Source organism: Triturus cristatus, chromosome 9, assembly GCF_964204655.1.
Source record: "Triturus cristatus chromosome 9, aTriCri1.1, whole genome shotgun sequence".
NCBI lineage: Eukaryota > Metazoa > Chordata > Amphibia > Caudata > Salamandridae > Triturus > Triturus cristatus.
In genome coordinates, this window is record NC_140592.1 from 226,150,158 (window position 1) to 226,222,246 (window position 72,089).

At 43.3% G+C, this 72,089-nt stretch overlaps 1 pseudogene; it reads right to left on the reverse strand.

Annotated features, from left to right (window-relative positions):
- Positions 1 to 12,010: 12,010 nt before the first annotated feature.
- Positions 12,011 to 34,218, reverse strand: LOC146797649 (ribosomal L1 domain-containing protein 1 pseudogene; annotated as a pseudogene).
- Between the last annotated feature and the right edge of the window lie 37,871 nt (positions 34,219 to 72,089).

Here is a 72,089-nt window from a genome sequence, read left to right on the forward strand (position 1 = left end):
TTTGATTATTGACATCAATGGCTCAAAGGTCACTGATGCACTAAATGGCCATGTTTTAGAAGGAATTCTTCACTTTTCGGTGTTTAGATAAAATATTGAATAAAAAATATTGTGTCAAGAAAATCTGGAAATGTCGTGGACAAGAGTACCGAAGGTAAGAATATCGGTTTAAGTGTTGTTGCTAATATCTTTGTTAGAAATTTAGGGGCCGATTCCGATGTCAGTCATGCACCCTCCGACCGCTAGTCAGAAGCTTTGCGACAGCGGTCGTAGGCTTTCCGACCGACCCTGTCGATTTGCGGTCCGACCGCCCGATTACGATGTTGGCGGTCGGAATGTAAACCAGCCGGTTATTCCAACTCGGTTCCGACCGGCTCTCTGAGTCTTCCTGCTGGTCGGAACCGCACCGTAATCCCTATGAACGGCTTTTCTGCTGTTGGGATCATGATGTGGGTTTTCTACCGCCTTTCTGTGCCAGCCTTTCCGACATGGAAAGGCTGTTGAAAAGCGACTTTGGGGGCCCCTAGCAGGACCCCCTTGCCTCCGCAGCCTTCGATTGGTATTCGAGAGGTAGCCCTCTGTCAAACCCTGCACTGTGTGGCAGTCACCATGGGGTGCCTGCCACAGAGTGCAGGGTTTTACACACACACCCAATCCTCTATAGGAGCCTGTATTATTGCTGGTTTATGGCTGTAACACAAGCTCCCATAAAGAAGAGTGAGTATGCGATTGAACAGTGTTCAGTCTCTTTGTAATCAGGTGGTCGGAACCGCCGACTGGAGGTCGGTCGGTCCAAAGACTGAGCATTGTTTCTTGGGCACATCTGATGTTCTCCTCTTCACGTAGGAAGGCATGCATGTGCAACAGATCAGTGGTATTGTGTGATGTGCAACTGTAGTCACAAAAAATCTGACAGAGGATTTCAGAGGTAGAAGACTTAGAGGCTATAAAACGTATCTTAATACTTCTGAGCTATAACAAGGTTAAACTCAAGACTACAAATAAGCGCAAATATATCTGCTCCAAATAGCAATCCCATGTTGGAAATTCTTAAATTAGTTTTAAAACTTTGCAAGTTCCTAGGTTTCAAAACGTACACTTTTCAACTTCTGTTTTACAACTGCGTCTCACAATGCGTTGTAAAATGCTTAGTAGCCGAAATCAGACAGTCAGTTTTAGCAAGTAATTTGAAGATTCTGACATAAATGAAACTCCAGAACGGTAGTCAACCCCTATCTTCCTTGCCTTTACTAATCACTGTGGTGACATTTTTGCTGTATTTATTGTTTCTGTCACCCTGAGAGAGTTCTCATTTAAAGACCCATCTTACCTCTTGTGAATGATTCATAAAGCTTCATGCACATGTGTGCATCGACCTGAAGGCATCAAATAATCATAGGGCATAATTCACTTCCGTGGAATGCAGGCATTTTTTACCTATTTGACTTTTAATAGTTAATGTTTCAAGTTTGACATGTAATATAGCTTATGTGTATATCACACTTATGGAAAATGAAATATTGTGGAACAATGAAGAACTAGCAAAATGGAAATAATTGTCATCAATGCTTTAGTACTTTAATATAAAAAGTGCAAGTTTACAGAACATTGAAATATTTATTATATGAAGGCTGCCAGTATTCCAAACATTCGGTCAACGATATTGGATGGGATTTTACAGTCTGCTCAAAACAGCTTTACTAGTTTGGCTCAAACAAATATATTTTCAGTTCGACATGTAATGCGCTTCTTTTGAAAATCGAATGCTTTACAACAAAGCAGCTAAAAAAGGTGCAACACGATAAAAACTCGAATTTTACAGTGTGCTGACCGAGCCATCAGAAATGAAGAATGAGACACCCTAAAAATCTCTCCTAGCTTCATTTAGTTTTTGCGCCAGAGTAGAGAACGTAGTACACAATAGCCATATTGGTGACCTGTTGTAAAGGCTAAATACAATGTAATATCGCCCATTGAAGCATGAATGAATGGATGACACTGATTGTAAACATTGTGGCCCGTTGGGCACGCCAGGGTAATGATTTTGTAAACGCTTTCTGGCCACTAGCAGTAAAAAATCAAGCACGAGAAGAAAGCAAGCCTTGTTTGACCTCTTGCTCGTTGATGGGTGGTAGTTTTGCGTTGACATGTATATATATATATATATATAAACTTCTTGCCATTATCCCCCTTTGATTTATTTATAGGACATTTTATAAAGCGCCACACAACACGTTATTCACTTCAGAGCGTTAGGAGGGACTCAGACAAATGGGACGTACCAGCGACAGTGAGTAAGGTGTTTTATAGCGCTGACAGATAAAAAACATAGGGGCTTATTTACAAGCCCCTTGCGCCGCCGGTGCATCAGTTTATCCCATATTAAAAGTGACGCACCGGCGGCTCAAGGGACTTGTAAATAAGCCCCATAGTTCTAAAACTGACTTTATTCGAGAACTTCCCTTGGTGTACTTGGTTCTAATCTATTATGGGTGCATATTTACAAGGCCCCTTCGCCACCGGAGTGTCACTTTTTTTGATGCTCCAGTGGCGCACAATGCTGAGCGCTGCCATTTTCTAGTAAATATGCCCCATCGTTTGGAAGAGTGCTGTTTTCAAGATTTTCATGAATTGAAGATATTTACATTTAGGGGCTTATTCACTAGCCCCTTGCGCCACAGGTTCGTCACTTTTTATGATGCTCCGGTGGCGCACAGTGCAGACCCATATCTACGAGGCCATGCAAAGCCACTTTGCAAAGCTTTTTATGACCACGTAGATCAGTTATAAGACAACGCAGGGCAAGTCGCTGCATTGCCTTACACTTCATCAGGGAGGTGTTCCATAGGCATTGTAGTGGATTTTCCCATGCAACAACCATGGGTTTTCACACATTCCCATACATCTACAAGGATATGTAAACCAGGGAATGTGTCAAAATTGTATGCCTCCCCAGGGGAGGCGTGACAAGGAGAACAACCTTTATTCCTCTTCGCTTTTCCTCTTTCCATGTATGCTGCATTTTGAAGCACACATCGAAAGAGGAAAAAGCCTCCATAGATTCTTTTTGTGCAGGAAGGTGTCCCTTCCTGCAGAAAAATAATCCGCCAACAATGCAGACACCCTAGCACCATGGTGCAAGGGTGTCTGAATTGGTGCTAGGCACCAAATTGTGCCTCGGCACTGGCTGAAAGGACATGAATGCACCATATCTTGCAAATACTGTGCATTCCTACCCTTTTGAAATGGTGTAGGGCAGCACAGCAAAATAATATGCACTGCTGCCCTACACCAATTCATTGTAAATGAGGCCCTTAGTTTGAAGATAACGGCTAACAGTTTTCCAGAGTTTCAGGCCCCTGACTCCGAAATGTCTGCTAGTGTCTCTTAAGGAGTGCTATTGAATCTTATGAGAAGATGCACATAGAACCCTCAATAGAATATAGTGGTAAACCAGTTTTTCAGTTACCCAGGACCTTTGCCCCAATATACTTTGTGCATCATGCAGTGTTTCTCACTTTTCTGATTTACATTGGAAACCAGTGAAATGTTTTTAAGACTGATGTGGCCTGTCATATCTCCCTTAATGGAGCCACATTCCGTCTGCCTGATTTTCCACTCTGTAGTCTGGTGATGAGTTATTTAGAAAGCTCAATATAGCCTACACTGCAGAAGTCCAGAGATCAAATTTACTCCATTCGATAATTAGTTTGGAGAAGTGGGAGAATCTCTCAGATGACAGATATCTGAACATGTGTTTTCTTGATGGTTGTGTTGTTTTGTGGAATGAAGTTGAGTTCCCACTTGAAAGTGATATTCATATTTATATTTAGCTGTGAGAGCATTGGTGGTATGTCCAGATTAGTGGACACCTCATAAGGGATGACTGGAGGCCAATCCCTCCTATAATTAAGACAGCAGTGTGTGTTCCATTGATACAGAGGAAACTTTCCTTCACCCATTTCTTGAATTGATTGAAGCAATCTATGATCTCAATGTGCTCCTTAACACTGGTTCCCAGATGGATATACCTCTGGTTGGCATCAGCATACAACTGGGACTGCACCTGATGTTTATCTAGTAGTTGTTCCAAGGAGCATTAGATTTTGCAGAGAAGGGGCGAAAGGGAGGTGCTCTATAAAACCCCATGTTGTACTTTGTAGGCGAATAAGACAGAGGACTCATTTGTACTTGCAAGCTCTGGATGTGGAGGAACACTCAAATCAAGGGCCATCTTACAGCCCTGTTCACCACAACAACCACCAACTCCTCAACACCACTGAGTCTGGTTTCAGACCCAACCACAGCATTGAAGCTACCCTCATTCCTGCCATGGATGACATCCACATGACCCTGGACAGAAGAGACACTGCAGCCCTCATCCTCCTGGTCCTCTCCGAAGCGTTTGACACAGTCTTGCACCCCATCCTTATCCAATGCCTATACAACATCGGAATCTAAGGACACACACTCTGATGTATCTGCACCTTCCTAACTGGAATGACCCAGTCAGTCAGCCTGGCACTGTACACCATACACGCACATAACCTCATCTGGTGAGTTTCGCAAGAATCCTCCCTGAGTCCGATCTTCTTCAACACATACATGATCCTTCTACTTAGCATCATCTGCTCTCATGGTATCAACATCCTTCATCTTTGCCGACGACATGAAATTCATTGTCTCCCTCACAGAAAAGACACCTAGTACCTGGATCACATTTGATGCCTGCATGCAAAAGCTGTACACCGACAAGACTGAAATCATGATCTTTGGGAAGAGCACTTCACCATGAAACTCCACCTGATGGCCAACAGTGCTCAGACCGATACCCACCCCCACCATCCATGCCAGGAACCTCAGGAGTGTCATTAACAGCAAACTTGACATGACTTCCCAAGGCAACACCATTACCGCCTCATTCTTCCTTACCCTGAAGATGCTAAGGGAGATTTTCAAATGGCTCCCAATCAGCACCCGGAAAACCGTCATGCATGCCCTGATCACAAGCAAGTGGGACTACTAGAACACCTTCTATACTGGGATCAACAAACCACAAGCACGCTGTCGAACTCTGGGACCTGCTCGACTCCACCGCCGCGGACGTCGCCTTCCTGATGGAGACCTGGATGAACACCTCCTCGGCACCTGACATAGCCATAGCCATTCCGGACGGCTACAAAATCACCCGCAGGGACCGAAACAACAAACCAGGAGGAGAAATCACCATCATCCACAGGAACACCATCAGAATCTCTACCAACACCGAACTCCCTCAGCATGGCTGAACACCTACACTTCCAGATCCACGTCGATCGCAACACCACCATCGGAGGAACCTTCGTCTACCGACCCCCGGGACCCCGACCACAGTTCAGCAAATCCATCGCCGACCTCATCAGCACACACGCCCTTGCCTCCACAGACTACATCCTCCTCGGAGACCTGAACTTCCACCTTGAGAACACCAACGACAGTAACTCCACAACCCTGATTGACAACCTCGTCAAACTCAGACTCAAGCAGCTCGTCATGACACCCACCCACTCCGCCGGACACATGCTCGACCCCATCTTCTCCGCCAGCGACCACGTCACCTTCAGCGACACCACTGAACTCCACTGAACTGATCACCACTGCATCCACTTCTCCACCACACTCAACCAACCGCCACATAGCCCACACCCCAGCTGGAAAAAAGTCACAGAAGACCAGCTCATCACCACATTCGCCCGAGACCCTCCACCGAGCCCTCCGAGACTGACACAGCAGCCCACAACTTCAGACAATGGATCGACGACTGCGCCAACACCCTCGCCCCGATCAGGAAACCCTCCAACAGGCGCACCGACACGCAGACCTCCAGAACTCCAAGCACACCTGCCGTAGACTCGAGAAACAGTGGCGCAAGGACCAGACACCAGACAACCACGCAGCCCTCATGAACGCCAGACGCAAACATCACCAACTCATCTGATCCCCCAAAAGAACCTCCTTCAAGGAACGCATCAAGATTAATGCACACAACAGCAAAGAGCTCTTGAACATCATGAAAGAACTCGCCACCCCCAGAACCAGCTCCAACGATGTCCTGCTGTCACAAGAACCCTGCGACTCCCTGGCTACCTTCTTCCACCGCAAGATCGCAGACATCCACAACAGCTTTGACACCCAGATGCCGACAACAGACGCCGACACCCCCGACTCAACACCCACCAAACACACCGTTCTCCTTCTCTCCTGGAACCACGTCAATGACGAAGACTCTATCAAAATCATGAACACCATCCACTCCGGCTCACCTTCCGACCCCTGCCCCCACCACATCTTCAACAAGGCAACCTCCATCATTGCACCCCAACTCCGAAAGAACATCAACAGCTCCTTCAAGACCGAACTTTCTACCCATCTCTCTGCTCTCGTTCCCGGCGAAAGTCATTAAGAAGACCGCCAACAGACAACTGACCCACTTCCTGGAGGAGAACAACGTCCTGGACTACTCCCAATCCGGCTTCCGCAGCAACCACAGCACCGAAACCGCTCTCATTGCCGCCACTGATGACATTGGTGAAACCGCGGCCCTCATCCTCCTGGACCTCTCGGCCGCCTTCAACACTGTCTGCCACCACACCCTGCGCACACCCCTCCGCGACGCGGGGATCCGAGACAAAACCCTGGACTGGATCGCCTCCTTCCTCACTGGCAGAACCCAGGGTCCACCTCCCCCTTTCCGATCCGAAGCCACCACGATCACATGCGGCGTACCCCAAGGATCATCCCTCAGCCCGACCCTTTTCAACATCTAAATGGCACCACTCGCCAACATCGTTGAGCACACCACCTCAACATCAGCTCATATGCCGACTACACCCAGCTGATCCTCTCCCTCACCAAGGACCCGTCCACTGCCAAATCCAAGCTCCACGAGAAAATGAAGACCATCACAGACTGGATGAAGACTAGCCGGCTGAAACTGAACTCGGACAAAATGAAGGTCCTCATCCTCGGCTCCACCCCTCTGCATGGGATGACTCCTGGTGGCCAGCCACGCTGGGAGCTGCCCCGACACCCACCAACCACGCACGCAACCTGGGGTTTATTCTGGACTCAACGCTCTCTATGACCCAGCAAGTTAACGCTGTTTCCTCCTCCTGCTTCAACACCCTCCGCATGCTCCGCAAGATCTACAGATGGATCCCCAACCAAAACCAAAAGGACGGTCAACCAAGCACTCGTCAGCAGCAGGCTGGACTATGGCAACACCCTCTACAAAGGAACCATGGCCACACTCCAGAAGAGACTCCAACACATACAAAATGCCTCCGCACACCTCAGCCTCGGACTCCCTCACCACAGTCACATTACCACCCACCTGAGAGACCTGCATTGGCTCCCGGTCAACAAGAGGATCACCTTCAAGCTCCTCACCCACGCTCATAAAGCACTCCACAACGCCGGACCAGTATACCTCAACGAATGACTGTCCTGCTACACCCTGAACTGCCAGCTTCGCTCCGTCGACCTCGCACTCGCCACCGTCGCACGCATCCTCAGAATGGCGGCAGATCATTCTCCCACCTCGCCGCCAAGACATGGAACGCCCTCCCCGCCCACCTGCGTCAGACCCAGGACTTGCTGACCTTCAGGAGACTTCTCAAGCACTGGCTGTTTGACCAGTAGCCCCTTAGTGCCTTGAGACCCTCACGGGTGAGTAGCGTGCTCTACAAATGTTTGATTGAACAATAACTCACCGGACGTCTGGAGATCATTCAGAACTAGGCAGCCAGAATCAGTCCCAACCTCCCACGCCACACTTAAATCACACCACACCTAAAGGAGCTCCACTGACTCACTATACACAAACAAGCACAGTTAAAACTCCTCATCCACACTTTCAAGGCACTACATAACACTGGCCCAGCACACATCAACAACTCAACAACTGCATCTGCTATCCAGACACATCTACTCATCTGTACTTCTACTTGCGTACATCCCGCGCATACAGAAAACTAGATGTGGCCGTCAAACCTTCTTCTACGATGCTCCTTAGTCATGGAAAGACCTGCCACTACACATAAGAACCTCCTCTTCACTTCTTGAATTCGACAAGAGTCTGAAGGTCTGTCATTTTGAGTCGTCTCACTAGACCTTAGGTTTGGCTAGGCTCACATCTGCTCCGCACCAAGATATCCTCCCGGGTTATAGTGTACTCTACAAATCTGCAAACATATAATCAGTCCTTAAGGATCCGCAACAGAATGGCATGAGTAAGTTGCTGGGATGTCAGTGACACTCAGAGCCTCTTGCTGTCCTTTATTTCTATTTTTATTATTTAGGGCGTTCTCCAAAGAGCAAATATGACCCAAAGGTATCAGAGTGCTGTACACGGTACTCATTCCACTAATGCAAAAGTCAACAAATGGATATATTTACACACACCAATTTCATAATTACCAGACATTTTGGAGTGTATAGGAGCGGCGTCCAAGGGAACTGTTTCAGTTTTCCAAGGGTCTACAAATTAAGGAATTACACAGAGTCTGCCAGTGGCAAATATTTATTGACTATCATTGCATAGTTACACAGAGGTTACAAAGGAATCACTACGTTGGAGGAGTTTGGTATTTGTTTATATAGGTGTAGTTAGCACAGAGCAAAAATTAGGGAATTCTCATAGAGTTTTGCCATTATCACGTTATTCTGCATCATGTCATCTTCAGGGCAGGGATAGGTCAAGAAGTCATGTATTCTCATGTGTAACCCTTTATTAATGATGACGACAATGTTTTCTCTTATATTTGGCATTGTGTTGCTGTGTCTTGCAATTATTTGAATCTAAACTGTCAATCATTTAGAATGCAGCCCTGTTTTACATAGCCCTTGAAGTTGCCTGGTAACATCTCTTTCCACAGTTTTGCACATGTACAATAGGTTGAAGATCGGTCAGTATTTGAACAGCACAAGGGAATCTACTTTGGGTTTCTGCAGGAGGGCCGTCACACTAATGTTTCACTTGATTGGGGTATGTGGCACTCAGAATGCACTCGTTAATTATATTTGTGATATCTGTTGTAAGAGTCAGGAAAAGTTTCTTCATACATTTGTCACCTATCCTTCCATAATCTCTTTAAATGAGGTGAAAGTAAAATTAAATAGTGTGTCTACAATGGGTTGTTAGTGCTGTATTGATAATACTAATTAAGGAAATCTTAAGGAGAAGATTTATAGCTTAGAGGGCCCAGTACTATATCACAAACACAAGAGAGTACCAAGTTATGTAAAGTCTTGGCTTACTAGCATCATTTAGATATGACCAGAGTGTAAGATTTCTGTCAGCTGAAGCTCCATTAGATGTGTCAACCAAAAACTCCCATGGTGTTTTGGATTTTTCTTCTGCCTGTCACCGATATGAAAAGCCTGGAAGTGCGGTACAGAAAAAATCAACAACAATAATCCCACAGAATAAACTCCAGCTTTGGTTGTATGTTTCTGAAAAACAAAAAAGGTTATAAGTATCATGTACTGCATCAACCAAACTTTTTGTACCTTAATGGAAACTGTATTGACGGTAATTCTTTTCAAGGTACAGAGACGACCACTTGGTCAAGCTTCATCTCAAAATTAGGGGTGGGTGGTAAACTCTGCTCTGCTGGTGGAGTTTTCAGAGGTTTGGTCACACTGCGTTCGGCTTGGAGCTCTTCTTGTGAGAGGCTCTCCAACATTAAGTTGGCGAGCACCAGCAAGATAAAATGAGCGCTGCACTGCCTCATGGTGAGATTTCTCAATGCACGCATCAAGAAAGTTGCAGCTCACATTGTGAACGCTGCCACTCAAGTAGAAAATCTACTCAAACAGCAGAAAGAAGCAGCACCCTCTGTCTCAGCGCATGGTGCAGTTCACACTGATTTGTACAGTGCAGGACAAGCTCGCAGTGCTATAAATCAGCTGAGTAGCATGCCAAACCGGAATTCTACGGCTCGCGGAACTCCACATAATCTTGCTGAGTTTTTAGGTAACTCTGCGGAATTCCTTGAAGTCAAACTCAGCAAGGTCTGCCCATCCCTACTCAAAATATGATGGATGGATGCCCTAAATTTCCAAGAACTCCGATATATCCTCAGGTTATTACTTTGTATTTCTGCTTTTCACTGCCAGTGCGAAAGTGTCTAGATGATAAATGTATTGCCAGTGAGCAACTTTCATAAGCCTGGTTGATGGCCGATTTTGGTAAATGTCTCCATTTGATGTATCACCTTTTGAAATGGTAGTCATTATTTTTGTATAGTGACTGTGTATGAGGATGTAGTTAAATAGATGCAACAGCATTTATTTTTACATGTACTTGTAAAAGAATATATTGCCACTGCATACTTGCATCACGATAAATAGATATGTGTTAGTAAACTTTATCTGGCTTGTGGATTTATTGTGAAAAACCTCCCAAAACCTTACTCCGGGAGTAGGTTATTGTGAATTCCTCCAAATCCATACCAGCTACATCTTCAAGCTGCTAACCTACATAAAGTGCAATGCCCTCCCAAGCATATTCTGTTAATTTTGCTTTGGTTAAGGGAAGCCTCTATATCAGAGGACAGCACTATCTCACATGAATATATGTGTGAAGGAAAGAGATGCACATGAGAACTTTGCTCAGATAATTGTTGCATCAGTAGCCTGCTTCCTTTTTATGGCCTCTCTTTTTCATGATTTCGCTGTGTTAAATTGTATATTATGGTGTTCTTCCGGAAGTTTACATAATTCTAACTTGATTTATTTCAGTACAGTTTAGTGCTTTGGTGGAATGTCTGTCAACATTTATGGATAAATGTCGATTTTCTCCTTAAATATTTTTCTATTTCCAGAAGCAGAGACTTTGAACTCCTTGAGTCTAGGTTCCTACACACTGTCAGTTACAGATGCTCCTGTGTTCTAGTGCTCACTAATTTGTAAGGAAAAAAGAGACCCAGCATATTTCAAGTCTCATTTCACTGCTCAGCAAGACTGATTACCCCATCAAAAGCATTCCACTGAATAACCCCCCATTTTCAGTGAGCGCCACAGGCTACAACTGAGTGCAAGAATCAACTGGGAGCTCTGTCACTGAGCCTATGACATAATTAATCTGAACAGCCGTTTGTGCTTGATCTTCTACTACCTACCTCTCAAGGCCAAAGAAACGTACTAAATCAGAAATTTCCAAGGAAAGAGCCACCAGGTTCAGAACGTGTTGCACTCAGAAATGCTACTTTCAATGGCTGCACATTTAGCCACAAACTCTCTCCCACTCAGCATTTAAAGCAGCTATATGCACATCTCTCCACTCCATTTCCCAAATGATCTGAAGAATCTCTAGTCCATTTCCTCTTACTCCGCCCTAACTCCACCTCTATTCCTTAATGTTTATCATGGTGCTTTCCCATCTACTTCATATGCAACTATTATTTGGGTTTATGTTAGTTATTGTAATCAATCAGATTATAATAGCTAAATGATGGTGGGGTCTGTAAGAAATTGGGTTGCTAGTCGAGGGGGGGGTAAAAAAATACTCAAGCAAAAACCACAATCCTTGTCAAGGTGCAGCCCCAATCAACCCCAAATTAGCCTGTGCTCAACCCCCTTGTAGCTTGGCACAGAGCAGTCAGGTTTAACTTAGACGCAATATGTAAAGTAGCGCATTAAAAGCACACCACAGAAAGGTCCCACAACATATTTAGAAAACATTATTATTAGTTGATAAACAAAAAAGAAGCCAAAACAACAGGAATCCAATCAGCAGAATTGGAGATATGCCGGCTTAATTATTTCAGTGAAAATTGTGCCAAAAAGCATCAACTGTGGACATCTGTTTGTGCCGGACTGGGACAAAGTCACAAGTTTAGACCGACCGTGATGGAGCATGTGCTGACTTCATGAACCCAGTTAGGCTCGCTGTACAAGAGTACCTTAGATCCTAGTTGCGGAACGTTGAGAGGTCCAGCGCCGAGGATGTGTCAGGCAGCCGAGGCGATTAGTCGGTTACAAGGTGCTGTAGAGCTGCAATGCAAGGTCCTACTTTGTCGTCAAGAATCCCATCAACAAGTGCTTGTGATATGAAGTCTGGTGTTGAGGTTGCATTGCACAGTTGAGGCAATCTGTCAGTTCCAAGAAGCTGCGAGGTTGCGATGAGAGAATCTGCATCGTCGTTGAGGCTGTCGTAGACGAGGAATTTGTGATGCAAGTGTCTGCACTGGTAAAACTTCGCACAGGAGGCGGTACTGTTGTTGCCTGCGAGGTTGATGCAGAACCCTTGTGTCAGGAGAACCCTAGCAGCAGGGGCAATGTATTGGTTCTGCTTATGGTTGCGCCACTGAGGCGAGGAAATGCGTTGGTTCTGCTGGATCCACAGATGAGCTGGCAGAGCACTTTCAGGCCCACTTTGATGGATCCAGGACTGGGATGGCACCACTTGGCAGGGTAGGACTCACAGATGGCAGATTCCAGGTGCTGCATTCAGAGTTGATGGAGCCTTCTGTCCCTGAGGGTCTAGTTAGGAAACCAGTCAACTAGCCCTTGAAGTCAGTTTGAGGTTCTGGGTTCAACAGAAGCAGGTCCAGTCCTTCTCACCCAAGCAAGAAGGCAGCAGGTCATCACAGCAAGGCAGCAGTCCAGCAAGGCAGTAGTCCAGCAGGGTAGCAGTCTAGCAGGGCAGAAGGTCAGCAGGGTAGCAGTGCTTTCTGCAGAACGGTATTGCTTCTTCCTGGCTGAGTATCCACAGGTCCAGAGTGCACTGAAAAGGTGGTGTCTGAAGTCCAACATTTATACCTGGATCCCTTCTTCTAGAATTCTCTTTGAAGAGCCCAGGATTCCTGCTTTCCCTGCCCTGGTTCCTGGTTAACTACAGGGGGTAGGTAGACCTTTGGGTGGAGGCAGAACTCAGCCTATTCAGGTGTAGGTAGGGCTGTGCCCATCTCTGCCCTCCCATCCTGCCAGTGATGGCCCATCCAGGCACACCTAAGCCCTCGATTGTGTATGACTGTCTAGGAGGAATATACAAAGCCCAGTTGTCAGCTACATCCAATCATGTGACCCAGAGGCACAAAGAAAGAAAGAAAGAAAATTGAGTTTGTAAAGCGCATGGCTACCTCAAACAGAGGTGTCCCAGCGCTAGATTGCAGATTCACAGTGAGGGACATAGGAGGGTGGATCTAAGGAAGGTTAAAAAGCCAGGGGGCAGATTTATGAGCCCCTTGCGCCACTTTTGCGTCACTTTTAACATGGGAAAAGTGATGCAAAAGTGGCGCAAGGGGCTCATAAATCTGCCCCCAGGTTTTTAGTGCCCTCCTATAGGCCTGTTTTAACTCCATCATACGGAGATGAAGGAGCATAGCATTTCAGAGTTTCGCAGTTCTCACCGCGAATGCTCTGCCGTCTATCCTGGCCTTGAGGAAGCAAAGAACCCTGGGAAGTCGCAGATGGTTTGATCTCAGGACCCAGTCTTGATGGTATCTTTGCAGTCTCTGCCTCGGATGGCATGGACCCTGATCTCTGGTGGCTCTATAGGCCAGAGTAAGCACCTTAAACTTGATCCTCCTATTGACAGGCAACCAATGAAGGTGCCACAAATGCTGGGAGATGTGACGGCAAAGCGGCACATTCCTAATTAATCTGGCTGTGGCGTTTTCAATTATTTGCAGCCTGCTGAAGAGATAAGCTGGCACCCCTAGATAGAGACTGTTCTAGTAGTTCAGCTGGGAAGTCACCAATGCATGACCCATAATTTTTCTCAAAGCTCTTAACTTCCAGAAGCATATAGAGGAGACATGACACACCTGGGTCTTGAAACAGAGGTCGTAGTCAAAGTTAAACCCCAGATTTCTGGCCAAGTCCACCAGGTTAGGCGGTGGGTTCAGCTCTGAGGGCCATCATACATTAGAAGGTGAGGTGCCGCCTGGCTGAAGAATAAGACCTCTGTTTTCTCGGCATTAAGTTTTAAGCAATTCTCAGGCATCCAGGCTGAGATGTTTTTCAGGCATTGCTTAAAGTAAGGAAAGGCAGCCTCCGAGTGTTCTTTGAAAGAGAACACCAGCTGAGTGACATCAGTGTAGGAGGCCACTCTCACACCCTATGTCTCAACCAGGGTCGCAAGAGGGGCCAGGTATACATTAAATAGCAAAGGGCTCAGCGCTGAACCCTAGGGTACCCCACAAACAAGGGGTTTCTGGGAGGAGACGTAAGGGCGTAGCAATACTTGTTGTGAGCGGTTCTCCATGAACGACTGGAGCCAGGACAGAGCGGTTCCCCTCACTCCCATCATTCTCAGCCTCGCCAAAAAAATGAGGGGGCACAGTTTCGAAACTTGAGGACAAATCAAGCAACAGCAACATTGCTAAGGTGCCCTGGTCCACAGATTCACAAATGGTTTCAGAGACTTCCAGAAGTGCTGTCTCCATGCTGCACCCTGTTCTAAAACCCGATTGTGAATCATAAAAGCAATTGTTTGATTCAAAGATTTCAGCCAGTTGTTTCTGGACTTCTTTCTCAAGACTTTTCGCTCGAGGTGGCAGTAGGTAAATGGACCTAAAATTCTTGTGTTTTGCTGGATTCGCATCTGGTTTCTGAAGTATAGGCAGCAAGAAAGCTTTTTTCCAGGCAGATGGGTAAAATCCAGTTGTCAGGGAGGAGTTTCACATCTGGTTCAGAGGTGAATTGAGACAAGGGGCCAGTAGTTAGAAGAACCGAGTCGGGCAAGGATCTCCCGAGATCCAGACTTACATTTGTACAACTCCCTGAGAGATAACTCGGGTGACAGTGGGCAAAAATCAGACCAGGTGCCGGGAAGGATCTGGGGTCAGTCTTTGCACATGGGAGGACGTAGAACAAGAAACGGCAGAGTAGATCATTTGAATCTTTTCTTCAAAACAGTCTGACAGGTCAGCACAGAGGGTAGGAGATGGCGTTACTGTGCTATCTAGAGCAGTTGGCAATTTTAAACATTTCTTTGACCGAGTTGTCAGATTGTTTGATTTGGTTTAAGAGATAATCCCTCATAGTGCTATGCTTAAGCCTATGAAATATTTTCAATGTCTCTCTCTGTAGGACCATTTAGCCACAGGATTTGAGTTTCTTGCAGAGACTTTTCTCCACTTGTAATTCCTTGTAGAACCATGGGGCTGAGGGTTTCCTCCTTGAAGACGTCACTGGCCTAAGTGGGACCACTCTGTCTAAGGTGGGGGTAACGCAGTGATTGAAGCTGTATACATCACTGCCTGGGTCACCCCTCAGCTGGGGGAGAGCAACTTGGAGTGCTGGTCCCATAGATTCTAACGTGACCTTCCTCCAGTTTCTAATCCTGTCAGAGTTCGACCTGGTGTTAGACAGTTTGGATTCAACACAGAAGCTGAACGATACTAAAAAATGGTCTGTCCAGGTCAGGGGCATCAGCGTCTCCACTTTAAGATTAGGATTGTTGGAGAAGATAAGGTCAAGCATATGGCCCGCCATGTGGGTAGGGGTGGTCATTCATTATGTAAGATTTAAACCCTCTTGAGTTTCTATCAGCTGAGATGCCTGGGAACATTTATCATCATCCATATGGATGTTGAAGTCGCCACAGTAAAGTTGGTGTGCTTCAGAGAGAGATGAGAAACAATGTTGTATTTCTCTAACAGGTGGCAGGATGGGCTGTCAGGAGGTCTATATACCAACATCCCAGCCACCGAGGAGGAGGGTAAGATTCTGACACTAAAGGTCAGAGCCTTAATGTTCCCAATGTGCTCTAGGCTCCTGGTGGAGATCTCCCAGCCGGCCCTTATGATAACAGCCGCACCCCCTCCTATCTTGTTGCCACCCCAATTGGCACAAGTAATACGAAAGCTGTCAGGTATCACCAGCATCAGGTCTGAGTTAGAACCCTCCCTCACCCAGGTTCCTGTAAGAAATATAAGATCCCAGGAGTTTGACTCCAGGGAGAACCAAATACCCTCTGCGTGTTTGGGTAAGGATCTTCAGTTGATCAAACAGGCCTTGATATTGGGGCTATTGGCAAGGGGGGACCGTAGATGGCTTCAATGCAGTCATACTGCCATTCACCCTCCCTCCGCTAACCACCAATGTAAAGAGACATGCGCTGCAACAATTCTCATGGTTGACCGTCCCCAGGTCTATCTTGACCTTGCCCGAACAGGCTGCTTTGTTCATGTTTAAACCTGTAAAATGGCTACGGCAGGAATTGCCAGCTTTCTAAAAGTGGCATTTTCAAAATTGTAATGCAAAATCCTACTTAACCATGAGAGAGGATTTTTCATTACAATTCCAAAGGCACCAAACGTGAGCTGCTTACCTGCTCCTATTTGGAAATTATAATCACTTAATAAATGTAATATGGTAACTCTAATGTTAGCCTATAGGAGAGCTAGACCTTGCAGTAGTGAAAATGAATAAAAGAGTTTTCACTCCCAGGATATGTAAAATCTAACAATACATATCCAATGTTTAAAAACCTCACCCTGCCCTCTGAGCTGTCCAGGGCCTACCATAAGAGTGACTGATATGTATTAAAAAGGAAGGTTTGGACCTGGCAAAAGGTTTATTTGGCCAGGTGAAATAGCAGTTTAAAACTGCACACATACAAGCTGCAAGGTGTGTGGGTTAATCAGTGTTGCATGCCGACTAGCATCAATAATTTATAGGCCCTGGTTACATGTAGTGCCACTTTACTAGGGACTTACAAGTAAATTAAATATGCCAATTGGGGATAAGACAATATTATTATTTTTTTAAAGCATGAGCACATGCACATTAGCACTGGTTAGCAGTGGTAAAGTGTGCAGGCCAACAAAAACAAAATCAGCAAGAACAAGAGGAGGAAGGCAAAATGTTTGGAGGGACACCACCCTAAGGCTGATGGGAATAACTGGGTCACTTTATCAGCTGCAATAAATTGCAGTACAAAAATATTTAATCTGCCGTTCAGGTGTCAAGTATTTTAATATATTCACCTTAATGATAATGGGAGGAGAAAATGCAATTTTGTTTATGTCAATACAGTTGACTTTGTTACAGTTACTTTCAACTCCAGTGGCTCACAGTTGGGCGTAAAGATGCTAAATGGCACTGGGTGCTAGCATAGTATATAAAAATGGTGAATATATAAATACATCATTTAGATGAATGTACCTTAGCATGAGCCATTACAAATGTTCTAACATTTTACAAACAAAAAAGAATAAGGCAATTTAACGAAATCCTACAAAATAATGGAACATACCAACTTGTTAATGCATCGCTGTAACATTGTTATTCACATATAAGAACACAATTGAAGTTGGTATAAAATACATTCAGTAGCTGACAATTATAAACAACTTTTTAGTCTTACATTTTCTTTTCGGTGCCATGCTTAATTAGATCACCACACTTTCAGTCCCCATGGTCCCCGCGCCAGATCTCCTGCTGCTGCTGCCAGCTCATGATCTGAGCTCCGCAGGACTGAACCCTGTATTTTTTCTGTTTCCTCCCACTCTGACACTATTTTTCTTCAACTCACTGAACCCTGTATTTTGTCGCTTGCTCCCGCTCAAACACTCGATTTCTCCGCCTAAATCAACGATTTTTCCTTCTAACTACTATTTTTTTCTCTTCTAACTACTTGTTTTTCTGTCTAGCCACTTGTTTTTTCCTTCTAACTACTTGCTCTTAACCCTCTGGAGAGATCACTGCCCACTTCCACTCCTTTGCTACTCAATAAATCCTTGTCACATAAATCCCTGGAGAAAGAATCTTCATGTACATCTAGAAAAACATTTGTGGCATGATTGCCATTAGACCACCCTCTACCCTTTAATAATGACACTCTGCTGAGATTCCATACTCCTCTACCGTCCAACAGCACAGCATTGTTAAAAAACCTCAAAATCTTGCACAGGATCAGACCAATTGGAACACCCCTTGAGCACCAAAGTACCTTTCTTTAGTCGCACAATTTCTCCTACTTGCACAATTTGCTTCCCTACTCCTTTCATCTCTGCAAATCTTCTTTCATTTTGGCTTTGTAAACTTCCATTTTAGTGCGAATCTCTTAAAATCTAGCTCAGCAACATCACCTTGTGTCATTTTCTTGTCTTTCAACTACCACGGTACTAACTTGGTACTAGTTTTACAACCCCTAGGCAATTCATCAGGACATACAGACATAACAGCTTTAGGAGATGTCCTGTTAGCTAGTAACATGGACTGCAATACATTCTTCCAACTTAGGCCCCCAATGACAAACAGTTAGCTTCTGTGACCACACAATTGAATCTCTCAATTTGTCCATTAGCTTCTGGATGGAACACTGCAATTCTTTGTAAAAAAAATGCCACACTTATCCAGATAATTCTCCATTTGTTTGCTCACAAATTGAGGACCATTATCAGTAACTAGTTCTTGGGGAATTCCCTCTCTACAGAACATTTCGTCCAAAAAATTGTATAATGACTTATGATGTAACCTCTTTGACTATTTTGATCTCAGGCCATTTAGAAAATAAATCAATTAAAACGATACCAAAGGGCTCCTGACTTGGCAATACAGAAAATGGACCAATGATATCATGAAAATGAAGCTGGTAATGCAACTGGTTGAGGATCAGTGGTGAGGGCCTATTTGCACAAAGTTCATGTAGCCTTACTTGATGTTCCACAAAGCATCAATGCCAGGCCACCAAAAATTAACTTTAAGGTGTCTTCTAGTAGTTGAAATACAAAAATGACTTTCATGAGCAATATCAACAAATGATTTCCTCAAACCAAAAGGAGGAAAAAATGTGTCTCCCCTCAAAACAATGCCATTTTCAACTGCCAGTTCCTCATGCACCTTGAAATAACTCATCAAACCCCCGGAGAGTTTCATTTCTTCTCGCCAACCTCTCAGAATAAAATTCTTCACACAAATGAGCTCTTGGTCACAATCCATCTCCTTGTGCCACATCTCCTCTTGAACGATAGGGCAATCAGTACCAAGTAAATTGACATCCTGCATGTATAAGCCACTTCACACTCATCAATGTCAACCTCATCAGACTCTTTAATAGGCAGAGGTAACCTGGACATACAGTCAGCAGGCACATTGGTTTTACCCGGGACATATTTTAAATTGTACTGAAAACTCTCAAACCTAGAAGATAGCCTGGCCAATCTGGAAGACATAGTGCATCCACCTCCTGGTGCTAACATGTGCACCAAAGGTTTATGGTCAGTTTTAATGCTGAACTTTGTGACCCATAAAAAATGGTCTGAAATATTCAGCACCCCAATCAACAACAGAATAACAACAGAAAACAACTTCCCCCTACTTAACCTTTTGAAATTCAGTAGTGTATCCTAAATAACAAATTCGACAAATCCATATACAAACAGACCCAGGGCGTAAGTATGGGCGTGGCTTGCGCACCTGATGTGGCCAATATTTATATGGGTGCATTTGAGGATAAATTTATCTTCAACGAGATTGCACCCTTCTTCGAGAACATTCTACATTGGCATTGATTCATCGATGACATTTTTTTCATATGGAGTGGTCCAGAAGAACAATTGACAGAACTTATCCTATGGATTAATTTGTGCGACCCCCATTTCAAGTTTAGCCCCAATATGAGCAAAGACAAGATTTAATTTTTAGATGTCTGGAATCAAGTGGTTGACCGAGTCATCGAGATCTCACTATATACTGAGCCTACGGCACGTAACACCCTCCTCCATTATGAGAGTTACCACCCTCGCTGTCAGAAAGACACTATGCCCTTCAGCCATTTTCTGCGTCTCTGCAGAAATTGCACAACTATTCAAAACTATGATTTTCATGCGGAACAATTGAAGATCAAATTCCTCAACAGAGGATATCCTCATCGACTTATGAAGGAGTCCTATAAGAGGGCTAAATATTATAACAGGGAGGCATTCTTCCAAAACAAAAGCCACAAGAATGACAACAAGTTGGTATGTATCACCAGACGCTTCAACTTTAACAACAAATTATGCCAGGTTATCAATTCGGCATGGCATGTCCTGAACTCAGGTAATCGTACCAACGTTTTACCCAAACCCATCTTTGCATTCCGACGGAATAAAAACCTAAGGAATTAATTGGTGAAATCGGTGCTACCTGATAGTAGAGAAGCTATCCAGCGATCCATCACAGGGGCGAACCCCATACTTGGCACGCATAAATGTGGCAATTGCCATGCATGCGAATTTGCCAGTGTCTCGTATGTGCTTGAATGGGGTAAGAAAAAGAATCCTGTTAAAGGAAATGACCAACTTTAGAGCTGCCAACGTGGTATATCTCATCTTGTGTCCCTGCAAAAAGGGCTATGTCGCTGAAACAAGCAGGGAATTGAGAGTGAGATTTAGTGAGCATAAATCTGTCATCCACAATAGACAGATAGGCGCTCCATTGGTCGCACATTGGCTGGAACAACAACACACAGTTAAGGATCTAAAATGGACCATACTAGAACGAAGTCACCACCCCAAGGATGGCAATATTGATGCCCTTAGACGTAAGAGGGAGGTATACTGGAATTATAACCTACAGATGACTATTACAGGTGTCAATGAATCCCTCCCCTGGGAGAATGCCATAGTGTGAACTCTATCCCATGAACAGCTACAAAAGATTCTTTATGACCCTTTAGAACTCTTCCTAGGAGGCCTATTGGATTCCGCTGAGGACTTAACCTATGTGATAGGAAGAATATGAGATCTTGCTTTGAACCCTACATTAGGGCTGGGGAGTGCCATTCCCCCATTACTGTTTAGTTTAATGAATGAATCACAGGGAGTTGTCTCTCGGACAGCCTTTGGGGATATATAGCTCAGCCACAATCTTTCTGGTATCGGTGTCAGGTTCCTCCATCATTTATACTTAGAAGGAACTGGCTGCTCTCTTATCTTTTCTTTTTTCCCAATTATGTTTCTCAAGTTTGGTATTTGGAATTGACTCCTTTTTATCCTACAGAAAACAACATGACCTGTTTCCGTATATAGATCTGTATGGAATGTTTAATATTCTTTCCTTATTTCAATAAGGCGCCCTTCTTGGCTTAGGTTGATATACGCTGCATGCCTGATATCTTGTTTGCCCCTGGAATCAGTTTCAAAATGTTAATTCGTTTATAGTTTCTTATAATATTTTGTTTTGTATTATATTAAATACTGACTCTTGCTTAAATATCTTTACACAGACTTTAAGCTTCATTATCATTTTACTGGTGGATTAAGACGGGGAACAACCTTTACAACGCGACTTTTACAACACACTACACTTACAACGCAATTTTTACAATGCAACATCCACTACAACGCATTCCATTACATCGCATGACACTACAACGCATTTTTTAAAACTACCTTTACAACGCATTCCATTACATCGCATACTACCTTTACAACGCATACCATTACAACGCATAATATTACACTACACTAGCCAACACTTACCCTACTGTTGCACCCCCTGGAGTTAGAATAGTAATTTTTACCCCTATACTATCCAACACTTACCCTACTGTTGCACCCCCTGGAGTTAGAATAGTAATTGTTACCCCTATACTATCCAACACTTACCCTACTGTTGCACCCCCTGGAGTTAGAATAGTAATTTTTACCCCTATGCTATCCAACACTTACCCTACTTTTGCACCCCCTGGAGTTAGAATAGTAATTTTTACCCCTATACTATCCAACACTTACCCTACTGTTGCACCCCCTGGAGTTAGAATAGTAATTTTTACCCCTATACTATCCAACACTTACCCTACTGTTGCACCCCCTGGAGTTAGAATAGTAATTTTTACCCCTATACTATCCAACACTTACCCTACTGTTGCACCCCCTGGAGTAAGAATAGTAATTTTTACCCCTATACTATCCAACACTTACCCTACTGTTGCACCCCCTGGAGTTAGAATAGTAATGTTTACCCCTATACTATCCAACACTTACCCTACTGTTGCACCCCCTGGAGTTAGAATAGTAATTTTTACCCCTATACTATCCAATACTTACCTTAAATGCAATGTAATATTATGCGTTGTAATTGTATGCGTTGTAAAGGTAGTATGCGATGTAATGGAATGCGTTGTAAAAGTAGTTTTTAAAAATGCGTTGTAGTGTCATGCGATGTAATGGAATGCGTTGTAGTGGATGTTGCGTTGTAAAAATTGTGTTGTAAGTGCATGCGTTGTAAAAGTATGCGTTGTAACGTCATACATCCATTAAGACATTTCCGGTAATCTCCTCTATATTCCTTTAAGCCAGTTCATCCTTATTCCACACTAAGATGGCCCCAGCACAGACTCAGGAGTTACGCACCCATTCGTATGTGGTACGTATTCAGCTCCTCCCCATCCCAGGTATGAGCAACACCAATATGGCCCCTATTCCGGCACCGCACCATTTGGTGTGACGTTCTATGTTTTCTTGAGGGAGGTGTTCCTCATTTGTAAGTCATTTAATCTCGGGCGGCTGGATATGAAGGCCCACTCTACATTCCTCTTATGCTCGCCCGACAGAGGACGGCCGACCGACATGGCATTTCCTTGATCTTTGGTGTAATTTTGTCCTGATCCAGTGAGTAGTCCTTGTCTTGGAGTTGCTGTTTTAGAAGGGAGGGTCCTTTGTCCAGCATGTAGAATACTTATTTTACTGGGAAGACACTTGGTGATCCCATTTTATGATCAACCAACCCATCCCGTGTTTTTCTTGCAGCGTTGTTATATAAGCCAGAATTCTGATCCCTTGTATACATGGCGACCTAAGTCTGCAGGAACAAGACACACTGTGATCTTTGCCGTGTTTTAACTTGTAAGTTAGACTGTATTTATCACAATCTTGGGACTCACAATTCCCTCTTTTGGGGCGAATTACTTACATATATTTCTTTCTTCTTCCCCAGTACCGATCGATGCCTACTAATCACTAATAATCGTACTCACGGTGACCGGAGTCTTTCCGAATAGGACAGCTTGAGATTTATACGGCCTGTCGGTCTTTAACTTGTAAATCAGACTGTACTTAACACAGTGTTAGGGCTTCTAATTCCGCTATTGGGGATGATATACTTAAATATATTTCTTCCATCTTCCCTCAGTTTTTTACCTACACTGATGGCTATTTTCAATATTACCTCAGCCCATACCCCATTAGATGTATACTGGGGCCATCTTCACGAGCGACTATGTAGGTATGACTGAGGATTACCGTAGTCATATTCTTGGTAGTATATTGAAGAAGGGATACTCAGCCATGGCTTTCACTGTCCTTTATCTTCCAGTGTATATAGTGTCAACCGCCGTAAGGCTACATCACTGGGTCATTCCAGGGGACTCTTGGGGATTCTACCGTGAAAGTATGCATGGTATTCCATGTCATTACCTCTTTATTTCTCTGAGTCTATCCAAGACAATAGAGGTCTTCACCTTGTTATTTACCCTTACAGAATCGAGGTCTACCTTTTTTGGAATTAGAACGTCCTCGATAAGTATGTTAGTCTTTCTTTTTGTTTTAAATAATTTTTCTTTCTTCTACTCATCTTTATTCACTTTTTTCATTTATGTGTTCAATTCTCGTTTATGGATATTTCACTTGTCACTTGGTTATTTCTTTTAGAACTTGATGAATCCTACAAGGTTGGTGAGGGTGGTTCTTTCTATAATGCACTATTTCGGGTTATGGAATTCATGGCCTGGTTATCTTGCTCCATCTTTTTAACTATTATGAAAATGTAATTACATTCTGTATAGATTTATCATTTATTGCTTGTTCCCACAGATTATTGTGTACAGAGCCCGGGGTACTACATTCAATGGTCTTTTTGATACATGAGCTCCAATTTCTTTTTTTTTTCACCACTGAACAATCTATGAATTCAGCGCCCTGATGAAGGATGGCTTAAAGAACAGGGTACTTCTGAAACGCGCGTCAGCGCTTTTCCTTTTGTTTTTTGCACGCTGTGTGTTAAAATTGTGTGTATGTTCATGTATGTATGTTCTGTTTTCACACTATTTGGTTGTTTTCTTGTTTGTCATTGCTGAAGATATGTACACACTAACTATGGTTTCTTAATAAGTTTGCTTTGGGGCTTCATTGTAACTTATGTACAATATTTACAACTGTTTTTTACACAATATTTGACAATGTACTTGCAAAATTGAGGAGAAAAAAAAGAAAAAAATGACTTTTATATAATGAAAAATATATTTTGATAATAAAACAAACAAAACTTCAAATCTGTGGGACATGTTATTTCGGATACACTATCGAATTTCAAAAGGTTAAGTAGGGGGAAGTTGTTTTCTGTTGTTGATTGCTGTATTTTCCCTAGTTCTCCCCCCCTTAAATTATACTCTCAGGGACCCTCTCATGTACTTTATTGATGTTCAGCACCCTATACACATGCCAATAATTCTCTCTCAATTACAGAGTAGTGTTTCTCTGTTCCCTGCAAAGTTCTCAAAGCAGAGGCCACAATCCATTCTTTGCCATACTCTTGAATCGAAGCAGCACCCAAAATACAACTGCTGACATTCACCATGACATTGCAGTGCTTCCCCACCACAAAAGGTTTGAGACACGTGCGTTCACAATTACTTTTTTACAGCAGCAAAAGAAGTAGACATGTTGTCAGTCCAATTAAATTTTGTGTTCTTCTTCAAATGACACCTGAAAGCGTCTATCACAGCTGCATAATTGGGAATTCATTTTGCATAAAATTCGACCAGACCCAGGAAGGCAACTAACTGCTCCTTGTATTTGGGAATTGGTGCTTTACTGATATTGTCAATATGAAACTTCTTGGGCTTAAATCCATCACCACTTATGCAATGCCCCAAATATTCCAACCCCCATTTCCTGAATTTGCACTTATCTGAATCAAACCTTTGGTTACCAAAGTACACAAACCTTCTTCAGATTTCGATCATGCTCTCTCTCATCCTTGCCAAAAACCAAAATATCATCTTGGAAGCCCACAGCACTACTGAGTCCATCCATTCAGTGATCTCTGGAACACAGAGGCAGCACGTGCTAAGCCAAAAGGCATCCTGCAAAATCTAAATAGTCCCTCTGGGGTATTAAAGGTTGTTAGAATTTAAGATTCCTCATGTAATACCACTTGATGGTGTGCACTGGCTAAATCAAGACATGAACATTTCCGTGCCCCAGCCCACATAGATACCATTTCATGCAAATTTGGAAGAGGATGAGCATCCACCCAAATGGCTTTATTAAGACTGCATATATAAAGATAATTCTGAGGGTAACAGTGGAACCTTCTTACTACCAGCACCTAACCCAATATCACTCCCAAATTCATATCCCTTTAATGTTTTTTTATTAAGGGTGTGTGTGCACACCGAACAGCACCCACTGTCACAATGCTTGTTCCTACAAGAACTTAATTAAATAAACCAAAAGCACAGGTGCACCACACTAGAGCAAAGACAATCAATTGGAACAATTATACAGTCCAACTCCAATTAATAGACGGATGGAAGTTCCTTGATTTTATCTCTTTATTCCGTGTTCATATAACATTGGACATTGCAACACAACACAGCCGACGCGTTTCGTCCTGAGAGAGGACTTCTTCAGGGCTGTTAAAAATACATAGACATACATGTATAAATATACATACAACAATTAAAAGACATCAGACAATAACTATCACAAAAGTTCATACAGAAGAAACAATTTTTTTTTTGTTTTTTAAGTTTTTCTAAAAATCAATAAGAACAAATAACAGCCAAACATGATATATTAGATCTTAATGTTCTTAAGCTGTGTTCTTTGATTGTAAAGCACCAATACAAGAGAACCTACAAACAGACAAACACTTCTCATATCAAATTTTGTACATTGCTTTGGTAACCACTATATTTCCAATTTATCTAAAAGCATATAGATTCGAGATTTTATAAATTTCATAAGGTCCAATAATCCTTTGAGGGCCACAAAAAGAGATAAACTCTTCAATATAATGTTTTATGTTTCCAATATATCTAATTACATTCGTAACAGAGACAGAAATGGAGAAGAAAAAAGAAGAAAAGGGAAATTGTAAAAGAGAGAGTGCCTGATACTAAGTTTTTAGATCTAAAACCTATCCGCAGTCCAGCTTCCATGCGGCAATTATATTCGTATGTAGCAGATGCACAGTCCCTTCAGTTCATGTCTTAACTCAATATAAAGCAAGTAGGTGAGACTTATACCTACCAATATATAACAAGACCAGAGATGGCTTCGTGATTAACAGGAGTTGTGAGAGAAATGGTATTCTCTACTGTGCTTTTGGTTTATTTAAGACTGCATATGTCTATGCAAAGACGCAATTACCCACTTGATTTAACTGAAATAATCACCGGAGAAACCCAAGAAGATGATTCCACTGGTTCAATGATTCTCTTTTCACACATGTCTTGTAACATATCCTTCAGCTTGCTCCTAAAGGACAGTGTTACATTCCTTACTCTGTGACAGGAAGGAACAACAGTTTCATGCAATCTAATGCGATGTTTAAAACCTTCTTACTCCCCCAGTTTGTTACTAAACACATCTGGGATCTTGAATTTTATATTACTCACAAATTCAGAATCATCACCCAAATTAATAGTGTTGGTGATACAAGTAGGTGTTTCTATAGAATAAACAGGCGGGTTGACCAACCCAATAGAGATTGACCCATCTTATGTCACATACATTTTCCCAAACATGCTGCATTCCTGAAACATTATATTGGCCTAAAAATATCCTACCAACTCAATCTTATGTCCAGTATAACTTTCCGGAGTGACTTCTGGTGGAAATACATTTTTGTTGGGCCATTTACTTTTAACTAACTCATGAGCTAAGATGGTGTGCCAAGAACACTGGTCTACTAAGGCTTGTACACTCACTCCATCCACTACAATATCACATTCAGGAAACTTAGTGACCTTCAAGTCACTACTGATATTTAAAACAGTGTTAAAATCTTGTTCGTAGTCATCCCATGTAGGATCCTACTCCTCACAACTTTGTATCGTGTTGTCTCTTCTGGTAGCTGATCTACAAACCTTAGCAAAATGCCCCCTTTTGTTACATCTGGAACATATCTTGTCAGTAGCTGGACATGCCTTTGAATTCCCCAAATGGAAAGTACTACCACACCTGAAACAAAAATCATTCTTCTTCTTCCCCTCAGGGTTTTGCTATTTAGTTTTGAACTAAAACATTTGTGTACTCTAATTTTTTCTGAGCAATAGGCTTCTTAAACCTGTCTCTCTCTCTGGCAACTATGAGCACATCAGTTTTGTCATTGCCTCTAATTTGTTGTACAAATTTCTCAGAACGTTCAATGGCTTTAGCTATCTCAATCCCAGCACTTAGAGACATGTCAGATGTAGTCCACAGTCTTTCCTGAATTTTCTTATTGTTGGTACGCATGAGAATTTGACCATTCAATACTTGCTCATACGTAATATGTTCAAAATCACAAGTCACAGCTAATGATCTAAGTGTAAACACATAACATTCTATGGACCCATCTGACCTCTGTTTCCTGGAACAAAATATGAACCCTTCCATAGCCACATTAGTTTTCTTCCCATACCGTAATGGTAGCTGTTTAGATGCATATTGGTATGAATCAATGTTGCCTGAATTCATCAATATAGGTACATTATTGATCCTTTAACCCAATGCCACCTAAACAATGTTTTGACAATGCTAGTTTTCTATCAGGCTCACATTCCTCCCCTTTCAAAACCTCAACATAAACTAAAAAAATTGCTTCCCATATTTCCCAATCCATGGGTGGTTCCCCTGGCACTGCAAGAATTGATGGTTGTGGAACAATCCCAGACGTATTGGTATACTGATATAGCAACACTGATAACCAATATTGACAGTTGTTCAAGCTGTTATCATGCCTTACATTAGTCATGGCAATGTCCTATATTTGAGTCCCAATCCTACCTCATACACACCCCTCTGCAATTTACACAACACTAGCCGAGGAGCAGATCTCTGCCATAGCAGCATTCGCACCACCTTCTTATCTAGCTTTTGAAATATCTTCATCTGGATGCAAAATGGCTTGTCTTGCTATATGTACTGTAGGTGTGGAAGGGTCATCATCTTGTAGAATGATGCCCTCCCCATCAATATAAGAGGCAGGTTGCTGCAGTGGGTTATGTCACCGTGCAGTCTCTTTAGTTGAAGAAATCCTGCGGATCTTGGGTAATATGAATGCCCAGGTACTTGAACCTGTCTTGCAGAGTTGGAGTCCGAAGGGCAGATGGAGTGTTCCCTGGTGAGTGAGAAAACCACAGACTTGGACCACTTTATTCGTATCCCGAGTGATCGCTGAATTCCACAAATATTTGGAGCAGCCGGCTGACAGAGGTATATGGTTGGGTTACATAGAGGATAACATCATCCGCGTTAAGTGATATTTGCTCCTCCCATTCACCGACCATCGGCAGACCCCTAATTAGGGGCACCCCACATCTCCATGCCGCAAGCCGCAAGCCGCTCAAGAGCTAGCACAACAATCATTGGTGACAGGGGGCAGCCTTGTCCCCCTGCCCAGGGGAAATTCCTGAAATGTTACTCCATTGAACCTCACCCATGCCATGGGACCCAGATATAGCAGCCTAACCCATCCACAAAAGTTTGGGCCAAAGCCCATCCTAGGCAATACAACAAAAATGTAGCTCCAACACAGCGGCCCTCTGCCAGAAAGGCGGCTCGGTTTGGCTAAGCACCCCATATATGCGTAGGAGGTTGAGCCGGGTACTGCAATGGGGCATGAATCCCGATTGATCCGGATGCGCTAATGGCATGATTACCCCTCTCAGCCTAGTTACCAGTGCCCTAACTAGTACTGTTACTTCTAAATTAAGGAGGGATATTCTTCTATATGAATTACACAAGGATGGTGGTTTGCCAGTCTTGTGGAGAACAATGATTGTGGCAAGGTGCTGGTCCCTTGGTAGGCACTCCTCTTCTATGGCTTTCTGGAACATAGCCAACATTGGTTTGGCCACCCCAGCCACACATATCTTAAATAGTTTAGCCGGCAAGCCGTTTGGACCCGCTGGCTTCTCAGACTACATGAGGTCTGGCTCTAGGCCCTCTCTGTCTTCCTGTGCTAGAGTATGCAGGTCCATTAAGAGTACTGAGTAAGAGTACTGGACTATCTACCTTTGATTCAGGTTCCTGAGAGGCGTATATATTTTTCATAATATGAGGTGAACGTCTCAGCTATGTCCTCCACATCACCCAATCGACATCCAAAACCTCTATCGCCCAAGCCCTCTCCTGATCTCTGCAATCCAACCAAGCCAAGAGTATGCTGGCCTTGTCGCCAACATCATACTGGTGACGTTGTGTCGCCAGAGCATACTGTCTGCCCCTATTTCCGAAAAAGCATGAAGAGAGTCTTGCTTTAGCTTCAGCTGGTGGGCCAGCCCTTCTGACCTCTCTAACGCAGCTTTCACCTTCAGCACCTAAGTCTCTTTTTCAATGTCCTCATATTCAAGTTTATGTTACTTTTTCTTCTCCCCCGTATGGGGAAGGCCTTGTCCCTAAGCACTGCCTTATAGGCTTCCCAAAGTATACAGGGAGAGTCCACTGATGCCTGATTCTTTTCAAAATATTGGGTGGTCCTATTTTTAATTTTATTCTTCATTTCCCTATTTTGGAGATACCAAGTCTCAATTCTGAGTAAGAATGGAATTAACTTTGAACGTCCCTGTAAGTGTACCCCTACGGGTGAATGATCTGAGATACACCTGGCAAATCTTGTCGCAATTCAAAATAGCCCAGCCGATGGACTATGCATGAAAAGATAGTCCAAATGGGTATAACTGGTGTGTGCAGAAGAGAAGTGTGTATAGTGCCTAATAGAGAGATTGTGCTGATCCACAGGTTAACCAGCCCCAATGCTTCTACAAATGATGGCAGCGCACCCCTGCCCCCACCCAACTCTGCTCCACTAACCTTTTCAAGGGCAACATCCATAACCTAGTTAACATCTACCCCCAGCACTAATGTTCCAGCCGGCCGGTCTAAGAGTAGTGCACCAACATCCGGCAGAGTCCCTGCATGCTTTTGCCGGGGGGTATATAGGAAGTAGAGATTTATCATCCCACCCTTCCTCCCATGTTCCTGCCACAAATCTACCCTGTGGGCCATGCCAAGTAAGATGAGCTGGTAAGGGAACCATTTTCTGAGTAATATATCCACTCCTCTCGAATCTATTGTGAAACCTGAGTGAGCTATCAGTGTGAATCCAGACCTATGTAGGGCCTTCTAACATGTGCCCTTAAGATGTGTCTCTTGGAGTAGTATAACATCCAGAGCCTATATCCGTAAATACTAAAGGACCAAGGTACACTTAATCTTATGATCCAGTATGTTAACTTTCCATGACCAAATATTTAAGTCTCTGTGAAGGTGTTGTGTCAATATAGTACACGGAACATATGAATGGAATCGCTCCCTAACAGGGACAGCTCTATTCTGGTTCTGGCAACCAACGCCCCAGAACATCTCCGGTTTTTCCCAGCCCACCCGCCAGAGTAAGTCTGTAATGCGTCAATCACATGAATAATAAACCAAACAAATATAGCATGCCGTGAGAAATCTCCAATCATCCACCTCCCTGCTACCCTGCCTTGTGAGCTAGAACTAGCCCACCCCAAACTTGCAGAGTGCCTGTCACCCAGTGCGTTACATAGCAAAACACACGCGAATATTAAACATATATGAATAAACATGACTGAATGAGCACCTCCCCTTCAGAGGATCGTGTTTCAATAATCTAGTGTAAGCACCTGACTTTGGGGTTTTGTCCCGCAACAGTACTTTATAGTTTACAGAACCAAACCACAAGGGACCCTTAGGTTAGTCAAGCATCACTAACTCAAAAACCCTGTCTAGACAGAGTCTACAGATCAATAGGCATAGGCCCATAGGCTTATTCTCACATTTCCACCAACTGATAGGAAGATTGACAGTCGACAGGAGTGGTCCTTCTGATTGAATGCAGCCTCCGCCCCGGACCTCAAGTTCCTTTAGATCTTGTTCCTTTTCAATGAGCAGGATGCCATCCCTTCACCTAAGCACAGGCCTTCTCATGAGTATTGAAGTGTCACATTTTGCCGTCTCTGATGACTTGTAGCTTGGTTTAATTCAGCTGCTTCAAAACTCCATCTCTGTCTCTGGATTTACAAGTTGGTGTTTGGGAATAATCTAATTGTTGCATTTTCGATACATAGGTTGCCATAGTCAGGTGCCGCCTGCAGAATTGTGTCTCAACCCCTATAGTTAAATATTCTGGCAATTATAGTGAGTGGTGGGGCGCCCGGTTTTGGTCAAGGGCCCAACGCTCTATGTGCTCTCTCTATTGGAAAGAATTTAGAACGTTTTTTCAGGCAGAGTGTGTTGAGTATCAGATCTTCTAAGAATAGGTCCACACTAGGCCCCTCAGTTCCTTCCGGGACCCCCACCACCCTGATGTTATTGCACCTAGACCTGCCGACCTGATTGTCAACTTTCACTGTAAGTATCACATTATTTTTGTTGAGGGCCAGGACCTGCTCTCAAGCCCTTTGTCGTGGACTGGAGACAGTTGTATTGAGATTCTGTCGTCTTCACCTTTTCCGCAATTTTCCTGACATCTGCTCTGATAAGGTTCACATCTGTCATGACTGTATCTAGCTTGGGTTCCAAATGTCCCTCTCACTTCCCTTATTGCTGCCATTGTTTTGCGTAGAGTGGGTTGTTCGTCAATCTGATTGGAGGGGCTAGCATTGTTCCCTGCATGATGAGAGGAATCTCCCTGGGTGGACATCAGAACAGCATACTTGTCGTGCTTATTGGATTGCGTGGGTTTGGTCCCAAGATTTCTGACCATTACCCTAACAAATCTGGAGACAGGTAGGGCATCTCGCTGCTTCCTGGGGGCTCTCCCCTAATGTAGTGTCTACTGCACAGAAACTCGTCTCAGTTCTGTGGGCCCCAAGAAACCCATTATGCCGTCCAGCCCCTCTGTGGCATCCGCTCACCTCCAAGAGGATCCGACCGTTCCAGCCGGCCACATGACCTGCCACAAGACCTGGCAAAACTCTGTCTGGCCAGTCGATCTTCACCCTGCTTGGCTTAGCGGTGGGAGGTGAGTGGTGAGAGCCGTGCCCGAGTTATATGGCCTTCAGGGCCCAGTTTGATCTATTCTGTCATCCACTTTACTGATTGAGATCTATGTGTTGCTTCAACCTCCTGGGCCACTCCTCTATTTGTTGGTATAGTCAGTGTGGGCAGGCGGTGTCGAATCCTCCCTCCCAGGGGGCATGGGCAATCAGCAGGCCCATGGGGTTTCCTCCCCTAGGCCCACACACCGGGAGCCACCAGACACCTCACCTCTCTGACTTCGGCAGGAACCTCCGCTCAGTCGCCAGCTTTGCAGATACTCTCTCGGCCGTGTGTACCTCCATGAAGCCACGGTGCCTCCCCTGTGGCTGGAAGAGCAGGGGATCAGAGAGGAAGAAGGTATGAGGGGAAGAGACCAGGGGGAGAGAAAGACATCCTCTCCCTATCGGCAGTGGACCACCTTGGCAATCACTCCCATGTGGCCCACTCCTCAACTCCCATCATCGGTGGCCCAGTGCTCCTCCCCTCTACACCAGGCAGGCAGTGTCAGTGCTTCAGTCCGTCCTTCCCCTCTACTCCGCAGGTCTGGTACACCACGTACTCCGCACCTCCCAGGAGGGCACCACTGCCTCCTCATGGCCTGTGGGTTGGCCCCAGCCCCTCTATCTCAGCAATGCCTTGGGCGGCTCTAACTGTAGTCAATCGGTCGCCAAGACTGCCTAATACTAACGCTGATCCCCAGACCGTCAGCGCTGCACGGAGAATAGCGGATGATGGGAGAGTTTTTGTCTGGCTGTTGCGAAGCACGCTTAATATGTGGCCATCTTGCTTGGTGGTTGGCCACACCCCCATGAATATTAATTTAGTGGTTCAGTCTTGTTTAACATTCTACATGCCACACTTAGTTTATTTTATTTTTTTATTTGAAAAGTTTTATATAGCGCTGGCTAGACCCGGAGGTATCAGAGCACTTTACATGAGATAGGAAATTGTTTCAGTACATTGTTACATAGTTACATCAGTTACAGCGGCAGTTACCAGTACTTACTTAGGAGAAAAATGTGAGCTTATACAATAATATAAGATATCAGTGCACAGCATATCCAAGTCACACGTCTTATGGGGAGTGGAAGGTAGTGGGGGGAAAGGTAAACCAGAGGGGGGGAGCAGACAGAGTCAGGTAGACCTGAAGTGGGAAATTACTCCAGGGGGAACAAAGTAGTAAAAGCAGTAGAAGAGAGAGACAGATAAAACCGAGAAGAACCGGGAAAAACAATGTCCGATGTCCGGCTGGGTAGGTGACGGCCGAGGGCGTGTCCCAGAGCCAGACTCCTCTACAGCTGCATAGGACAGCTCCACCGGGCATCGGCCAAGGGTACTCGGGCTCCGCGGTAAGTACAAATAGTTACAGTTTCAGCTCGTGGGTCATCCTCATAGTTCCAAAGAAGGTATCAGTCTCGGTGTTGCTGGGAGGCGCCGTCCGACTCAATATGTGACATGTTGAACATAAGTGAGCTGCTTGAGGTGGCATAAAGACTCGCTTACTGGTGCTGGGTTGGGTGTGTGGACACTCGTGCTTTGCTCAGCTATGAGATACATTTACACACCCGAGTAAGAGGCCCGGTGAGCTCGTCGCCCTCTTTTTTGACTTATAGAAGTGTTTGCCAATGTGAGATGGCAAAAGCCGCTGTATTCGTTTTGCTTCATAAGGTTTATATTCTTTTTTCAAGGTCTTGTATGGTATGATCTGTGTAATCTGTTTGATGCCTTGTTGATTTAGGAGCTTTTTATAGAATGCTTCAGTCTGCTCTGCAGTCATGTTAGGCTCATCCCTCGTGAAAAGGCAAACATCTGATGTCTCTGGTCGAATTCCACGAGGAAGAGGAATTTTGATGCATTGATCCTGTTCTGGAATTTTCCATACAGTCACCATCAAAAGGATGTTGTCATGTTCATTTAGCAACAAGGAATAACCATCGCCCTTCTTTTTTGTGTAAGCTAGCAAAGCCTGTACTACCTTCTTAACCTGAGCCTGGTCCAGCTTTTCTCCAGCCTCCGACACCATGTTTGCAACACACGTGTAATACTCAGTAGCACACTATCCATCAATTAAAACGTATTACTTTCCTTCCCTTCTTCTAGTCTCATAACAATGGTAAGAGAAGCAAATTCTTCATTAGCCATAGTGGATACTCAGAAAGCCATACACACACACTCAGGAGTGGATCTTCCAGAGTTTCTCCAAATCTGATACTCTTTCTGATGCTCAGCCAACGGACCTCTTACTGCTCCAACTTGCATCAGTTCTTACTGAGACAATGGATCAACCGCATTCTCATACTAATCAGATTATCTAACTCTAGAAATACCTTCCTGACTATCTTTTTTCCTTTTGGATCTTTTGTAATCCATCTTCAATCAATAGTGCTTAATCAATAATCTTCTTCAATAAACGTTCAGAAGAAGACACTATCCTAATGAAAAAGAGCATCAGGACTCGTCACTAAATGACTTTCTTAAATTAATGCTGATCTAGAAAGACTGCTAATCTAGTAACCTGCCTTTGACTGCTCTTGATAAAAAAACACTATAGAGTAAAAATGCAGCATAAGAGAAAACAAAAAATATCTTAGTTTTACTTTTAATCTTTCTAGATCTGGATGCTTCTAAGTTCTGTGGAGCATCCTTCTTCATTAGAAATAGAAAGGTTACTCCTTCTATTGCCCACAGTGCCACCCTGCATGGAATAATATATACGAAAGGTGTCAAATGTTGCTTTAAGAGAGTCCCAGTTGGGAGGAAATACATACAGTGTACCCATTATCAATTTTGAAGCTCTTGACTGAAGATAAAGATAATACAGAATTAATCAGCAAGACACCCAATTACTCTTACCATCAGGAAGAACAAAAAAGCCAAGTAAAGCCAGCAGTTGAATACAGAAAAAAATAATCTCGGCTGCCAAGAACAAAAATAGCAAAGGGTTGAAGAACACAATAAAAAAAATCAGGAAAACACATTCACTGCTACACATTTTTATTTTGCAATGCGTCCCTTATATATACTTCAAACAGGAATTGACATCACATGACAAAAAAAGACTATACTTCGCCTTGGATTGGAAAACTCAGACATCCGCCAATGGGTTGACCGGCAGCTGGAAAAGGGCTGTTTATAAAGTTAATTCCCACCTCTTTACAGGGGCTCTTGGTGTTCGTTTTACAACAAACAAGACACTCATGTTTGACATTCTGCAGGCCAGGCAAGATTCTACATTTCTACTGCTGCCTTTCGTACTCCATGAGACTTATGGAAAATCCCTGCAAGTTACAGTGGTTGCAGAATCACTAGAATGATTCAGTCAACAAGTACACACAGTCTTACTCTGAGTGCAGCCTCTACCAATGCGCTGATAGAAGGTGCTTGAAATGCTCTTTATCCCTCTCAACTTTAGCAGTCTGTAATTAGATCCTGGTATTGCCTTCAGCACTGATCATTAAGGAAGGAGATCTAGTCTTCCCTCTCAGTGGGCAAGGCAGTTCTCGTGGAGTACGGCAGTCCTCCAGTATCAGCATGGCAGTCCTCTGGTGGCAGGGCCGACCTTCTTCTGTTATGACCACAGGTCCATGAATATACTCATGAGTGGCTCAGGAGGTCCAATATTTATACCTGGTGCCAGCATTTGAAGTGGAGCGGATTAGCTATACTATCCCCACAACAGGTTCTAGAAAGTTATTCAGCCATGTTATTACTGCCCTTCGGGGTCAAATGGCTTTCTTCAGGACCGATAGATCCCTTTTGTCACGTGTCTATCTATATTAGTGTACACATGCATATTACTAATTGTGAGTCCATACAATTTTGTTGTGGTGTACGATCTCCATTACGATTCATCACAGGGAAGTGTTCTGTGAGTACACCCCAAATGAAATCGGATATTAAGAGGCAAACAGAGGAAGCTGAATCTAAGATGATCATATCCAAAAACAAAGCAGAATTCCTCCACACTGGTAACCCTGTAACCCCATACTTTTACACTCTCCCAAAGATACTCAAAAATGGGACCACTTCAAGGCGTCCAATTGTATCTGGAATACGTTTACAACTGGAACCTCTATCCCTGTTATGTGACTTATTCCTAAAACCTCATGTACAAAGTACATACACATAGCTGAAATATACTAAGGACTTATAAAATAAAACAGAGGTTCTCCTTTTTGGGAAGGATACAGCTTTTTGGGACCAATCCTGGTGGCCTCAGATGCTTTGCTCTCTTTCCACTCCAGTATCGTCAGTCAGGAATCTGGGAATAATTGTTTGGTCCCAGTTTGCCTTCAATGCACAGATGAACAAACTCACCTCTTCTTGCTTCTTCCTGTTGCACACCTTAAGGAGAGTTCTCTCTTTCATCCCAAGTGAACATCAGAAATCAGCAGTCAATACCTTAGTGCTGTCTAGGCTAGACTATTGTAATGCCCTATATTTAGGCATTCACCAGCGCTCTCTTAAGAAACTTCAATGTCTACATATTGCAGCGGCTGGACTTCTAAAGAAAATTCCTAAGTTCAAGCCAGTTTCTGAGGCATTACTAGAACCCCATATCTTTGTGAAGAAATTAGTGATGTTTAAGGCTCCATGTCTGACGCATAAGACTCTATAATGAAGGCCTAGCATATTTGAAAATAAATCTCTCGATATATATTCCCAGAAGTTTTATGTCCTCGGCTAATTCCAGGACAGGTCATGTTTTCAAAATCAGAAAAAAGAAATGGGGAGGCAGGAACTTTAGCTACACCACTTCACCCCACACCCCACTCCATATTGCGTTCTCCTTCATGTTCTGCTATCCTCCTCCTTTATTTTCATTTCATTTAAATTACATTTTTTGGTCCTTTCTTGGATGGCATGGCAGCTCGCATTTGCTGCTCGGCTGCTACAATTGCTCAAACGTGCAGTTCAAAATTGATATTCCTATTTACCACACAAAGGTTTGACTCCCATCATGGACTGGTAAATAAAAAATGAAAAAAAGTGCCCCATCATTCTGAAGGTGCACACACGTCTGGTAATGGGTGTGCTTCCATACATCATCGCGCATGCGTGCATACGCCTACTAAATGAGGGAGGCGCCATTACAATCATAAAGCATAAACACCGCGTGCTCTGTCGAGTTACCACATATTATTTTCTTTTTCTTTCTTCCTTTTCTGATAGGGTACAGTACCACCTAAAAGCACTGGACAATCTGATAGTACAAAAGGGGAGACTTATTCGATTTGCCAATGCTTGTTTGATTATGTTTCTGTGATTTACATCCAAGACCTAGCAAGAACAAACAGTGCAAATAGAGAGGTAAAATGGAAACATGCTTGTGTTTTTTGCCTCACAATTTTGACAGCACCAAATGCTCATACATCCATTGTTGCTCAACATTATCACAGCGATTCAGCAGCTTCCTGCTTTCCTGCGCTGTACTGGAACTTCAAAACTGTATTTTGAAATGTCAACGATCCTTTTAATTTCACATTTAAAATACATCCTGTACACACATTTGCTGACATGAATTATTTACTATTCTGTCAGTCTTTGTAGAAACGATATTAGCAATTATTGTTTTATTTTTGACTCTTTGCTACATAAATACTCAATCGAGCAGAATGCTTGAAATATGTAATTATCTTCTCAGTAGAAAAGTAAATTGCCGATTTTGTTCACAAGCAGAGATGAAATATGTCATTTTGTGTTTTATTCTGCACACCGTAATAGAAGTACAGTTTACAGAAATTGACTTATCTGGATATTAGTAGATGGAATATGCAGAGGTTATAGATGTAGAATAGAATATGTAAACGTGATAGATGTAAAATTACCTGCAGCCTGATCAGCACTTTAGATTGGAAGATGGCAGAGAGGACTTCTGCAAGCTGACGGTAAGTGTCCTAGTTGGAACGTGGCCAAAGCGGAGTATCTAATCAATATAGCTCTCAATGTCATCATGTGGAAGGTGTAACCTTTCTGGAATCATTTCCCATTCCTTGCAAGCTGATTACATCATCTAAGCATTCAGAGCTATCACCAATTTCATTCTCACCTTATTTCTACCCTAGTAGCCTTAGAAAATGCTTCCTCTCTGTGTTAACACGCTTTGGACATATATGTTTTTTTCAACATGGTCCACTGCCCTAATACCTTTGTCTGTATTGCAGAGTAGGACTTTTCAGGGCAGGAGGACGTCGCCTTGAAGAATGCAGATATCAGAAATTTTGTCACAACTGAATCTGCAATTCTACTATGGCTCTCACTAAAGATGCAATGCCTTTAGATGTAGCTGGCATCTCTCTGAAGCAAGAAAGAAAAGACAGGCATGAAATCTGTGACATCATATGCAGAAGGCCTTCATGGGAATTCCCAGTGTCTTTCCACTGGCCTCATTTTGCAAGAATATTTTTAAAAAGTATCATTCAAATCTAACGTTATGTTATGTTATATGCATTTATAACGCGCACAGATACTCTGGAGTGTCCCGGTGCGAATCTATGGGGGTAGGAGATTGACCTCAAACAAGTGCCAAGAAGTCAGTATTAATTACATGAGACGAAAGTAGGAAAGGGCGTCCTTAGACAAACAAAAAGGTTTTCAGCTTTTTTTTAAACGTACCCAAGTCATGGATGGAGCGTAGCCTGAGTGGAAGGGAATTCCAAACCGTGGTTTCCTTCACAGTGAAGGAGCTACCGCCAATCCTCTGTCGCTGAAATCGAGGGACATGAGCCAAATACAAAGACGCGGAGCGCAAAGCCCGCCCCGGTACATAGAATTCAATCCGCTTTTGCAGATACAGAGGCCCGTTGCCATGCAGTGCCCGGAAGGCCAGAATCAGTAGCTTGAATTTCACTCTAACTGCTACAGGTAGCCAGTGGAGTAATCGAAGCTGGCTCTGTACACTGTCCCTGGAAGATAGTCCAGATAGCAATCTGGCAGCAGTGTTTTGGACTATCTGAAGTTTTTTTAGCAAATATGCCGGAATACCGGAGAAGAGGGCATTAGCATAGTCTAAGTGAGACAAAATCAGTGCACATATAAGTGTTTGTCTGGCAGAGATAGGCAGCAGGGGAAAGAAGCATCTAAATGATTTAAGTAAACTAAAGCAGCCACCTGCCACCTTCTTGATGTGTGATTCGAACGATAGACGCTCATCAAACCAGACCCCTAAATTCTTAACTGATTTCTCAGAGGAAATTGGACAGGGGTATTCAGGAGGCCAGAGTTGCTCTTTGAAATTTGAGGGAAACTTACCAAAGAGAAGAACCTCCGATTTTCCTTCATTACATTTGAGCTTTGCCTCTGCCATCCAGTGAAATACTGTGGCCAGGCAGGTTTGGGCTTGAGATACCGGGACAGTATCTGTCTTCCAGGTAAAGAGTAGCTGGGTATCGTCAGCGTGTGCCATTACCTTAGCTCCCAACCCTTCCGCTAGATAGATTAATGGGGTCATATAGATATTAAATAGGAGGGGGCTAAGGGCGGACCCTTGCGGGACTCCCGTAGTGACCCGCTGTGGAGTAGAGGAGAAAGGTGGTATCGAAATCTGCTCAGTCCGGGCTTCCAGAAAGGAGCGAAGCCATTCCCACACTGCCCCAACAATCCCAACCCTTGCCAGGCGAGCAAGGAGCAGTGGATGGGGGACCGTATCAAACGCGGCCGAGAGGTCAAGTAGGATAAGTGCAGCCCTCCCGCCCGCATCCAAACAGTCACGTATGGCCTCAGCCACCTCGACTAGCACAGTTTCCGTGCTATGTCCTGATCTGAAGCCCGATTGAGCTGGATGTAGGATCGACTCACTTTCCACGAAGTCGGTCAATTGTTTATTAACCACCTTTTTGCATATTTTTGCTAGAGCAGGAAGCAAAGAGATGGGCCGGTAATTCCCAGGGCAGAGAGGATCAAGCGTTCGTTTTTTAGGAGAGGTCGAATTATGGCTTCCTTCCAGGAACGGGGAACAACCGCTTCCTTTAGGGAGAGGTTAATAATGGAAGTGACCTCTTTGTGGATGGTCTCCGATACTGATGCCAGTGTTCTGACCGAGCATGGATCGGACGGGAATCCAGATTTTAAGGCCTTTAGGATTTTTTGACATTCGTCAGGGGCAACCAGCTGAAAGTCAGAGAAAACATGTACAGGGCCTTCATAGTAATATTCACCACGTTCTAGGTACTAAGGGCCTCATTACGATACTGGGCAGAAAGCCTCCGCCTGACAGTCAGAATATTCTAGACCGCGTTGGAACCCTTCCAACCGACTCAGTTTACAATCCGCCTGACAGATTACGAAGTGGGCAGTCAGAAAGTAAACCATGCGGTTATTCCGAATTGGTTCAGACTGGCTCTAGGAGTATCTGTGTCGGTCGGAACCACATTGTGCACCTCTATGAACAGCGTTTCCGAATGACCGATTACGATGGCGATTTCTAACAGCCTTTCAGAGTCGGCCTGTCCGACACAAAAAGGCTGTCGAAAAGTGACATTGGGGGCCCCTAGCAGGGCCCCTTCATCCTGCTGCCTCTGGTTGGGGGCCGAGGGGGGTACCATAAGGACCCCCTTGTAAAACCCTGCACTGTGTGGTTGGCACCTTGGGCTGCCTGCGACAGGTTGCATGGTTTTACACAAACACACCATTTCCCAATAGGAGCCTGTGTTGTTGGGCAGAACACGTGATCCCATAGGGAACAATGGGACTCCGACCGAAGAGTGTTCGGTCGCATCGTAATCGGTCAGGCGGAACTGCTGACCGCGAGTCGGTCAGTTCCCGAATCCGAATCGGGTGGAAAGTTTCCGTCCGACATAGTAATGAGGCCCTTAGTTCTAGTTTTTGTTTTTCACATTACTCCTGCTCTGAGGAGAATGATTGTTTTGCACATTTCCGGCCTTAAACTAATTAGTACTTAGACCTGGAATGATGCCTAGACCAAAGTGGCCAACACTTGGCCTGTGGCTTTCACTCATTCCAGAAAAATTGCAAGGCCTGGACTTTCATGTCGATCTACACTAAGTTGATGACATTCTGATGATAAGAGCTACTCTATGATCATCTCAGTCTTGATGTTACCTTTCAGCAGCACTTAACAAGACTGTAAACTCTATACTCTTGATTCTAAAATGTATATTTAATTTGTAATGTCTTTAATGTCCTGTAATACCATCACCATCTGGTTGGAGATGTCCCCACAAGCTATGCACACAAGCATACGGAACATTAAAAAATAGACATTGAGGGCATAGATATTGACTGACTGAAACCACTATGGTGCTGAGACAATAAGAAGCTTCTTGAAGAACTACCCCATTGCACAAAGCAGCCAGTAATCAACTTAAAAACTAAACCTTCATGCTGGCTCTGCCAGTGATTCAGTCCCACTGATCCAGTTTTTTTTTTTTACTTTAGGTATGCGGACCACACATCGGCGGTGGACCGGCATGAGGAAACGGCCATTGGTGGTTCTTTGGAGTAAGTGTGACTACAAGACCACGTTTCCAGAAAGGTCCCGGGTTCAGAGCATTTCTTGTGAACTCTTAAAAAGGATTCCCCTCGGAAATCCCCAGAGTAGATGAAAATTGGAAATCGTCCATCGTGATCTAATAAGGTAAACACCTGAATAGGGGTGAAGACCAGATAACTAGGGACCAACACCCTGACGAATGCCTGAGCGACCCGGTTGAGTGGGTAAAATTGGCAGAAACATGTTCATATCTGCAGCAGGGATATAGGGACTTTTACCTCCCCTGAATATCCCAATTTTCAAGTTTTAATCCTGCCAGGGGGTTCCAGGAATAAAGAGAGACGATTGTTGCCCCTTAGGTAGTTTTAACTTTATGTGTCTGCACTATTTGGTCGTTTCTTGAGGGAATATTCTTTCCTTTATACTTTGTGTCTTCTTTGTGGTTTTTGTTCCTTTACACTTTCTTTACCCTCACCACTAGTCTTCATACATACAAAAAAAATAATAATAATAATTTTGTGCTCCATCCAGTGTGCTGGTCTGCATCTGGATGTCAGATGCGGCCCTTTGATGAAGCATGACACTGCAAAGTGTGTGAGGGCAGTATTAAGACATTTATTGTCTTCCCCCTTTTGTTGTTGTCCTTGGTCAAAGCTATCCTCATTTAAAAAAAAAACCTTTGCAATAGAATTTTTTTATTTTTCATAAAACCAATAATAATAAAACCACGTTGCTATGTGAACAAGAAGAATTCTCTTTCCCCTTAACTTTCTATTTCTCACAATCACGGGAAACAACAATACGAGGGCAGTTCATTAATTACATAAAAACATAAACATAGACAAAAACATAAACAGGAAGAATACAATAGAAAATCACATGTGTCTTTCTGATCACTTATCGATTCTTATCATTGTTCAAAGTGCAGAGTACTTTCGAATCATTGATATCTACTGTATCACTCAATGCCTGTTCGATTTGGAGTTTAAAATTTGCATCAACACGTTTCGATGGATTCCCACTACTCACAACCACCTTCTTCAGAATAAGTAGATGTCTTCCACAATTAAAACTTTTTTTTGTCTATACAAAAAACATAAAACATAAAAACAAAAATAAGCCCAATACATTCTTATACAATTCTTTTGCCCTCAATTCTCGAAATTCATGTTGTTTCCATCTTCCCCAAACTGTCTAATGGGTGACCACACCTTAGTGGTCTGGGGTTGTTATGTACTCCTTTTAACCCATTTACACACATTCATTCTCACACTCATCCGCTCTTTTTATTTTCATATTTTGATTTCATGGCTGTATACAATCGCTCATAGTTTACAATTACACTCGGGGCATGACAATTTAAAAAATAAATTATTTATTTAGTTTTTAAATAATATGTTTATCTTGGTCTCTTTTGTTTCTATTCAGAAGAGGACATCAATACTTCTTTCTTAAAAGAATATTTTGTGGGCTGTCTAGGCTCACTTTTCAATGTAATAGAAGCTCCAATATTTCTCGTTCCTCATTCCTTTATATTCACACGTGGTCCCATGTTAATGTGGACCACTATCTGCAATGTAAGGAAAAACTTTTCAGAATATTCCTTTGAAATCTCTCTTTCATATTAACAACCACTGTCTCCCATTCCCTTTCCTACCTTGTATGATTGCGTCACTAGATCAGTAAATTCACTTTTTAACATATGGGGCAAGCAATCACCCAATCTTCTTTCTTTACAGGAAATGTATCTCCCTGTCCTGAGCTTTTCCTCTTTTCCTTTTCTCTTATTTGTGGGTGAAATAGAGCTCATTATTGTGTCAGTGTTGTTTCTAACAAAAAGGGGGGATATTTGTCCCACATGTCACATATTTACTATCATCAATCGGTATATACCATATGGACTATTTCATAATTACATATTATTCAATTGTCTATTTTTCATGTAGCCTATAAAAAAATTACTAGATGCCCCACATCTCTAACTCCTATAGATATAGTATGGCTGTTTCAATGAATTAACTCTTATCTTAAGATAACTCCTCCATTTATATTTACTAAAAGTTATTATATTTTTAGATTCACCCATATTGGGGAAATATAAGCATGGCCAGTTTTCTATTTGCATGTATACAGGCAAAAATTAAGAAAATGAGGGTGTTTCATCCCACCTTCCAGAGCAAGTATTAGTGTCATAGTGATTTAACGTTGCATATCCTATCCATTAATCTCTGCACATGCTGCCCTGCACTGTTAACGTTGACCACCCCCAACATATAACAATCTTACCCTCTAGTTTTCTTTAACATACAAAAATAGTAAAATAGGGGGGGTTCCTCAAGAACTCCTTACCTGATGGGTATCGGGACACAGTAGTGATCCTCGCCTTATTCATATATTCAAATTTATCTGTACCTTTTACCCGGATATTAATACTTGCTCTTCCCAGGGTAAAGGTTACAGGCTAACTCCAGGCCACTAACAAAAGCTATGAACTTGGCTCCACCATCTTTGATAAGTTTTCCGTCCCAGAACGTATTCACATTACGGGACGAAGTCTCATTTTATCATATGTACACACTGGAAATATATCCCAAAACTCTATGGTGTGCAATATGACGAGCAGTAAACTTCTTTTTCTATACTTTGGTCCCATTAACCTTGTGATTTATGATTCCATATGTACACACATATATGTATATTTATATTTTTTCTCCTTACTCTTCAAATGATATTGTACCTTCTGGCATACATCTTTGCCAATGGCTATCTCCAACAGGTTGTACTAATCCTCCGCCTATGAGACTACAAATCTTTAAATCTATATAACGATATCCTATATCCAGATGGTAATTTAGTGGTCCAACCACAATAGCACAATGTTTATGCCCAAAGGTAGACTATTAAATTTCATTACTATGCTTCCTCTTTATTATAAGTGGATCATGGTTCTAATCTAGTCATGGAATCAATTTCTCCCATTCTTCTCTCAGATTTAACCCATCCCTGATGATATTTAATTTTGATATATACCACTGCTCTATTAATTTACGTTTTTCATCTATACTTCCTCCTCTTCTGCACATTATTATTTTTTCCAAGATAAATAAATGGAAATCCACATGGCCAAGGCCTCTTTTTTTAAAGTTATTCACAAGTGGGGCATTGGGTTTCAATGTTTTAATAGCTGATTTATGTTCTTGTATTCTCACCCTTAACTCCCTACTTGTTTCTCGAACATACCCTAAGCCACAGGGGCATCTGAGAAGATATATCACATTTTTACTACTGCAGTTGTTCAAAGTGTGTGTTGTCAATTTGATTCCATTATGTTCTATTTCTTTAGCCATTAAACGTTGATCGCAAATATTACAATTCCCACAATTTTAGTTCCCCCTTGCTACCTTGTTATTGAGGGTTAATTGTGGATTGAGTTTGTCTTCTCTGTATGTTTGTACTAGAGAGTTTCTAAGATTTCAGTTTCTCTTAAAAGCAAATAGGGTTTTTTCCAAACAAATGTTCTCCTCGTCATTCAGGATTCCCCAGTTCCTATTGCGGACATTCTTTACTTGGTTGCTAATGCCTGAAAACTTACTTAAAAATACTATGTTAGTCATCTCTTTCTTTTTCTTGCTTCTATTTAACATCTCCTCTCTATTGTAAAATCTAGCTCATTTAAAAGAATGGGAAATGAGTTTCTTTGGTAGCTTCTATCTTGAAGCTTTAGTTTCAGGACCTCCGTATGCCTATAAAAGTGATCTAATGTGGAGCAATTCCTCCACAATCGGAGGAATTCACCAAAGGGAATATTATCTTTCTGAGGTTTTGGGTGAAAACTAGAGTAGTGGAGGAGAGTGTTTTTGTCAGTTGGTTTTGTATGTAATTACATCTCTAATCTACCCATTTTTTCTTTTATAGAGATGTCCAGGAAATCCACTCTATCTTTAGTGTTTTTGTCAGTTGGTTTTGTATGTAACTATATCTCTAATCTACCCATTTTTTCTTTTATATAGATGTCCAGGAAATCCACTCTATCTTTACTCTGATGGGATGTAAATCTCAAATTAGATTCCCCAAATTCAATAAGACTAAAAAGTATTCTAGTTGTTCAATTGGTCCCACCTATGTAAAAAATATTAATCTATAAAGCAGTCTCTCTTGGGAGCTGCATTAATGCACAAAATTGATGGTCATGAACGTGGCATCTTTTGGAACCATGAGGCATGGAGACAAGCTATTTAACTATAGAAAAATGCCCAAGCTGTGTTTTGAGTCATTGCAACTTTGAAAAATGTTTGGGTAGTGCCCTTTGAAGTGGTAACATACCACAAACTGTCTTTTCTGCAGAAGGACCTGAACATGCTATTTTTTAGAATCTGTAGATAGATCTGATAAAGTACATTCTAGAAATACGCAAAATTGCAGATTGCATGTAAATGTTGACTGCATAGGATGAACAGTGGGATAAGGATCAAGAATCTGATTAAGAGGATGTTTCATTACAGAGGGCATTGTTTCACAAGAAGAATGGTTAATGGGGAAGGGCTTGGATGTTGAATTACAATATTTATGCAAGAGAGTGAACAATGGATGGAAAAAGGCAAGGTTGTTTGTGACAATGGGTATTGGACTGTGAAGGATGATTTGCCCGAGAATGATGCAGTGTTGTTGAGTGGAACCTGTTTGATAGCATCAAATCTATCAGGAAACAGCTATTTGCTTTAGTTCATGCAGGACATCTGACCTTGAGCAAGACAAGAGAAAAACTAGAAAGAGATTTTTGGATGCCCTCGGTTGATAAAATGGTGGAAAGAGTTGTGAAAGAGTAAGAGTGTATAAATTGTGCATGCAGTGAAAAATTAAGAGCTCCTTCCATGGTTTGTAGGACACTCCCACTGAGTTCCTGATATGAAATATTGGTGAATATAGATGGACCTTTTTTTGGTAAACGGTTTCCTCAGTATTCATGGGTGGTCATGTGCATGTTTGCTAGGTGACTTGAAGTGGCTATAGTTGGAGGTGTATCAACCACAAGTGTGATTATGTTTTTTGATGATTTTGTTTGTGCAGGGAGGGATATCCTAAGAACATTCTAACTGATAATGGGGTTCAGTTTATCTCCAGGAATCTATGGAAAATAGAGGGATAATTCATAAGAAATGTGCCCTATATTATCCAGAAATTAATGGCATGTTAGAAAGGGTCAAGAGGAGACTTAAAGATGGGATTTAAACAGCAAGGACTACAATTAGGAATCAGAGGAACTGAGAAAGAAGGCTGAAGCATATAATTTAGCATGAAATCACAGGAAGGATTCCATTTGAATTGTCCAGAGGTTGTAAAGCATACACCATTGTGTATCTTGGTTGCATGAAGGATAAGAGTAGGCAAGGGTGGGGATACAGAAATCTAAAGATGAAATCACAAAGTAGAGCATATGTTGACACTGGGAAGGTGACAAGAACAACAGGGGAGGGTGTGAGGGATTGGTCCAAAGTGAAGACAGCCACAACCAACCGCACCGGGGACAAATATTTACAACCTACGCATGCTGTTACATTTTCAGGAATGTAATCAAAACTCAGGATGGGCGTATTTGGAACATGAAAAGAGTTGCTTAGCTCTATATGGTTCCAGAACAACAGATCCCTGATTCAAATGTGGAAATCATGAGTTCAGGGTAGAGGAGATATTTTGGCTTCTTGAGCATCACAAAGGATTCTGAAGACACCGTTGTTTCTGAAGGACTTAAATGTCATATGGTTGGTTGCATGTTATATGTTAGTAAAATGTTGTAGATAGTTCTTTATAACTTCCTTTATTAACGTTGTTTGCTTTAAAAGAGGAGGTGTGTGGTATCTCCCGCTTTGGTCTGTAGATGTGCTTTGATCAAAGAGAACATGATGTGAGCTCCGGAGGAGTGACAGTTGATGGCAGCAATTTCGGGAGATTTAGGCTGTGGATTGGACACTGCATTTTCTTCAAATTAAATTTGTTTAATTTTTGTACGTAGTGTGTTGGACCTCTTCATTTGATCTTCATTTCGATAAACTAATTTCCAGTGTTAGAAATGGGGGTCTTTAGTTGGCAGAGTTTTGCACCCTGTCCAACTAGGAACCCTTATTCAAATCAGGGTAAAGGAGTCACACAGCTAAGATAACCCCTGCTCACCCCCTTGGTAGCTTGACATGAGCAGTCAAGATTATCTCAGAGGCAATGTGTCAAACATTTGTACACACACACACATACAGTAACAAGGTAAAAACACTACAAAATGAGTCCACACCAGTTTAGAAAAATAACCAATATGTATCTGAATGAAACAAGACCAAAACGACATGAGCACACTCCAGCCACAGATGGGAATCAAGCTTCTTACTTTCCCTAAGCTTGACCCTGTACTTCTCAGGAGTAAGGCCATATCTCTTGATCAGGGCTTTTTCATCTCCGTGTTGGTAGGTGCCTCTGGTGACCTAGTACCAACAAAGTACTCTGACCCTCCACTGCAAAATGCTTCCACAGATCTTCCCTGCAATCTCTCTCAGGGACCTGGTGCATGTGTAAGGCTGTCTCATAACCTTTAAACCACAGAGCTATGTCTGTCACCTTGCTGTAATCCTGTCTCTGGATTTCAGGAATATGCATTTTCTTGCTCCATCTTGGTCTGAATTAACGCTGTCACTATCTGTGCTGGCTTTTAATACCAGCTCCTTTAAATTCAGCTTTTGATCCAAGGCCATTTTTTCTTCTATTTTGAGCCTGGCCAGCTCCAACTAGAGCTTGTCCTGATGCTGCATTTTGAGCCTTTCTAGCACCATCTCATGCCTCCTGGCCTCACACTGTCCTCCAGCTCCTCTTGAGACAGACCTTTAGATGAGACACTGCTACCTGCCCTGGAGGGCACCTGGGGCCCGATTCACAGAACTAACTTAAGACAAAATCCTAAACTTACTACCATTTTGGTGTTCACAGAAGGCACTTACTCATTTCGGTATTCACAGAAGTTAGGAGTCCTAACTTTAGGACTCCTAAATGCCTTCTGTGATTACTGAAAGTCTTAAAATTAGGATTTTTCTCAATTAGTAGTAGTAAAGTTAGGACTCCTAACTTTAGGACTCCTAAATGCCTTCTGTGAATACCGAAAGTCTTAAAATTAGGATTTTTCTCAGTTTAGTAGTAGTATAGTTAGGACTCCTAACTTTAGGACTCCTAAATGCCTTCTGTGAATACCGAAAGTCTTAAAATTAGGATTTTTCTCAATTTAGTAGTAGTAAAGTTAGGACTCCTAACTTTAGGACTCCTAAATGCCTTCTGTGAATACCGAAAGTCTTAAAATTAGGATTTTTCTCAGTTTAGTAGTAGTAAAGTTAGGAGTCCTAACTTTAGGACTCCTAAACTGAGAAAAATCCTAATGTTAAGACTTTTGGTATTCACAGAAGGCATTTAGGAGTCCTAAAGTTAGGACTCCTAACTTCTGTGAATACCGAAGTGAGGAAGGGTCTTCTGTGAATACCAAAATGAGTAAGGGGCATATGTATGAAAGCAAAAATTAGTCGCAAACGCTGCGAATCGCAAAAAACAGCGTTTGCGACTGATTTTTCGCTATTTCATATGTATGACACATTTCCAAACTGAAAAATAAGAAATCGCTAAATTAGCGATTTCTTAGGCTGCGAAACAAGAAAACTGCGAATTTCCTAGCGAATACCTAATTTGCGATTCCTTAGCGTTGCGAATATCGCTAACAAGAAATCGCTAGCTAAGAAATCGCAAACACATGTATGAAAAAATCGCAAATTGCGATTTTACGAAATTCGCTAATTAAGAAATCGCTATTAACACCAATTGCTTGCAGGTGGTAAACTGGTGCAAGGTACAAAAACCAGCCCACAATGCAACAAACACACCCACAATGGCTGCAATGTACGTGATAGCCAGGAGGCTGCGTATTCGGGCCCTTGCACACAGGAGAATGAGACAGGAACGTATCTTCAGGCTGCGCATCACCCTGTTACAGAACACTGAAGAGGAGATCTATGACAAGTACAGACTGCACCCACAGACCATAATGGACCTGATTGAGGAGCTGAAACCCCACTTGGAGCACCCTACTCGCAGGACACAAACAATTCCCACACATGTGCAGGTCCTGTGCTCCCTGCACCTCCTCGCGTCAGGGAGTTTTCAACGGGTCATAGCGGAGGTTGGTGGTGTGTCACAGAGTGCACTTTCGCACTTCTTCCATGCCTTCCTAGATGCAATGCTACTGAGGCTCCCACATCACATTTACTTCCCCACCACCCAACAGGCATTACAACAAACGATACTGGACTTCTACCAGATTGCACGTTTCCCCCACGTCATCGGCTGCATTGACGGGACCCATGTGGCCATCACACCCCCAGCAGAAACTGAATATGTCTACAGGAATCGGAAATGCTACCATTCCCTCAACATACAGATTGTGTGCAACGCTAAGTATCACATCACCGACATCGTAGCCAAATACCCCGGCAGTACACATGACTCCTTCATCTTCCGACACAGTGGAATACACAGACGTCTGAGTGCTGGAGAGTTTGGGGAGGGGTACCTGCTCGGTAAATACATTGCACACATCAATACATCCACTACATCACTTGAGGGGGGGGACATTGACTCACCTATTGTGTTTTTTTCCATGCAGGTGACAGTGCCTATGCAGTGCGCGACTTCATCCTGACCCCATACCTGGATCCTGCAAATGCAAGTGAGAGGAGCTACAACAGGGCACACAGATCTACACGCTGTGTCATTGAGCGAACCTTCGGAATCCTGAAGAGCCGCTTCCGGTGCCTGCATAAGAGTGGAGGCGCACTGCAATACAGCCCTGAGACCTGCTGTAAAATCGTGGCAAGCTGTGCAATGCTACACAACATGGCAATGAGGAAAGGCACCACAATTGATGTGAGCGATACAGACACATCGGATGACGAGCGCCCTGCTCCCCCTGCCAGACCAGCACCAGGAGTTGGGGCAGCTGCTGGACGCCAGAGACGGACTGAGATCACACAAAACTACTTTTAGGTGAGTGTTGAGGAAATGAGACTACAAAGCCTGATGATGTGTCAAGTGTTTAATCACACTTAACATGAAAGAAATTGTAATTGTCCCCAGCACATGTTGTACACACAGTGCAGAGAAGGCACAAGAAATAGGGCAAACAGCCTTTTGCGGGTTAATGCACCCGTGTTGCAGTCAGTGTCCCCGCAGATGATCACCTCCGTCGGTGCCGTCCAGGGTGGTTGACCCCCATGGTGCGCCCTTGGCCTGCTACCTGTCTGCCACTGCGGCGTCTTTCACCTGGCAAGGTTGGAGTGATGCTGCTGCGACTCGATGTGTCCTCACTCTCAGCAGAGGCCATTAGTGCGCTGCCACCTGCATTGGCTGTCTGCAGCTGTTCCACAGCAGTGGTCACCTGCGCCAGCCCTCGCGCTATGTCCTGGCAGCAATGTGCCATGTCCACCTGCATGGTTACGCTTCTGCGTGTGAGTGCGCTGGTGGTGGTGCAGAGGCGGTTGACTGCCTTGGTGTAATTGTGTAGCCGTGCATTGGCACGTCGTCCAGCCCTGTCATTGGCAGCTTGGGTGTCCCTCAAAGTGGCACAGAGCTCTCGTATTGCCGCTACCATGCTGCGATTGTCCTGATGTAGGCGGCCTAGCTGGCGATTCATTGACCGCATTGCCTTGCTTTGCAGGCGCTGTTCCTGCAACATGCACTGTTCCAAGCCGGAGAACACGGTGCCTTCTCCTTCTGTTGCAGTGCTGCTCCTGGGCCTTGACCTGGAAATGGCCTGTTCCCTTTGCCTTGGTGTTGGTGCGTCATGACGGGGCATGTCTGTCACACCCTGACTCCCCTCTCTCCTGTCGGTGTCATCGCCTGTTGCTGGGACTTCATCCTCAAATGGAGGCAGTGGGGGCACATGTGCGCGCTTCCTGCGCTGAATTGGCTGCTGCTCTGTCTCATCGCTGGAGTCCGCAGGGTCTGCAGGCTCCTCTCCCTCAGCGCTGTCTTCTTGTGGCATGGCGTGTGCTGTGGATGTAAAGGGGACTATATGAGTTTGTGTTACTGTCTGCATGTGGCACTCAATAAAGTTACAAATCTTTGACGGCTAATCTCTGACACATTTCTATTCAATGATCCCCAAAACACATATGTTGCATTTACTTGTGATGGTGTCATGGACACACAGTCAGACACAGTACTACGAGTACCATGATGCATTGCTGGGTGTGCTGTAAGACCTGGGCTGGATTGGCATGTTGGGAGTTAACTATGCGCATTTGGGGGAGTGTGCAAGGGATGGGGAGGAGTGCAGGGTGATTTGGCATGCATCTTACCTTGTCTGCTGGATGAGGGGTCGGAGCTGTCGATTGCAGCCACACCACCAACGCTCTCAGGCAGGAGGGTTGACTCCACAAGCTCCTCATGGGGGGTTGGCTGCTCTGCAGTGGATGGTCCTCCTCCAGTCTGACTGGCATCCTTGAGTCTGGCTGCCACCCTCTCCTTGGACCTCTGGCGCATATCATACCACCGCTTGCGCAGCTCCTCGATGGTGCGTGTGGTGACTCCAACAGCATTCACCTTGCTCTGTATTTCCAGCCAGATTTTCCTCTTCCTGGCCTCTGGGACTTTGAGTGCCTTCTTCCCAAACAGGAGCTCATGGCTGCAGACCATCTCCTCAATGAGGACCTCCTGCTCCTTTTCTGAAAACTTGTGTTTTCTCTTTCTTTTTTCTGCATCTTTGCCCTGCTGGTTTTGTTTGGGATCCATTGCTGGTTGCTGTCTCCAGGAAAGCCTCCTCACACTCCACAAGCAGCCTCTGGGTGTGGCTCAGGTGAGCAGGTGCAGGCAATCACTACAGTTTCCTGTTTGTGATGTCATCAGCCTGCACCAGGCTTGCAGATTCCCGTTTTTGCGATTTCTTATTTAGCGAATTTCGCTATTAAGAAATCGCAATACGGGATTCTGCGAATTATTTGCGATTTTTAAGGAATCGCAAATGATTAGCGATTTATTTTATACATCCCGTTTAGCGAATCTGATTTTGCGAATCGCAAATTCTCGCAATTTGAGATTCGCTAAAGGGGAGTTTGATACATATGCCCCCAAGTGCCTTCTGTGAATACGAAAATGGTAGTAAGTTTAGGATTTTGTCTTAAGTTAGTTCTGTGAATCGGGCCCCTTAACCACAGGCAGATCATGAACCATACTCACGCAAGTTTTGCTTCTCAATCTCCCCAACTGGCTCCTCAGAGTGCCCACTTGCATTCCTGGCCCTCTGTGCCTTTTGTAGCGCTTCCTTTCTGGTGAGGCCTTTAAATTGAACTTCGAGGTCCCTGCAGATTTGCTTAAGTTGCTGCACATTGTAGGAATCCAACCTTTCCTCCCAAATACCAAATCTGCAGGTGCAGTGGATTGTTCTCTAAACTGAGACATGCTTGTAGCAGAAGGCTCAAAAAGTATCCAAACTCAAGAAGGTGAAAGGACCAAAAGGAAAAGCAGTATGTGGTCACATAATGGTCTGCAGTATAGAAGTACTTTACACCAATCACTGTATGCAAAGTATAAACACAAGTCCTATCCTCACTGCTGAACACCAATGTTATAAATGCGGGTCTCTAGTTGCTGGAGGTTTGCACCCTGTTCAAGTAGGGACCCTTATTCTTGTAGGGGTAAGGGAGTCAAACAGCTAAAATAACCCCTGCTCACCACCTTGGTTGCTTGGCAAGAGCAGTCAGGCTTATCTCAGAGGCAATGGGTAAAGCATTTGTACACACACATACACACACAGCAACACAGTGTAAAAATTACAAAATGAGTCCACACTAGTTTAGAAAAATAACCAATATTTATCTCAATGAAACAAGACCAAACAACAAAAATCCAACATACACAAATCAAGATATCACTTTAAAAAGGTTCAAAATAGTTCAGTACATAAAAAACTATGGATGTGTCACATTTATCACAAAGTACCTGGGATGCGTCAAAATCAAAGACTAAAACTGGCGCAGAGAAGGGGAGTCGCAGAAAAGCATAGCGATGCATTGATTCCTTACTCCCAGGGGAGGAGATGTGTCAGTTCCTTACTGCCAGGGGAGGTGATGGGCCAGTTCCTTACTGTTAGGGGAAGTTATGTGTCAATCTCCGGAAACACAGCCTCGGTTCTGTGCTGCTGGGCCATGTTGATGGCGTCAAAAATCCAGGAGCGCTTGGTTGATGCGGTGGTGGCGGGACAGGCAATGCTTCGATTTCCCAGCATTGAAGCAGGTGATGCATCAATTTATTCAGCAGCACATCAGGGTCTGCACCAGAGTTGGAGCGTGTGCCATGGACTTCATTGACACGGTGCTTGGGACTCGGGTTGCAGCCATATTTCAGCCGCACGGCAAATACTGAGGCGATTCTTTGGTCGCACCACGACGATGCGTTGTTTTTTCTACTTCACGGTGGTGTTACATCGGAAAAACAAGTGCTGGGACTCAATGCGTGGATTTTCTTGGTTTCTTAGCAGCCAGACCACGTCCAAGGCACCAGAACTTGACTTGGCACCACTTTGCTTGCAGGTCAGAACTCTCAGCAGAGAAGGTCAGGGGCTGCAGATGAAGTCTTTGACTACTTAACAGGAAGCAAGCATACACAACCCTTATAGAACCTTGGAAGCAGAATGTAGAAAGCAAAGTTCAGTCCTTTCACTCCCAGGACAGAAGCAACAAGGGGCAGGCCAGCACAACAAAGCAACAGGCAGAATGGCAGTTCCCCTCCTACAGCATTCAGCTCTTCTTCCTGGCAGAATGTCCAGTACTTATACCAGTTTCTGTGTTTGAAGGAGCAAACCTCAGAGGAAAGTCTTTTGTAGTGCACAAGCCCCTGCCATTCCCTGACCTGTCTCCAGACACACTATAGAGGGTGGAGACAACTTTGTGTGAGGACAGGCGCAGCCCTATTCAGATGTCAGTGACAACTTCTCCAACCACTCAACCTAGTGATGGATTATCAGGATATGCAGGGCACACCTCGGCTCCCTTTGTGTGACCGTCTATAGTGAATGCACAAACAGCCCAACTGTCACCTTCCTTCAGAGGTGGATTCCACAGGCAGGCAAAGGCACAGAATGGCAAAGCATGAAAATGCTCACTTTCAAAAACTGGCATTTTCAAACATGTAATTTAATAACCAACTTCACTAAAATATGTATCTTCAAATTGTGAGTTCAGGGACCCCAAACTCCAATTCTCCATTCGTTCCCAATTGCAAGTTACACTTGTAAGATGTTAAAAGGCAGCTCCAATTATAGCCTATGGGAGAGATAGTTCGTACAGTAGTGAAAAATGAAATTGGCAGTGTTTCACTATCACAACATGTAAAACACACCAGTACATGTTTCACCTTTCAAACGCACATCACCGTGCCCATGGGGCTACCTTGGGCCTACCTTAGGGGTGACTTATATGTAGTAAATGAGAAGGTGTGGGCCTGGCAAGGGGGTGCACTTGCCAGGTTGACATGTCAGTTTAAAACTGCACACACAGATACTTCAGTGGCAGGTCTGAGACATGATTGCAAGGCTACGCATGTGGGTGGTACAATCAGTGCTGCATGCCCACTAGTAGCATTTGATTTACAGGCCCTGGGCACATATAATTTACACAGGGAGCATTTGCACTTCAGCACTGATTATCAAAGGTAAAGTGCCCAGAGTTCAAAAACCGTCAAAAACTAAATTTAGCACAGTCAAAAACAGGAGCTCAGAAGCAAAAAGACAGGGGAAAAACACGCCAAAGATACCAGGCCTAACATCCACAAACAGCAGTACAGCATCTGCCAGTAGAGTATCTGGCTCTGCACAATAACGGTAAGTGAACTCTCAAACCGGTGGGCAAAAACCTTGCCCAAAGTGCACTGTGTGAAAAAAGCAAAGATTGTGGTCAAAAGTTTGATTTCACAGCAGTATTTCTCTAACAAATTGCTAAAAAAAACTGTTCACCTGGTATTTCTGAAGAGCATTCAATGAATAATCCAATTGTTTACTGTCTGCAAAGATGCCAACCAATTACTCAGGATTTTTGAAGGAATAATCACCAAATAAATTGATCAAGTTTACAACAGATTTCACCAATTGACAAAACCTACATGTTTCAAATAAAGTTCAAATAGTCTAGCTATCTATTTTTGTTGGAAAGTGGTTTATTAGTAGTGCCAAGTAGGGACCTACCACTAGTAATAAGGCACAAACACAATAAAAGGTTCAGTCAAGGTCTCAATAAAGTATTCTCTTGTTCAACCCTTGTTAGCTGACAACAAGCAGGCAGGCTTAACTTAGGAGAAAGGTGTGTAACGCATTTAAAAACACCAATACATTGAATAAGTAAGACACAATGAACAATAAGAATACAACACCAATTTAGAAATACAAATAGACACCAAAATGACATAAATCCAATGTAGGGAACCGGAGATGTTTTTTTAAAAAAAGAATAAACACTTTCTAATGCTTAAAGCCTAAAGTGCCACTTAGGGACATCTGGCCACGCTTGGCCAGGACAAAGTCAAATATTTAGGCTTACCGCGATGGAGCCCTGGTCAAATACACTAAGCAGGAAAATGTTATCTTCACATTAGTCCCTTTTCTGGAGCTTTTTCTTTTGACGTACAGCGAGGCTTCTCGTCAGGCCAGGTTTTGAGTCGACGATGGTGACTTGGTTCAGCGTGAGGCCTCTGTCAACTCCTGGATGTCTCATTGATGGCTGGAGCTCCGGAGCTTTCCGCAGTACAAACCTGAACAGCAGGGCTGGCTTTTAAAATGACAAAATGCACCATAGTAGTGCACACTTAAATCTATTTGGTGCCTAGACCTACATTCCCTACTATATTCTAGGGGCTTACAGGTAGGTTGTCAGAGCCAATTGGAATTATACCTAATTACCATGTACTTTTAATCAGAGCACAGTCCCTGGTCTGGCTAGCAGAGCCCAGGGCACAATCAGATTCAGAAAACCAGCATCTTGTATTCAAAATGGTGGTGAAAAGTTGGGAGACACTGCAAACAGGTCCTGGTTTCTCCAAATTTTGAAAGAGCCTGCTATTAATTTACAAATGTATAAAGCACAGTTTTTCACTTCCAAAGTTCCCTATTCTAACCCTTGCAGCCAGATTATCAGTCAAATAATGTGGCTGAGAATTTACTTATTTACTTGGAGTAGAAGGATTCAGTATAGGAAAAGGCCTCTTTTTGCATGACATGATCGCCCCCATCTTTTTAGGCTCTGCAAACTGGGCCTCAGTGCATATGCTTTGACCCCTAAAACATGTTGAAATTGGCTATAGTCCTGACTAGCATATATAACTTACTTCAAGTCTGAGTACATGGTACAAGTTGTATCCAGAGCCTGTAAATTAAATGTCACTAGTGGACTGCAGCACATATTGTTCCACCACGAAAGTGACAATACAAGACACGACTTCAGGCTTGCCACAAGTACCTTGGCTGTGCAGATTTGAACAGCAAATCTGACCTGTCAAAATAACCCCTTTGACAGACCTAAATGCTCCTTTTAAATATTAATAAGTCAACCCTAAGTAGTCCTTAAATGCCCATAAGGTAGGGTGCATGAATTTTAAAATTAGGACATGTAAAGGTTTAATGTTAAACATGTCCTTACAGTGACAATGCCCTAAAATCTATTTTCAATGTAGCAGGGTTAGCTGTTCCATAGGAAAGCACTGGGATTTTATGAGTTAATGTTAAAATTTAATAATGTTATCTCTGCCTAGAAACAAGATAAAAAGTTGCTTCTTGGACTTTTTAAAATATTTATTAAAAATCCAATTCACTGGCGAAAGTCAGATTTGTAAAAAATATTTTTCAAAAGGTACTTTTTAAAAGTCACTTTTAACCTGCCAAAAGCCTCTAGAAGTTATTTTGCCTGGGGATATCTGTCACCATTGTGACGAGTAACCCGTCTGCCAAGATCTAAATTAGGCCCTAAGTTGGGATGTGCTCAAGGGCAATATTGCACACCTGTCCAGATCTAGCACCTTTTCTGCCTTAAGCATATTATCATTTTCGTGACTCTGGCTCTTGGGTGTGCAGCTCTGGCCAAACCCATGGTGCAAGATGAATGAATTCTATTCATGGTCAGTCTTGGGAGATACTGAGGTTTAGCACTAGGGCTTATGGTGTAACATTTAAATTCTTTGGTTTCAGTTTCTGATGTGGTCGGAGTTAATTTAATACATCTCTGAGTACGAGGTGTATACTATTGGCTTTATTGCTGCCGAGCAGGATACTAGTATGAGTTCAAAGGGGCAGAAGGTGCCATGTGAAGCCCTTTGAGGAGGGGTGTGTTGATAATCACAGCTGTAATAACTTATCTTCAGGGGTGCACACACACACACACAAGAGCACACATGACACCACACAATAGAATGCTGCGATATTGATTTATTTAGGTGGAGAACCATGAGCATGAACAGTTCCACACTAGATAACTGATTCGCCCTTTTCAGTCCCTCTTTTCAATCCCCTCACTTATCTTCTTCGTGGACTGCTGAAGCATCTTGTGTGGTACTGCTATTCCTCGCCTTGAGCCTAACCACTCTATATGACATCACCCAAAGGTTCAACCTGGTGGGTCGTTCGAGGGGCAGTGCAATGCTTCCAAACACAGGAAGTGGCATTGTTCAGACCTTCGGTGTGCTTATTCTGGCGGTTCCAAGTCCTGATTCTTGTGCCTGGTGAACAGGCCAAGCACTAGTGATAAAAGGGAAAAGGCCCGTTTGAAGGGAAAGTGATGGGCGACCAGTGGCATGGAAGGGTGCATAGCTCAATTGGATGACTGGTGAGCACCTGAGGTTCAGACTACCAACCTTTAAGGATCACTGTCACGTGGATGTTGGATAGCTCCAATCTATTAGTGATCTACATCTGGCACTGAGCTGCACCAGGATACAATCTCCAACAGAAAAGCTGTGGCATACCTGAGGAGTTGAGGCTCAGAATAGGGGCAGGCTCAAACTGTTCTGTTTTGACTCCACCAGCTCCACGCTAGATAACTCCTCCAGCTCAGAGACATTTCACTCCTTGCCTAGATTTGCCTGTCAATAAAATTAGCATGCAGGCAGCTCAATAGTAAGGAAGTAGCCAATTCATTGGTCCCCTCATGGCCCTAGGCTCTCCATCGGCTGCATCCTTGATAGCTTCACCCCTGATTTTGCTGCATATTTGTCCAACCTGGGGAACAATTTGAAAAATATACAACAATAAACAACATCTTTCTTTTAGATCACTTCTTAAACTTTGGTCTAACCCCAAAAGAAGGCAAGCACTGATCCTTGGTTCTCCGTAAAACCAGGGCCAAGTTATAGCATAATAAACCCTTTATAAAATCCCATTAAATTTCATTATATCTCATCAGAGTCATCATACTACAGAATAACTTTTTGTGGCACATCACATTTACAAAATACCATGCTATCTCAACCAACCCAAAAGTTATTTCAGTTCTACTTTTAAAGTCCCAGTTGTTCTTATCGTAGAACATCAATTTACATTTGCCCTTATCTCACAAGCGCAATACAATTGAGTTCTATTCTTCAAACTTGATGCATAGGGTTCTGAACTTCATTCTCTGTAACAACCTAAAATGATTCCAGCGCAACAGGGGGGCACATTTGTTATTCCTGTTAGTTTTGTAATAAAATGTCCCTCTCTGCTTGCTCAGATAATGTTTTTGACGACCTGAATGTGTGGTTTTAGTATTTGTTTCCAAATTACTTTCCTTCTGAGTTGCTCAGATAATGTGTTGATATTTTTTGCGTCTGTATAATAGAAATGTTAAAGCTGGTACTGGGATGTAGTAATGGCAGGAATGAAAATGTAGAAGCTAGCCAGCAAATGCCAAAATCTAATATAATTCGATTGATGGCACCCTTTCCGCAGATCATAAAACAGAAATCTAACAAAAGAAATGTAATGGCCTGTAATGTATGCTTATAAACAGCCTATAAACTTAATGTCTGGCGAAATGGGACAGATGGAGTTTTTGAATACTTAAACAAGTATGGCTCTGGAAATAAATGGGTCATTTTTTACAAGCCTGATGTAAGGGCTGAATAATTGGTCTGTGGTGCATTCTTAATGTTGGACTATAAAGGAAATGCACTGCAGGTGTCTGGACTGATAAACAGATGAAAATGTAACAGAAATTAACAACCCTATGTAGAAGAAGCAGCCACATTTACACTTGCAGGTCAGTGACGGTGTGTCAGGCCATAAGTCACCTAAGTTAGGGGTGCCTTTTTGAAAATCTAATTTGCATAAAATAATAAGCAGGAAGCTTGACTTTTTATGGCTACCTTTATATCACCTGGGTGCTGCACTAAATTGGACTACATGTGAAGAGTTTAAGATGAGCAAGAAGACAAGGCGATTACTTACAAAGGCTATTGAAAATTGAAAATTTACAAGGCAACTGTAATGCTCATCTGCTGCCAGAAAATGTAATGAAGAAGTTTGATTTTGCCAGAGGAAAGAGCCGATTCAATCAGACATGTTGTATTTCATTGAAAGCCTCATGACGCCTGTATCCATTGTTTATTTGACCTAGATGATTCTGCCCTTCAAGAGAGAATGCAGTGAATTAGTGAGCAATTGAGTAGACCTGTCTAGCATACACTGATATCTTAACTACCCCCAGGTGCTTCATTTGGTCTGTTTAGAATCTCAGGAATGAGGTGCCCAATGGGAAATGAGTTTAGGGGCCAAATCTGATGTCCCTTGCAATGCTTACAAAAAAGGTGCACCGCTTTAGTGGCCTTGCGTGTCTGCAGGAGACATTCTAGCTTCCATTTAAGGCGTTATAGGTGTACCACCAACACTCAGGACTTTAGAGTGGTTGCAGGTGACAGTGAGTTAACTCCCTGGAATTATTATATCTTACAGTAACATCTGATACACTCAGACACATCATCCTATTCCATGCCCAAAGGCCATGGTACTATGCAAGCCTCTGCTGGAGTGGCTCAGGTTCTTCCTGTTTGACTAGGTCCTTACCACCTTATCCATCTAAGCACAAGCCTCTCACTGGTGGTATTTCTCAGTGTTTCTTGTTGTATATATACATATTGAGCCTTTGGAGAGCCTGGGCTAACCATTTAACTGCCAATGTTACCCGTTCACTGAAGATATATTGATGCTCTAGATGGGGTCTGGTGTGACAACAAGGAACTTTCAGCAATGTGTGCCTGTGGTATGGAATTTGATGAGCAACCTCTAGCTTAAGGTGAAACTTGGATAATCGTTGTCAGGGACATCTTTGCAGTCCAACCGAGAAAATATGCTTGAATTGATAGTGTAAACACTGTAAAAAGACACTGGGTAAACCTGTCTCTATTGTGAAAATACCCCATGTACACCTGAAAATAGACTAGGTAGGCTAAATGGATTTACTACAGCAAATTTGACTCCTCCATGAGTGTGGATAAATGAACAGTAGAACTTACCATACTATAGCCTGCCGTAGCGGGCTATATCGGCTATTAAAGGCCCGCTGCAGCGTTAAAGGCCCGAGCCCAAGGCAAGGGACTTTAACAAAGCAGAGGGACTTTAAAAGCTGGTATAGCCCTGCTACGAAGGGCTATAAGGCTATTAGAACATTCTGCCACTAGAGGGCAGAATGTTCTAACAAATAAAACGAAGCCTTCAGGGAGCGCGAGAGGATTGAAATCCCCTCAGGCTCCCTGAAGCCTTTGTTCAGAGCCAGAGCTGTGAACAAAGACACATTGGAACGTTGGAGCTCCGGGCCTATACCAGCCATTATAAGCCCGGAGCACTCCATTGTTTTCAATGGAGCATCCAACATTCCAATGTTCTGATAGGGCTTGGTTTGCATTGTACATATGTGAGTGCCACAACATCTATGATTGTGGGCATTCACAAACTCCAATCAAACTTGTGGTATCTAGTGTTACTGGATAGAGTCTTTGTGTGCAGTTGCCTGGCTTGTTGCCAAGTGTACAAGGGTATTCTAAGAATGCGGGGACCGAGACTTTAACAGTTGGTGAGCTGCCTCTGGCAAGACAGGTTGAGCCAAGCTGGTTGTGGTGCTTCCTTTGAGCTTGAATAAAATCTACATAAAACATCTTACTTCTGTGTGCGGTGTCTTCACTTCCACAAAACTAAAATCTGACCCCTTGCCATCCTGTAAATGGTCAAACATTTAAAAGTGTACTTCTGGACTAGTTGTAATTGGAAAAATTTAAGAGTACATTCTGGCAGAGACGTCAATTTGAGCCTGTAATTGTAATGTGTTTTTTGCGAATTGGGTCTATTTTTGGGATGGACGCTGAGGATGTGAAGCTTTGCTTTGGTCTTCAAAGGACAGTGTGTAACTATTGCAGCCAATGCAGGGGGCTAGGTCACAGGATGTACTGACCACATCCCTCAGTTAGTTCCATTGTTTGACAGTTTTGTAAAACTTTGAGCTCCATTGGTATGCACTCATAGCCTGTGGCCAAATAAAGTTCAAGGGCAAAACTGTATAAAGTTATGGTGAAAACGTTTTTCAGGGATGAAACATCTTTGACTGAGTTGTGGAGACAGCCTCATCTCACAAAATAAAAGGTTGTGTCAGTCTAGAGCTTTGTCTATTGAACCTTTAACACTGACTTGGCAACTTTGTGTTTTGTGTGTTATTGTTGAAAATATATATTAGGTTAAACCATCTAAATGTGTTCTCATATTTGTTAAATCCTGATATTGATAGGGCTATAACCATGTCACAGCACACTACCTTGGATAATGCAGAATGTGTCGACTAATATATATTCTCCTGAGTCCAGCAAATAAAAGGTCTGTAAGAAGTCCTTATCTAAGTAGACACTTGTACAAGTCCTTCTGTCTTCCTCTAGCTTAGTGTAGTCTGAGCCACAAGAATACCAGCCCCTTTAAATGAAGTACTTCAAAACAGCAGTCACACAAGGCAGCATACAAGGCACCAAGTGGGATCTGAGTATGACACTGTGGTTTGGTGTAATTGAGGAAGCAGCTTTCTCTAGATGTGGTTGGGACATATTCAGTCTAGGAAACATATTTCTACATGGGGGAAAAGCTCTTCTCCTTGTCCAACGAGTGAAGATTTCCCTTTTCTCAACTAACAATAAACTATATGATGCAGGGATCTCATAAATAAGCCCCTAAGTTGGTAGGTTTGGGACTGCTAAACTCCCCCACTGTGTTTGCTTTGAAATCCAAAGTAACTTTTTGATTGATATTCTGCGTATAATATTCACAATAAAGCCATACATAGGGTGATTGGTGCCTGTGGAACATTGTGAGGCTGTCATTTAGAGTAATCATCCTGTAAATGGACATCCAGGAGAGCTCTGTAGTATAGGAGAATCCAGGAAATCTCCTTTAGCATGTTGTATGCCCTTTTCTTAGTTTCACCCCAAGTCAGTGAATTGTGGCTGTTGAGTGTGGGGGTAAAGTATTGCTTGTTAGCCTTTACCAAAATGGCATTTATGAAAAAAAATCAAGATATGAATGGAGTTTACTGATGTACCCTTACAATTGAGAGGATATGAGCTGCATCAATGACCTAATAAAATAAGCTCCTAATTCATTTCAAAGTGTAATCACATGGTGATCTAGAGAACTATGCACATGTGTGCTGGTTATCATAGTAGAGATCTTAAATCAAATGAAGGGAACTAAGACAATTTCTCCAAGTAGTCACTTTGAAATCTGGGAATAACACGAGGCAGATGGGGCCCAACCCTCACCCAATCAGCATATTCATTCAGTGGGTCCTTGTGGCTGTATCTTTCTAGAGTTACTACTGGCTGTATTCAACAATTGTAATGGGCAACTGAATTGTTTGTCTTCTCTTCTCTTCACCCTCAGTGAATCAGTACTGAAGGAAGTGCAACTCACCTAAGCAATTCCCATCACATGAATCTTAAAACAATACACTAAAATACAAAACCAGGTGTACATCTAAGAAATAATGACATATTTTATTTAATTCCCCACAAATATACAAAAATCGATTTTTTATTCGCAATAGGATGGTTGGAAGTTTTCAAAATGTGGTTTTATTTTCAAAAGACAATAATATGCTCGATGCTAGTGTATCATTTTGGAATGATTTGGATTTAAATGCATGCTTTCCTTTTGTGGGCATATCCAGTGCTTAAATTGAGGCCACCAATCATCCATACTAAATTTCTTTTATTTACTTGAGCTGCTCCCATTAACTAATTTAGACCCTGATTTAGTAATATTTTGCAGAGGGTTGTGTCACTTTTGTGGCGCAGCCCTGACGCAAAATGCATTTCAGGATTTATTTAGCTATCAAAAACCCGATATGTATGGCTTTGTGTTGCGCTGTGCATGCCTTGTAAAAAACAGAAAAAGGTAATGCAAGGCAGCGCTTCTTGTGTTTCTTTGCAGCGGGGAAGCGTTCCATGTGTGTAGTTTGGTCGTTACTTTGCCTCCACCAACGGGTTTTGACGTAAACCCACATTTAACTAAAGTCTGTGAACCAGAGTGTAAGAAAGTGGCTCTGTATATACTGCACCAAAGTAAGGTTCAGTGTGCACAGAGTCCACAGTCCCCAGAGGTTTGGCAGAGGCTAAAGTTAGATATAACCTTACTGTCTAAAGTGGTAGCTTGGTCGAGCAGTAAGGCAGTATCAGAGGACAGTGTAAAGCATTTGTTGTACACACTCAATCAGCCAATGGTCTTACACACTCAAGAACTGAACTCTAGGCCAATGGTTTGTGTATAAAAATATATCGTTGTTTTATTTTAGAACCACAAGTAGGTATCAAAATATACTTTATCAGAATGAGATGCTTTAGTTAAATATTTTCAATAGGCAGTAGACTTTTGGATGCAATAGTTACAGTTGTTGCAATAGGCAACACAATTCAAACACATTTAGAACATTGAGCACAATGGGAATTTCTAAGTAAATGCAATTAATTACTTTTTGGATTACTTTTCTAACCACAGGACTGGATCCTAGATTCAGTCCTGGGACATTTCCTGCAAACAGGTGAGTAAATGCGTTTTGGTTAATGGTATGATTTTTAAGGAATATTATTTGTATTTCAAAAGTTAACAAAAACGTTTTCACATAGAATCACCAATGTTATCATATAGGAGGAAATTCACTTAGCAGGTAGGTAGGGTTATCGTTACTTTTTCTTACTCAGTGCTGGATCCTGGATTCAGCACTGGTGCATCTCCTGTAAACAGTTGAAAGAAATCGTTTTTGTTATATAGGCGATTTTTAAGGAATATTTGTATGTTTCAAAAATCGACACAGAAGAATTTCTGGTAAAAACCAGGCAATGTTATCCTATGGAGGAAAATCAAGTTATCGCTAAGTTACAGTTGTAATTACTTTTCAGGGTCAGTGCTGGGCACCAAGATCCAGCACTGGGATGTCTCTTGATAACAGGGGGTTATTTTGTTTTAGTTGATCGGCTGATTTTTAGGGAATATTTTAAAGTTTCAAAATTACACACTTAGAAGAATTTCCAAGTGAAACCAGTCAATGTTACCCTATGGAGAAAATGTAGGTTATCGGCTTTCTGGTAAGTACTCGGCAGGCAGAGTTAAGGTTCTGGGCGTAGACTCAGGGGTCTCCCAGGGTCAGGTAGGTACAGTTGTTACACTCTCAGCGGCATAGGGGCAGCCGGGTGCAGAGAGAGTTAGGCCCAATGTTATCCTATGGCGGACAGGGGACCTTTGGTTGGTGGCTGCTAGCAGGCAGGCCATGCGACTGTGGGAGCTGGGCTCCTGGTCACTTACACAGGGCAAGTGGGGAAGTAAGATAGGATAGATGTTGCACTCCCAGGGGCCCTCGGGCGGCTGGGTGCAGGGTGCTTTTGACCCATCGGACGCTCAATGGATTTCAATGGAGAAGCTACAAGACGAACAAAGGCTGAAAGCTCGGGAACGGATATTCTTCAGGTGCGACCACCACTTGGAGAGGTAAGTTGGGAAGCTGTAGGTTAGGTAGGCACCCAGCAGCTGGGCACAGGGGGCCGCAGGGCGCCGGGTGCAGGGGTGTCGTTTCGCATCGGGAAATCTTACCCTCTGCTGATCGCGGTTGGAGGGCTCCCTGGGTCTGAGGCTGCAGGCGTCACCAGGAGCGCCAAGGAGGGTCCTTGGGAGCTGCATTCTGGTTCACAGTCGCCGGGAACATCCTCATGGTCTTTGTCCACTCAGGCACAGGCCGGGTTTGGCGGGTGCAGAGTGTACTGGATTTGCGGTTCCTGGCTGGTGCCAGGGGTTGTTGCTTGTTGTTGAGCAGGACCACTGCTCGTGGGAGTCCCAGTCTTGGTAGATGAGCAAGGCAGTCAGGTCCTCCAGGGTTTTCAAGGTTGCTGACCACTGGAGACGGCGGGTGTCAGAAGGAGCAGGTTCGAGGGTCGACAGGCCTGTGGGGCTCGGGCCAAGTCAGTTGGTGTCGTCCTCTTGTTAGCAGCTGCACGGCAGGTCTATTTTCTTCTTGTTCTTCTTTTGGATTCAGGATCTGAGGAAGGAAGGTTCAGAGTGCCCCTAAATACTAAATGTAGGGGCGTTACAGGTAGGTAGAGGTTAGGGACCAATGGGTCCCTTCCCTGGGGTGGGTACACCTCCTAGCCTGCCACTCTCCGGACGGAGGGGGGTAGGTGCCTAGTCCTGATTGGGTACGGCTTCCCATCTTCAAGATGGCCAGAGCCCGGAGTTGTGCTTCACCTTGCCTCCCCCACCTGAGGGGTGGGGTTGGCAGGGGCTGGCACTTCCCCTTTTCTCACTTAGGTTTTCCCACCAATCCTCCCGCCAGAGTGGGGTCAGCACCGGTGGGGGCCAGTTTCAGAGTACAGCAAGTGGCCTGGAAAAGCTCACAAAGGCGGCATGCCTTTGAAGCTTCCCCTGACCATCCTAGGGGAGGAGACCTAGCACCTCTCCCAGGATGTGCATTGTTGCAGACCCATGAGAGCGGATGGCTCTCTACCCAGGGGTCCAGCAACATGTCTGCTGGGTGGTAGCCTAGGCAGCCTCTCAGTCAGGAGGCTGGTTGTTGGTTAGTTTCAGGGGGCATCTCTAAGGTGCCCTCTGTTGTGCATTTTACATTAAATCCCACACTGGCATCAGTGTGGGTTTAATGTGCTGAGAAGTTTGATACCAAACTTCTCAGTCTTCAGTGTAGCCATCATGGTGCTGTGGAGTTTGTGATGACGACCTCCCAGCACCATATACTCTTTAATGGCAGCACTGCACTTACAGTGCCCTGGAATGGACCTGGGTACTGTAGGGGTACAGGGCTCATGCACCTATACCCTCACCACTGGCATAGTGCACCCAGCTAGAGGGGTGACTGAGGTATGCCAGGGCAGTGTGTTTGTGGGCATGGCACACAGGGTTGTGTGCCATGTCGACTCTTTGTTTTGTTCTGCACCAAGACACTCAGCCTGCAAAGGCAGTGTGTGTGTGTGTCAGGGCAAAGGACCTCTAAGAGTGGCAGAATAAGTGCTGCAGCACTTAGGGGTCTTCTCTGGTCACAGGGCCCTGGGTACCTAGGGTACCATTTACCAGGGGCTGACATGTGGCCAGAGATGCCAATTGGGTTTAGGCTTCAACACAGTTTTAGGGAAGGAACACAGGACCTGGGCACCTGATTGGCAGGAGCCCAGGGCACACCAAGTCTAAGAGCATCAGTAACCTGGCAACAAAAAAAAGAAAAAAAGGGGGGGTTTTACTGCTACAGAAACCCACTTTCTCACACCAGAGTTTGCACCAAAATGGTGTGCCTACCTGAAGCAGGCATATCAAGTATTCTGCATTCTTCAACACACATACAAAGGGTAATACACCTTAAAGAATAGGTTCCTGCTCATAAACTATTCTGACCACAATGCAGGCACCCTTGTGCCATGTCACATCGGAGCCTGCATTGGCACTAGGCTGACACATGTATGCCAGTGAATGGAGCGACCAGAATTGCGCCTTATCTCTGAAAATATGGCACATTTCTGCTGTCTCTCTTTCACACAATGCAGTGCAGTGAGTTGCCTTACTGTGTTACGCTGCATGAAAGTTTACTTATTCTAGCCTTAATTTTAACCTCCAATTTCAAATTCTTTCACATTTACAGAGCCTTTACATTTTTCAAGTTTGATGCTTTATACATACATGCTTTATTAACCTGCTAATATTATTCCATTTACTAGACAGCCAGAACCCTTGAAGCAGGCATCGATGATCCCCACGGGTCCGCAGACCACAGGTTAAGAATCACTCTTGCAAAGGATGTATTCCTGTACGTCAGTCACTTTATCGCTGTTTTATCCACCACGCGTACATCTTTCTGCATTCGGATACTACAAACCTGCAGACATCATCCACCAACACACTTCTTCAAAGTATGCAAGTCTGTCACTGAAGAAAACTTGTATATTAATAGCTCTACACAAAACCTGAAATATTCTGACAGGGCCATCTTTATTTCCCAAACAACAGACTAAAAGAGGAATGTTGCACCTTCAGCAATGAGTACCAGTTTCACTGCCTGTAACTTATTTCAGAGCAGTGCAAGACAAAACAAATGAATAAAACTTGTGTATAATAGTTCAACGCTGATATCTATGAATAATATAAATAGGTTAATAAAAATTCTGCTGTGCAAATGTATGCATCTTCTCTTCAGGCCTTTTGACATGTGTTATTATATATGCACAGATACACCTTTAAATCCCACAAGATATGGCCTTTTAGTTACAATCGCTGCTTGTGTTACAAAATAACAAATGGGCGCTAGTTTAAATGTACCTTTGTAAAACATTAATTTGCTATCTTTAAGTATTGCATGACAAAATTAATTGACCTAATACAACTGTTGAAATATTCATAAAACATAGACAATATCACTGCCCTTGAATAAGAAATCTATTGAAATCCGACACAGGTATTTTTGCATAGGAAATGTTCTGCAATGCACCAAGGGCCAGACATGTTGATGAAATATGAATTCCTAATTAACCTTATTCATTAGCTCGAATTATGAACCCTTAGAATCAATTCCCGGAAACAAAATTAAAGAGTGTCTTTGGTTTTTTCACAGTGCATAAATTACTATATCATATACACTTTTACAAAGGTAGTAAAGTGTGCCTTTGATCTTCGAGACCTATATAGAAAAAAGGCATTGTAAAATAAAAGCACAATTTACAGCATGGTATATTACATGATGTAGGGTGAGGAGGAATGTGTGGGCAGGTTCAAAGAAAATTCTATGTACCAGGTGCACCGACCAGCCATGTGCTGTTTTGCAGTATCATCGCCTGGGTGAGAAGGGCTCTCGGAGAGTGTTGGTTCACCCACCACTCTATTAGTGGGTTCCTAAGGCACACCACTCACCACATTTGTTTTTGTGACATGATATTATTATAGCACACTATGCATATTATTTGTTATTCAGTGACTTTTCTGAGATTCAGTCTGAACATCTTACAAGGTCGATCTTCCTGTGCCCAGTCAATAACATCTCCTAACTTTTTTAGACATAACACGGTAGCACAGCTGCTAGGTTTTCTAACACAAAAGTTTCTAAAATATGTCCCAACTACATGGAGGTTTGAGGGGAGAATTTCAGCAGAGAGACAGGTCTTGGAACAAAGGCAGCAGCCTTGCATAATTAAACTGAGTTTCCACCTACGATGCAGACCACCTAATCACATACCAGGAAGAATGGGGTTCAGCGCTCATCCCAGTGATCACTAATATATCCCTGTGCTCACATAGTGAGGGTAGGCTAGGATAGATATATTACTTGCCGTGGTCGGGCTGCTTATAGTATACAGTCTGTTAGTAATGTTAATTGCTTTTCTTAGTTGTATTTGTTTACTAATTGCTTCAAACTAGACAACGATAGTTTCAATAAAATTATTGTAAACTTCCTTCTGTTTACTAAGGACAATCATCAGTAAGAATGAAAGGTGATGATCTGTTTCCACGTTTTTCTTATGGACTAGAGATTCAGGTTCTAAGTTTGCCAAAATCACATGTTATTCTGGAAGTTTAGAAGAGCAGGTAAGGCACTGTCAGCTAGTCGGACTTTGACCCACAGTTACTGAGGTTGTAGTGGGACTCAGTCCATACATATTAACGTACTATTCTCCAAAGGCAGAGTGCTGTTTCCAAACAGAATCCCTGCAACAAGTGTTTCAGTTGCAAAAAACAGGCTTTCTGAATAAATGGTGGTGCTCAGGTTTCAACGTACCCTCAAAGGGTTGCTGATGCTTCTTAATGACTCTTGTTCCCCCCTCCCAAATACCACGTGAGGCAAAAAATGTAGATCACCTGACCTATTATTCACACCCCAACTGAGACATGTATTGCCCTAGCAAATGAGGAAACACCCCCATGAAAAGAGGGGATCTTTCCTCATTTGAATGTGCCTGTCGAGAATGTCCACAATACTTTAGGTATCATTGAATGAGATATTAGAATGGTTGTGCAACACTAATCAGTCTGAGACAAACAAAGGGGTAACAAAATGTGCTGATTTTGCTGCAACTGTACATAGTAATCATAGTTGTTATTGAAAGCAAGTCAAAAACTAATGTAAGGAATGCATGCAAAAAGGACTCATTGAACGTCTTGTGGCTCAACCAATATACCAACTTTGAGGGGGAGGCACTGTCAAATGTATGTTGTTTGTCTAAGAGAGAGGTGTGGTGCAGCAGCCAGAGTGACTGACTCAGGAGCACAGGGATCATGGTTCGATCGGCGGTGGCAGCTCAGCTCAGCCTCCTGTTACTCTGGGCAATAGCTCACTTAATCTACCAGACAGCCCCCAGCACCTTGAAACTTTAAGGGATGATTTGTTCTTGCTTTACAAATATGCATTATTACAATATGTGGATTATTATTGTTAACGACATTCTCTCACTACACCAAAATGGCTCCTATGCATGGAAAAGGAGCCACTGTAGAAGAAAAATAAACGGTGGCAGCATTTTCACCATGTCGTATCATCACAATCTGACTCTAGAGCTACCCACTGACATTGCGGCAGACTCATCTTCAGAATTCTCTTGTTTTCTGTATAGAAATCTCTGCCCAGTGTGCAGATCTCTGCACACATATGTTGGACATTGCCCTCGTTGCAGGGTCACTCACAAACCTATTGCATTTTTCCTTACACTTTTTGCTAAATTAATTTTTGTTGGCCTTAGGATTCTGTGCACTTTACCACTGCTAACCTGTGCTACAGTCCTGTGCTCACGCTCCAAATCATGGTTACATTGGTTTATACCAAATTAGAATATTAAAATTCTAAGTCCCTCATAGTGTGGCAGACCATAAACCCAAGGCCTGAAAATTAAATACTGCCAGTGGACCTGTAGCACTTATGGTGCCACCCACTTAAGCAGCACCTTAAAACATGCCCCAGGCCTCCCACTGCAACCTGAATGCATTTTTAAACTGCCATGATGTCAGCTTGGCATTAAACCCTCTAGCCAAGCCTGAGACTCCCCTTTTCTTATATTTAAGTTACCCCTAAGCTAGGCCCAAATTGCCCATAGGGCGGAGTGCTGTGTAATTAAAAGGCTGGACATGTACTTTTAAGTTTTACATGTCCAGGTAGTGAAAAACTACCAAATTCATGTTTCACTACTGTGAGGCCTACCCTCCCATAGGACAACATTGTGGATTGCTTATTACTATTAATACACTGTAATTTCCAACTGGGAGCAGGTAGCCATATCAGGTTTGGTGTCCACAAAATTGTATCGATAAACCACTTTAGTGGTAAAGTCAGATTTTCATTACAATTTTGAAAATGCCACTTTTAAAAAGTTGTCATTTTCCTGCTCTAAGTTCTTTTATGCCTGTAGGCTGTCTTAGGTCACATGATTGAGTGTAAGTGACAGTTAGACTTTGTGAATTCCTCCCAGACATTCACACAATAGGAGGATTAGGTGTGCTTCAATAGCCTATCTGTTGGCAGGGGGGACAGGGCTGAGCCCAGTCTTACTTCCACCTGAATAGGGTGTGCTCTCCCTCCACACATAAGCAATAACAACCCCACATTGTCACTGCAGCCAGCTTGGAGCCAGGACAGGGGAGTCATGTAATTCAATGCACTTCAAAGCCACTGTCTAGAGGGTTCTACCACCTTCCAAAACCAGGGCACCAGAGTATAAAGTAGGAAGTTAGACACCAACTGTTCAGTACCCTTCTGGCCTATGGATACTCTGCCAGAAAGAAGGACGTGTGAGCTGCTGAAAGAACTGCCATTCGGCTGGACTAATGACCTGATGTTGCTCGCTGAATTGCAGCTTTTTTTCCCTGCTGCCCTCTTCCATGGGAAAGAAGGACCTGACTTGTAACTTGAACCCTG